At 43.6% G+C, this 72,089-nt stretch overlaps 1 long non-coding RNA gene across 1 annotated transcript; it reads left to right on the top strand.

The window, feature by feature from the left end:
* The first annotated feature begins 14,104 nt into the window (after positions 1–14,104).
* On the top strand, positions 14,105–50,801 carry LOC137300159 (uncharacterized). Its single transcript, XR_010958037.1, has 3 exons — positions 14,105–14,166; positions 14,310–14,379; positions 50,710–50,801. It is a non-coding gene; the product is annotated as an uncharacterized lncRNA (long non-coding RNA).
* Positions 50,802–72,089: the final 21,288 nt, after the last annotated feature.

Raw genomic sequence — 72,089 nt, 5'->3', positions numbered from 1 at the left:
AGTGTTTCCTGCTGCCGCCATCTTCCCCTGTATTCTGACGGTTGCACTGGTGTGACTCCTAGGTCTTGGATTTCTCTATAAATACTGGTGTCACAACCAATCAACTAACTTCAGAGTACTCCTGGTCATCACTGGTGGTATTCAGATATTTTTACACATCAGTCAGTTGATTTGCGATCACCCTTCAGCTTCCGATACAAAGCAGGAACCGTGCAAGATAACCTTCCTCAATACTACTGTCACATTTCAGGATTACTGGCAATTTCTCCATGGAAGGACCTTTATGTGATTTATTTTAAAATATCATTATTAAAAAAAAACTTGCATTTATATTGCATCTTTCATATCCTCAGGACATTCCAAAGTGCTTTACAGCTAATGAATTATTTTTGAAGGATAGTCACCATAGGCAAATGTTCAGTTACATTTAGTTGTCGACAAGTTAAATTATCAGTACAGAAGCGCTAGGAGTTGTGTATTACAGCCAAACAAACCAATTTGTGGAATGATGCTTGTCAGTTTTAGACAATGGAACTTGTTTAGACCGTCCTGTGAACCATCCACAGCCATCTTGTTACCAACATATGAACATACAAAAACGCCAGACAGGAAAAGACCAGATGATTCATTTAACCTGTCCCATACAGTCATGGTGCAACTTCTGCACACTGTGACCCCCACCTGCACCCCCCACCCTCACCCCAGCTGCCTTCCACACAATCTCACGGGAGAGGCAATGGTCCTATTCATTTAAGAGCAGCAGGAGGCAGTTTCTAAGGACCCTCCCCCCAACTCAGATTTATTTGGTGATGATGAAAATCACCCTCAGTGAGTTGGGAGAGGGGCAAAGTTAAAGCTCCTGGCTTCCTCCCAGCAATAGGACAGGGGAACACCTGGTCTGGTGCAGATGTGCAAGATCTGGTAAGGGAGTGAGCAGATCCTCCTTGTAAGATAGAGCCAGTCGGGATCAGCAGAATCACTTACCAAGACAGTATGGTATTTAAAAAAATTTTTTTTGATATGAGACGTGATACTGAATTAAGTTAGAATACGATGATATTTATTATCAATGTTACTCTGCTCATTTATTTTACAATTATACAATAATCCAGTTTATTGATTTACATTCAGCTTTGTCTTACTAAACTATTAATCAGTCTGCTTTTCAGAAGATTGGCGAAGTGCTCGTCGAGGCGCATGTGGATTACGGTGTCCGGTTCATATAAGAGATTTTAATTGTTATGGCCCTGGGTTATGCTATCATAAAACTAGCTATTGGGCATTAAAGGTAAACTACTGATCATAAGGGAAGGGGATCCACTTACAGGAGGCACCAATGACACTGAACATGTGAGAATATCCAGCGCAGACTCAAAATTTGTAACAATGACGATCTCAGATTCACGCAGATAATAGATGATTTAACCTGGGGGAAATGATCTGGAAGTTGTGAGGGGTTTTGTTTCCGGGGCTTATCGTAGGTCAGCCAGTTATGTTTTCCTGAGCTTCCCTGCCCGCTGTGCGGTTTCGAATCGCTTTCCCCTTCCTGATTCTGAGCTCAGGACTTATCGAGCGGTAATAAGGACAGACGAACAGACCAGTGGATTGGTGCAAGGAAAACCAATGTTTATTAATAAGAAAACTAAAACTACTAGGTAAACAGTATTATACAGAAGATAAAAGGAATCGCTATGGATGCAATACAGTCTTACACTTAACGGGGTGGAAGAAACGGACACATCGAGGGAAAATTCTAAAATCACAATTTTAGCAATACCCCTTTAACTCCCACCCTTACACCTAGTAGGTTGTCTTGTGGCAGCCAGAAAAAAAAAATAATGCTCACCGTGAAACAGATGAAAAGGCCTGGCCCCTGTGTCCTGCTGCTGCCGTCGACATGTGGTTGACTGGACGGCCTTCCTTCTTAGTTGCTAGCAGGCAAGCAGGACGCCAGGCCGAGGCGAAGAGAAAAGAGACAGCGAGAGGTTCTGGGATGCCCCCAGTTATACCCTCCCGGTAATGGGCTAATTTCACACCTCATCAGTTTGCTCCATTGTCCGATTTGGGCGGAAAATGTAAGACAAAAGGGGTCCCGATCTTGGCCCATTTACATTAATGGCCGGTACCTGTACTGATCTGTTCCATAACTGCTTTCCATTGTTCCGAATGTTCCTTAATGGGCTACCTTTAGTCCTGGGATAACTCCTGCTCAAATTTTGATGTGTAGCCCGGCAACGTTGATGGCTTGCCTCAGGGCGTGAATACAACTGCATTGTTCAAAGAGCCCTGTCTGAAACACGGAGCCTGCCAAGCTGTTAGAGAATCCAATTTCAAATCTGCCGGCCCTTGGCCATGTGTCTGACCGCAGCCATTTTGAAAGACCAGGGTTTCTTTAATAACTCCAATAAATCTTCGGTGGGGGGGGGGGACATGTGAAATTTTGCGAATCCCTTCAAAGTGTCCTCTAAACATAAGGAAATATTTATTTGGTGATGTGTAAATTATAAAGGTACTATCGGCTTTAAAACTTGAAAAAGTTTAATTTGTAACAGTCCACTATTTAGAGATGGTACAATATAGTGATTTAATTCCCAATCATTTCTACTATAAATGTACCAATGTACATTCATTTTTCACAGTTCATGAATCATTGAATGAGATATTGTGCACACAGCTGAAGAATAAAAGTAACAATTTCTATAGATTATATAGAGTTCAAAATCTTTTATTCATAGTTCTATTTTTCTTTTCCACATAGATGAATCATCCACAACCAAGAGCAACTCTTTGTGATAAAGTATGAGAGGAAAAGGAAGGAAACTACTGACATGACTTTAGACAGCTTTCTTACATCCAAAGGCTCCAATGCAACTCAGTTATTAGTCAGCCAGATAATACCTTGCCATAGAGTCATCATGAAAAGGGATGAAGTCATTTTGACCTTGACATGCAATATAGAAGGGACACAGTACCCACATCAGTCAGGTCTCCCCCTCAAATTTCTCTCTCAATATCTTCAGACAGTAGAAAAACAGGAAATATCACAAAGATTCGGTATATGGATATTATACTGCCTGGCTTCGGTCAACTGTATGCCTTTATAGTGTTGCAGCACAGTATACAAGGCAGCTGGGGACACTCGGCCAAGCATGTTGGTTGGTTGTGTCTGCTGCCTCAGTTAGTTCAACATCAGTTGCCTTCCCCTATGTAGCAAAGGGATTTCACCACTTAGGCCTATCTATGAAGAAGGATATGTTAAGATTTTGGATATTGACCCTTTATTAGAATGGCTTTATTTCTGCATGCATTGAAAAATAGTAACTGGGCAATTTTCAGATGCTCAAGTAGTTTGACTGTTTCTTAGGGACGTTCCTGGTGGCCATTAACTCAATAGAAATCATGAACAGGCGTATTGGCCAAAACTGAATTGCTGCCCTAAATTCCATTTTGCATTGGGTGGTAAATTGCCTAAACATTCTTGACACAGTGAAAAATCCTTTCCCACCACCAGGTTGCCAACAGGACAAAAAGCATGAATGGCAGAGAGAAAACACAAACAAGGGATAGTAAAACAATTTGCCGTAGAGGAGCTTAAGAGTTAAAATTTAATGTGACATAATGTAGTGTCCTGGAGGGAATGACACTAAGAAAATTGTTATCTCTCTTGTTCCTGCAAAAAGAGAATAAACTTAAGTGCGATCCCTGACAATGATGTCAGATGTGCCAAAATAATTGGAACAATTGCCGATCAGTTCAGGGACAGTACTGCAGAGGGCTTTCAAAATGCCAAGTATTTCTCAACTTTAATTGATTTTAATAAAGATGTTTCTATTGCCAAAGGAGAATTGAATGTGGAGTTCAATATGGAATATCTAGAAAATGGATGGCCGTTAATGTGCCGACTGACTGTGAGGAGCAAATGTATTTGAAAGCTGTTGAATGGCATAGACTCCATTTTAACTAAGCCTTCACTGAACAATCTCTCAGCACAGTTATTTGTGAGGGTGGGAATGGGATAGGTAGGGCTTTCATACTGCAGGTAACCACAATTGATTTTGTGCTTTTGGTGGTTATTTTCCAAGATACAGGCAGATATTCCATTGAATTCTCAGGAGCAAAAAAACATGTCTTGCATTCTGTGTGGATTTAGGCACCACGACATCTGAAAAATTTTCACCAACAGAAAATGCAACATTCAGTAAGAATTCAGGGGTAATCAGTAGCAATTACTATCTTACCTACTAGATTTAACACACTTGGCCTATGCTTATCCACTCCATAAAGCCGGTAACAGATGGAGAACAGCATTAACAACAGACACATGACTGAAGCCTAAGTACTCCATATTGGTTTTATACATGCTCATAAAACATTTTACAAATTACATTATTTCGAGACATAAAACTCAAATGCCTTCTATTGAGGCTTGTTGTGGTTAGAACATTACTGCCACATCAATCAACAAAGTTCCCAAAGCAGCTCAAGAACCCAGATGTGAGAGTGACTGCCCTTGATATCAAGGCAGCATTTGACCGAGTGTGGCACCAAGGAGCCCTAGTAAAATTGAAGTTAATGGGAATCAGGGGGAAAACTCTCCAATGGCTGGAGTCATACCTAACGGGAGGAGGAGGCTCTGTAAACATCCCCATCCTCAATGATGGCGGAGTCCAGCATGTGAGTGCAAAAGACAAGGCTGAAGCGTTTGCAACCATCTTCAGCCAGAAGTGCAAAGTGAATGATCCATCTCGGCCTCCTCCCAATATCCCCACCATCACAGAAGCCAGTCTTCAGCCAATTCGATTCACTCCACGTGATATCAAGAAAAGGCTGAATGCACTGAATACAGCAAAAGCTATGGACCCCGACAACATCCCGGCTGTAATGCTGAAGAATTGTGCTCCAGAACTAGCCGCACCTCTAGCCAAACTGTTCCAGTACTGATACAACACTGGCATCTACCCGGCAATGTGGAAAATTGCCCAGGTATGTCCTGTCCACAAAAAGCAGGACAAATCCAATCCGGCCAATTACCGCCCCATCAGCCTACTCTCAATCATCAGCAAAGTGATGGAAGGTTTTGTCGACAGTGCTATCAAGCATCACTTACTCACCAATAACCTGCTCACCGACGCTCAGTTTGGGTTCCGCCAGGACCACTCGGCTCCAGACCTCATTACAGCCTTGGTCCAAACATGGACAAAAGAGCTGAATTCCAGAGGTGAGGTGAGGGTGACTGCCCTTGACATCAAGGCAGCATTTGACCGAGTGTGGCACCAAGGAACCCTAGTAAAATTGAAGTTAATGGGAATCAGGGGGAAAACTCTCCAGTGGCTGGAGTCATACCTAGCACAAAGGAAGATGGTCCTGGTTGTTGGAGGCCAATCATCTCAGCCCCAGGACACTGCTGCAGGAGTTCCTCAGGGCAGCGTCCTAGGCCCAACCATCTTCAGCTGCTTCATCAATGACTTTCCCTCCATCATAAAGTCAGAAATGGGGATGTTCGCTGATGATTGCACAGTGTTCAGTTCCATTCGCAACCCCTCAGATAATGAAGCAGTCTGTGCCCACATGCAGCAAGACCTGGACAACATCCAGGCTTGGGCTGATATGTGGCAACTAACATTCGCGTCAGACAAGTGCCAGGCAATGATCATCTCCAACAAGAGAGAGTCTAACCACCTCTCCTTAACATTCAACGGCATTACCATTGCCGAATCCCCCACAATCAAGATCCGGGTGTCAACATTGAGAAACTTAAATGGACCAGCCACATAAATACTGTGGCTACAAGAGCAGGTCAGAGGCTGGGTATTCTGCGGCGAGTGACTCGCTTCCTGACTCCCCAAAGCCTTTCCACCATCTACAAGGCACAAGTCAGGAGTGTGATGGAATACTCTCCACTTGCCTGGATGAGTGCAGCTCCAACAACACTCAAGAAGCCCGATACCATTCAGGATAAAGCAGCCGCTTGATTGGCACCCCATCCATCACCCTAAACATTCACTCCCTTCACCACCGGAGCAATGTGGCTGCAGTATGTACCATCCACAGGATGCAATGCAGCAACTCGCCAAGGCTTCTTCGACAGCACCTCCCAAACCCACGACCTCTACCACCTAGAAGGACAAGGGCAGCTGGCACTTGGGAACAACACCACCTGCATGTTCCCCTCCAAGTCACACATCATCCCGACTTGGAAATATATCGCTGTTCCTTCATCATCGCTGGATCAAAATACTGGAACTCCCTTCCTAACGGCACTGTGGGAGAACCTTCACCACACGGAATGCAGCGGTTCAAGAAGGTGGCTCACCACCACCTTCTCAAGGGCAATTAGGGATGGGCAATAAATGCCGGCCTCGCCAGCGACGCCCACATCCCATGAACAAATTTTTAAAAATAGCACAAAGGAAGATGGTCGTGGTTAATGGAGGCCATTCACTTCAGCCCTAGGACATTGCCGCAGGAGTTCCTCAGGGCAGTGTCCTAGGCCCAACCATCTTCAGCTGCGTCATCAATGACCTTCCCTCCATCATAAGGTCAGAAATGGAGATGTTCGCTGATGATTGCACAGTGTTCAGTTCCATTCGCATCCCCTCAGATAATGAAGCAGTCCGTGCCCGCAAGCAGCAAGACCTGGACAACATCCAGGCTTCGGCTGATAAGTGCCAAATAACATTCGCGCCAGAAAAGTGCCAGGCAATGACCATCTCCAACAAGAGAGAGTCTAACCACCTCCCCTTGACATTCAACGGCATTACCATCGCCAAATCCCAACCATCAACATCCTGGGGGTCACCATTGACCAGAAACTTTACTGGACCAGCCACATAAATAGTGTGGCTACAAGAGCAGGTCAGAGGCTGGGTATTCTGCGGCAAGTGACTCACCTCCTGACTCCCCAAAGCCTTTCCACCATCTACAAGGCACAAGTCAGGAATGTGATGGAATACTCTCCACTTGCCTGGATGAGTGCAGCTACAACAACACTCAAGAAGCTCGACACGATCCAGAACAAAGCAGCCCGCTTGATTGGCACCCCATCCACCAACCTAAACATTCACTCCCTTCACCACCGGCGCACTGTGGCTGCAGTGTGTACCATCCACAGGATGCACTGCAGTAACTCGCCAAGGCTTCTTCGACAGCACCTCCCAAACCCGCGACCTCTACCATCTGGAAGGACAAGAGCAGCAGGCACATGGGAACAACACCACCTGCACGTTCCCCTCCACGTCACACACCATCCCAACTTGGAAATATATCGCCATTCCTTCATCGTCGCTGGGTGAAAATCCTGGAACTCCCTACCTAACAGCACTGTGGGTGAACCTTCACCACACGGACTGCAGTGGTTCAAGAAGGCAGCTCACCACCACCTTCTCAAGGGCAATTAGGGATGGCCGATAAATGCTGGCCTTGCCAGCGATGCCCACACCTCATGAATGAATAAAGGCATGTCAGAGGCTCATCAAGGACAGTGCTGTGAACTGTCAAGGTCAGAGCAAGTATGTAGATCACCAGCAAGTTCTGCAGACTCTTGCGAGGTGGAACCTGCAGAAAGATGAGGGTACGTTTTTTGTGACCCCGTGATTTTCCGTCCACATTTTCTCAATCTGTGTCATTTTTACTTCACCCTAATGAGCTTCTTTAAAACTTGAATTTGTGTCCTATTTGTAATCAAGAATAATACGGTTAGGTATCTGTTTGATTACCATTTTCTGCCTCCAACGCCTTGCTGTGGTACGACAACCAGTAATGTACACACTACTCCAGGTGTGGCTGTACCAGTGCCTTGTACAGAATGATTATCAACTCCTGGGACTTACGTTGTATCCCTTTGACTGTACATGTCAAGATCTGGTTAGCTTTCCTTACTATTGCCACACACTATGCTGTTGGTTTCAGTGAACCTCCATTAATATCCACAGGTCCCTCTCCTGGTTATATCCTATAAGCTAGAATTATTTTATTTATATTATCACTGTTTATTTCCCTCCCCTAATCTCATTACCTTGCATTTGTCCACATTAAATGCCTTTGCCACTCTGTAGCCAACCTCCCTAACCTATCCAGATTCCTTTGTTTGCATGTTCTTCATTATTTGAAACTCACATCTCTCCCTCCAATTTTGTGTCATTTGCAAATTTAGACAGCTTTGTTTCTTTCCCCAATTCCAAATCATTTTATATGCACTATGAACAGCAGTAGAGCCAGCACTGATCCCTCTGCCACCCTAGTAGTGACGCCTTACCATTTCAATGCAGCTCCATTCACAACCACCCTTCACTTTCTCTGATTTAGACAAATTTCAATCCATCTCAGAAGCTTCCCTCCTGTTCCATGCCTTCCTTACTAATCATGTAAGAGACAGATTGGTTTGGTAACAGCATTCTTGCCTCTGGGTCAGAAGGTTTTGGGTTCAAGCCCCATTCCAAGGCTTGAGTGTGTAATGTAGGCTGCCACTTCAGTGCTGAACCGAGGGAATGCTGCATTGTTCTTCTGGTGAAATGTTAAACTGAGGATCCATTTGGCCATTCAGGTAAATGTGAAAGATTCCATGGCACTATTTGAAGAAGAGCAAGAGCATTCTCTCCATATTGTTCCTAGCATTCCTCCCTCAACCAACATCACCGATTATTTAATTGCTGTTTGTGGGACCTTGTTGTGCACAAATTGGCTGCTGCATTTGTTTACATGATATTTCATTTGGCTGGCAACCATTTTGGGTCATTCTGAGGATGTGAAAGGTGGTTTTCGAATTTATGGCCTGTATTAAACCAAACACACCCACCACTAAGGATTCACAGCACTGCATCCACACACTCAGGAACACCTTACAGCATCGCACCCACTCGCTAAGGATCATCGCACTCTTACCCCTAGGAACCTGTCACACTATCGCACCCACATACTGAGGAGCCTTTCACAGCACCACACTCTCACACTGATGTGCCTCTCACTCTCTCTCTCTTTTGTGATTTTCTTTTTAAATGATAGTTTGACAATGGATACTTCCATTTGGCACAGTCCCAAAAGGATAAGATGTGATGTTGCTACGATACGTTGCTAAGTTCATTGGTTGCCTAATTGATGCTGTTAAATTTTCAATACATACCCACTACTCTACACTCGATGTGCGGTATTAAAAAAACATTCAGAATGTGCTGACTGCTGGTAACAAAAAGAGCATTCTATCACAAATATCTGACACAAAAACAGGCCACACTTTTAACAATATTCCTGATTATTCATTCAATTACAATCCTGTGTAATTTTTTAAGTTCTAATGCAGAAGAACAGTGTAAATGTACATTCTATAAATGGAACATGTGAAATGGAGTGAAATAAATCCCATCTGTTAGTTGATGACACCTCAACATTAGTAATTATTATATTTCACATTTCACAAACATTCACATCAAAGCAAGGTGGCAAGTAATTAACTGTCAGAAAAAGGGAAATCTCCGGTAATTCTATAATGCATTCTCAGTGAATGCATCTCTCCAATCAAAGCTTATGGTGACATTTTTGCTACAGGGGTACGTTTCTGTTGGGTCAGAGTTCAGAAATACATAAATGCCTCCTCTAACTCCAACTACAGCCTGCTGTGTGAGAGTATCGCTGTCTCACCACCACCCCTGCAAATAAAACCTTTATAGGAGAGTCTTCCACCTGTTGGTAAATTCTTCAATCACAATTGAAGTTTGGATTTTGGTCTTACATCCAGAAGAGACACTCACTGAAATAACTTCTCATAAAACAAACCACTCAAAGCAGTATATTTTCAGACTGAATAGCCACTATCAGCATTAAGTCCTCACACTAAGAAGCCACTCACAGCTCTAGGTGCTCACACTGAGCAGCCTTTCGCATTTTTGGCCCCGATATTAACGGGGAACCAGGCAGGGTGCAGGGGGACAGGCTGAAATCGGCCAAAGAACCCAGCAAATCCGGGGACGGGTCTCATTAGCCATTTCTAGGGCCGCATGCCTCTCGGCAGCCAGCCATATTGACAGCCTGGCTGACGGGTGGGAGGGAATACTAGTGGCAGGAGGTTGCAGCCGGGGACCCGTGAGTGTGGTCCCTGGCACTGGGAAGGGAGCATCAGCTCTGGGCCACGATCAGGAGGCTAGGGGGAGGTTTGAGATTGGGAGGACTGGAGATGGTGAGGGGGGGGGCATGCAGGCTGGTGATCAGGACGGCTGGGGGAAGATTTGTGATCGGGAGCACTGGAGGAGGTGGGTAGGCTGGCGACCGGGAGCTGGGAGGCTGGCGATTGGGAGGAGGTAGGCTGGCGACCAGGATGGGGGAGGCTGGGGATCAGGAAGGGGAGCTGGCGACCGGGAGGGGGGAGGCTGGGGATCGGGAAGGGGAGCTGGCGACCGGGAGGGGGGAGGCTGGGGATCGGGAAGGGGAGCTGGCGACCGGGAGGGGGGAGGCTGGGGATCGGGAAGGGGAGCTGGCGACCGGGAGGGGGGAGGCTGGGGATCGGGAAGGGGAGGCTGGCGATCGGGAGGAAGGGAGGCTGGAGATTGGGAGGAAGGGAGGCTGGGGATCGGGAAGGGGAGGCTGGAGATCAGGAGGAGGGAGGCTGGCGATTGGGAGGGGGAGACTGGGGATTGGGAAGGGGAGGCTGGGGATCGGGAAGGGGAGGCTGGGGATCGGGAAGGGGAGCTGGTGATTGGGAGGGGGAGGCTGGGGATCGGGAAGGGGAGGCTGGTGATCGGGAGGGGGAGGCTGGCGATCGGGAGGAAGGGAGGCTGGAGATCAGGAGGAAGGGAGGCTGACGATCGGGAGGGGGGAAGCTGGCGATCAGGAGGGCTGGGGGGAAAGTTTGAGATTGGGAGGGCTTGGGGGAGGCTGCCAAGTGGGAGGGTTGGGGGAGGCTGATGGCTTCCTTGAGGAGCCTGGGGGGAACACTCCTGCTCCACCTGGCCCACAAGGAGTGCTAAGAGAGCCCCCACCTCAGATCAGCTGCCGGGAATCCCACAGGCCTCCCCCTCACTTACTATTAAATTTAAGTCATGGCTTTGGTATGATACTTAGGCCCCCGCATGCCTTTTGCGGGAGCCTCATCCCTCGGGAATGGGTTTGGGTTGCCTGATCCTGATATTTTAACCCACCCCCACCGTGACCCTCTCCCGTCGGGGGGGGTGGGGGGTGTGTTAAAGTCAACATACTGAGAAACCCCACAAGCATCACACACTAAGGAGCCATTCTCAGCATTATGTGCTTACATGAAGAAGCCATTCACAATACACAGAGGCACAACATTACATCCTTACACTAAATGCTTATTACTCTTCAGGTGGCCATTTGTTTAAACTCAACAAACAAATTGTGAAAATCAATGTTTTAATTATACAGGTTTCAAAGTTACACAAGGTTAGAAAGATGTTTACATTTATTAAAATTAGAAAAATATTAGCCAGTAATTAGCCTTACGACGGCCTGGAGAGAATCAACAGCTCCAGGCTCTTTCAAGGCAGCAGACCCAAGTGGATCATGATATCAGCCACAGACGCTTAAGTCTTTTTCTACCGTCCTGCAAAGCCAATTAGCGACTCAAGTGAGTCGTTAGACAACATCTCTTTGCTTCTTGGAGGAAAATGGTTGATGATAGAGGGTTGAGTCAGCAGGCTTTTGAAGTCGGCAGTGTGCTTAACCAACTGTTGCCAGCTGTTTTATGCACTGCGATTCAATTCTGTAAGATAAATATGCAGCTCATTCAACAGATTATCTAATCCTTAAATCCTCAGGTTAAGTCCAAACTCCAGATCATCTCAAGGTATCTGGTGGTTTGAGAAAGAAAAACCTGTTCATGGTGACTATTATTTTTTGATTGTGGGGGGGGGGGGGGCATTGGGGTTCCAAATAGTATCATAGGATCCTAGAATCATACGGCACAGAAGGAAGCCATTCGGCCCATTGGGCCTGTACCGGCTCTTTGTAAGAGCTACCCAATAGTGAGATGATATTCAACTGGATGTCTTCCCCCTTTCAAATCATCATATTCCGCCTCAAACACAAACATGCTGTGGCTGAGTTTGACCAAAATTCTCAAGGAAGCAGTTGATTCATCTGCATGGATATAAAAAATAGAATTTTATACAAATTATTTTGAACCCTGGACACGGCCATTGATATACTTTCCTCTAGAATTCACATTTAAGGACATTTTAAACAATTTACAGTACAGATGATCAGGGTTGTAACTCGGTGTGTATGTCTTGTCCTACAATCTTTTAAGTAATTCATTGCATTGCTTTTTATCACAAAGCCAATTCAATTTGCCAACTGGACAGAAAAGCAGTGGAGCAGGGTTTAGCACATTAGGGTACAATGGGGTACACTGAGCTTTGTGCTTACACTTATTAGAAACAGTTAACCCTGTCAGATCTTCCAAGGTCGGGCCTTATTGCATTTCTGTTTCTTCGACCATTTAGCCTAGAAGGAATTTCTGGTTTAAATTATACTGAGCCATAACTTGCTGTAGGAGTGAACCTAACAGCATCTGCCATTAGTTAGATCTCAACTGTATTTTGTGTCGCAAGTTGCTGGAAGTGAGAGATGGAAAACTCGCAGCGAGGGAAACAGAGCATCTGGAATCTGCGTGAACAAGGCAAGCAACTGTGTATGTCCTTAACCAATCAGATTGAAGAATTATGAAATAAACAGTGCAAAGACTGAGAAGGAAGTATAAAATTAGAGTGGATGAATTCGATGTCAAATCAGGAACAGAAAGATTGGATTAAGAAAGAGAGAAAAAGAAACAGAAAGGAAAAGTAAAGTTAAAACTTTTTCATTTTAAATTTCACATTTTTTAAATATCCAACATCAATTAAAACCTGAAGGAATGAGACTCCACACGTGTAATAGTTAATTTTAGGTGCCAGAGAGGTTCATTAGCAGTAATTAACAATTAGCACATCATTAAAAGAATCTCTGACAGCTAATGCAGGCTTCGTTAAATATGTGCGGACCTTAAGTGGCTGCAAAACAGGCTCCTTGCGTCACTTCAGACCAGCTCTAACTTCCTGTGGTGAGTTTAGTTCCTATCTACCATGCAAGTACAGCAACTTCACGACATTCAACGCATTTCAATGGTGGGGCAGACAGCGAGATGCCATTTTCGCCGGGCTAACGGTGGGGCGGTGCATCTCGGACAGCAACTTTTGGATATCCGTGTTTAATTGCGCATCTGCCCTCGCCTGAAGTTGCTGTAGCATTTGCGCATAAATAACAGCGTGTGCTATTAGCCTCGCCGTTATTTTGACAGCAAATTATGGGCCACCATGTTTTAGATATAAAGTCAGATTCCAGGGTGGGGAGGTGGGGGCCGGGGGTCTAAGGATTAATTAGAAAACTAACCATCTTTTTAACTTGACAGAGTTAAAAGGCTGGAGCTGCTGGACCAAAGGGGACTAGGTTTGTTAATTGACAGAAGTTTAAAGGTACTGATCACCAAAGCCAGACACATAAGTGTGGGTCTGAGAGGCCTGCAACTGCTCCTGACTTTGCTGGCCCTACTGCTGATGGTAGGCTCTGCTGGAGGTAGGCCTGCATCGGGAGTGCTCCCAGCATGTGTGCAGAGCCCTAGGTAAGAAGTGGTGGTGTGCTGCTACTATCTAGTGCCAGGGCTGGGGTCGGGACGGGGGTTGCTAAATTACCCCTTATACTTAAAAAAACTGCTCCTACTCATCAGTGGGGGTGACTGCCTCCAATTGCAATGTGTAGCTACATTGTAAACAAATGCAAGAACATTTTCATTCTCTAGTTTATTTTAAAATTGAAAGGCTGCATTATATAAAGGCCTTTCAGAATACTTCAGCGATTCCAGATCCACAGACCTAAAGCTCTAACAGAGGAAAATATAACCTGAACTGTGCCTCTGTTACCTCAAATTCAACAACCTCCCTCCAATGGGTGTGACAAGGAATGGTTATAACTGATAAAGGTGCTTACTGAGAATTGGATTTGAGATCAACTGGACAGGGCATTCAATGATGTGATAATGTGTGTGTGTGTTTCTACTTACGTATGACAGTGTGGAGTTATTTGGTTGGTTTGTGTGTGTGTGTGTGTGTGTGTGTGTATGTGTGTTTAATACTGTGGAACTGTATGCTTCATCGGTGTATGCACAAGTGTGCAGCTGTATGACTGGTATGTGTACTCATGCATGTATTACTGTAGATCTCCTCACTTTCCTCAGTCTTCCTTTTCTCCTACAATCAAAGGGATTTTAAAATTCAACCAAATCATTACCTCTTGATTTATTTTGTTTTCTCTCCTACTTTTTTCAACAGTGGTGGTGTCCTCCAATATGGACCTTGTGGAACTGTACAGCCACAATGTGGTGCATGGGTGTAGTTAACAGTAAGTGAAACATAAAAGTACAAGTGAGCACAAAACTCATGAATAAGAATGATATCAGTCCTTAGAGCTTTGCAATAAATTCCGTGCTTTGCTGGTTGGGTTATCACTTGAAATGGTTTTCTGAGCTTCTAGTCTTATCCAAATGTCAAAGTAAAAACTCACAGCTTATATTAATATTCTCTGTGTTTTAGGAAGTGACACCTTGTTGAGATGGCGCTTATTCCCCCAGTGTCAAGAGCTCAGCTTGAGAAAGATTCACAAAGCAGCTCTGGGCCTGAGGCTGGTTGCAATAGAATATCTGGATGAATGCAAAGACCTCATAGCTTCACCTGTTTGATCCAAATACTGAGGGCAAAATGAGACTCTGTGCAGCAAGAAAAGATATTAACCAGATTCTTTAAATATTGCCCTATGGCTTTAGTTACATTTTACCCTTTTATTCAGTAAGGTCTTGAGAATATGATATAACATTAACTGTTACTTTGAATACTCCACACTTTGTTTCACTGTTAGCCATGCAGGAATTGAATGCATACACTCTTCAGAAGTAAAGGGATATTTTTTGCTGTCTGAATTTTCTCCTGGCAACTAATTATATTAGTTAATATTCAAAAATGGCTGCCTGGAGAAATTCCATATTTGGCGAGAACTGCATCTAAACCAGTCTCTTGTAGTCACTCCGCATAGTGACATCGTAAACAAATGCAGGAAGATCTCGTCTGGTTAGCTTTGTAGTGGAGTTGTAACCTGTTTTCTCCAGCCAGCGGGAAGAAACCTTCCCACATTTGTTTACAATGTTGTGACTAGAGAAAACCATCCCCATTATGCTCATAGGATGTTCGGGAGCTGGTACAAGTGGCGTAAAATTTGGTGCTCTAAAACTCCGCCCACGGACTGCCACACTCATTATTTTGCCACCCGACAAGCTCTTGATCATCAGCAGGTCATCAACGGCAGGCAAACAAAGCAGAGGCTAAATGTAAGAGAGAAGGTAGAAGGAAGGTAAATTATCTGATGCTACTGTCACAAGAGCTTCCAGCAGCTCATTCAAAGATGGCATTGAATAAAAGGCTGGGAACAGACCCTCCTTCCTCACTTGACATCAGGCTCCAAGCTGGAAAGATATGCTGTTCCTGAGCAGTCCCGGCGCAGAAACAGTGGGAGTGGGCCAACAAGGGTGGAAAATCGGATGGGGACTGAAAATGCCAGGTCCCTGCCATAAAGACATCCGTTGGGATTTCCTGCTGGGGAGGTAGTTCCACCCACCCCATAAATGGTCTGTTGTTTAAAGGGAAGCGGAGGTGGCAGGATGGCATTACCTGACAGATTTCCCATGGCTCCTGAGGAATTTCATCCCTACTGTCTGTCTACCTAATCTGGTATTGTCCTGGTCTAAAATCTATGTCATGCCGGTGTTCCCTTCCCCCAGCTGAGGACTGGGAGACTTTGGTAATTCTGTCTCCCTCATTTCTAGAGGGATAGAATTGAAAAGCAGAGAAGTTATGTTAAACTTGTGTAGAACCTTGGTTAGACCACACTTGGAGTACTGTGAACAGTTCTGGTCTCCATATTATAAAAAGGATATAGAGGCACTGGAGAAGGTGCAAAAAAGATTTAATAGGGTGATACCAGAACTTAGAGGTTATACCCATCAGGAAAGATTGAGCAGGCTGGGGCTCTTTTCTCTAGAAAAGAGAAGACTGAGGGGTGACCTGATAGAGGTCTTTAAGGTTATGAAAGGGTTTGATAGGGTAGACGTAGAGAAGTTATTTCTACTTGCAGGGGAGACCAGAACTAGAGATCATAAATATAAAATAGTCACTAATAAATCCAATGGGGAATTCAGGTGAAACTTCTTTACCCAGAGAGTGGTTAGAATGTGGAAGTAGTAGTTGAGTCGACTAGAATAGATGCATTTAGGGGAAGCTAGATAAACACATGAGGGAGAAAGGAATAGAAGGATATGCTGATAGAGTTAGATAAATAGGGAGGGAGGAGGCTCCTGTGGAGCATAAGCACCGGCAAAGACCTGTTGGGCTGAATGGCCTGTTTCTGTGTTGCACATTCTATGTAATTCCAAGTAAGATGACCTTGTGCAATAATGTGATGACGTGTCCTGTTCAGGTTTAAGCAGTTCTACAAGTTTATGCTGGAAGAGGAGTCTCAGAGCCAATTAAACCATAGAGCTAGAGCTGAGTACTAGGCTAACGTAAATGGTGAAGTCAGGCTCTATAGTGGCCCAAGGGATACAAAAATAAAGCATGAAAGAAGAGATGATTAGTTTTGTTATCTCGTGTTCCCAGTCCCATTTTCCCACTGTGATTCAGACAGAACAGTTTGCCATTTATTTTGATAAACCTTTTTAGTTCTGCTTTTTTTGCTGACAGTTAAGGAATCGATTCTCACAATATTATGATAAAGCTTCCTCTTTAGAGGGATGGTCCTTTTTTTGGTTCAGAACAAGGCCTTTATTAGTAGATTGGTGGCAGATGCATCACATTCTTACATTTCACTCAGCGGTGTTTAATATAAGCTTGAGGGCTAATTTTCCAAATGCAGAACCTGAGGAACAATTTTCCAGAAGGGACCCTTGCAACCAGGTTACCGTGGGCAGTGCAGCCGTGATTTGCTGATATATGACCTCAGCAGGTGAGATTTCCCGCCGGGAATACAAGGTCAAAAATTTATCCCCAAAATGTATATTTAACATTAGATATGATGTATTATCCTTGCCAAAGCAAACCTTCCCTCCATTGGGTTCAGCCCTACATCTAGATCCATGACTGTTATGTCATTTCCTCACAACAAATCTTCATACACTTCATTAAAAAGAACTGGCAAGGCAGGTTAAAGGTTCAGTCAATCCAACTTTTATGGGGCAAGTGTGTTCAGTCCTGGTGCTTCCCGCAGTGAAGTTGTTTGCTTTGAGTCTTTGACTTCCTAACCATGTGCTTTTTCTAAGTGTTTCCTGAGTAGGAGGAGGAAGTGAGGTGGATGGCTGCCTGGGTGTTGGTGTGTGCATCTAGGAATGGAATACCTCCTTGTGCTGGGCTGAGAGATGGTCCTGCAACTGTCGGCACTATGGCAAAGGATGTAGTGCTTGCCTGGGCCTGTATGTTCGAGGACACATCTGTAGTCAGTTGAGTGGAGTAAAAGAATGGTCCTGTCATTGCCCTGCTGCTGGACACTCGCTCAGCATGGCTAGAGATTTGTGTGCAACAGACCACTGCAAACAATTAAGCTAAAGCCCTGTTTGATGGATAGCTCAAGCTGATCCCCAACCCACTGAATCCATACAAGACAGGTTGCTGTAGATTAGTATCCAAGATCTCTAGAGCTAGAATCATAGCATTTGTGATGGTAACCCTGCCTCTGAGTTTCCTATCTCAGCCAAGGTGAGAGGGCCGTGGAGTGGCCGCATTCTCGATGGTGGATTGCAGCTTAGTCACAGGCGTTCATGCAGCAGTGCACAGATGCAGGTTGTGGATTCCTCCACGAACACTCTAAACTATGCAGGCTGCTTAGCGCACTCTCAAATGACTCAATGAGATGCTGATGTTGAGCTACTAAAGACATACTTATACGCACGTCATGCGAGATAAGAATCCTGGGTTCAGCACCTGGAGGAGCCCTCACCCTAACCCTCCAGTCAGCAGCTCGTGTCTCCTACAATTCCCCCGTACTTGCTCCTCCTCTGAGTATATCACAGAATGCACAAACCTTGTGAACCCAGGATATCTTCTACACACTCAACTGTATTACACACTACTTAGTAACAAGGCACTCAAAGAAATAACAAGAAAAAATTAAATTTTTTGATAAACAGGAAACCTCTTCACCGAATTCAACCCAAAAATAACAAACAGTAGTTTTTCATTCATGTTACATTTACTCTGAGTAAAAGAACCACAATATAATATTTTTATTTGACTCAAAAGCCCTGCTTTAAGAATACAAATGCCATAGGCTGTAGATAATATTTATTTATTATATATAGGACCTATATTTTATAACTGAGTGTTAAGTACAAGCTGACTTTTCAATTAATAAGGTATCATTTTTTTACCTTCTGTTGGATGTCTCCCACGATAAATAATGTCATATTTCTTCAGACATAATAAAGGCACAGTTGTGTTGCACATTTCATCTTTATGAACTTATGTTCATTTTAAACACTGTCGCAAGTTAGACAGGGGAAGGACTTAACAAAACACACATTACACAACCAGAAACAAATACGTTCTGCGTTATTTATCTCTTAATTTCTGAAATCCAAAGAATCATTGAATTGTTAGTTTGCCAGTTTTTTCACTCCACCCTGGTGGGCAGGCCTCGTGTTCACCTATGGTGTGTCCCCACAGTTCTGATGTAGGATTGGATCCAGAACATTAATGCGTCTTTTCTCTTTGCAGGTGCTGATGGGCCTGCTGTGTATTTCTTTTTTTTTTGCCACAGAATGAAGCTGTGCGATATTGTGAGTGTATTAAAAAAAATTAACTTCCACTTCAACTCACTGCCTATACACCAGGAGTAATCTCACTCCCCAAAGTGTTGGTAATTTGTATGCTGACTTAATGCAAGGCAGAAAATAGCACTCCTGGTTTGGGTGGTATATATGCCATGTGGATTAAACCAAGCAGTATTAACTCACTATTAGTGGAACAAAAACAATAATTAAGCCAATCAGTAAGGGTCAGATCCAATCCAATTGAGTATGTATGCCATTTTCAATTGTATCATCAGCACAACAGGGGAACCGAGATATAATACCACGACTAGACTAAAGTCCGCCAGTGTGAATGTCAAAATATAGATAAGTTCACAGAGGTAGCAGTCATATTTGTAGATTCAGAGGAGGAGCAGGAAGAAGTTATAATATGCCCATGAAGAAGGAGATCAAGAAAGTAGCTTTTCCCAAGAGAAAAAATTTGGCAGCCACGGTGAATTCCTAGAGTATTTGGTCCTCTGATTCCAACTATTTAGAATGTGGCTGTTAAAGTTATCTCAACCTCAACTTTCAAGCAAAAGGTTCTCTCGAAGTGATAGCAATCTGAATCTCTGGCATTAGTGTTAATTGATGTCTACCTACATTCAGGAAGCAAGTCATACAATCTTCTGGATGGTTGGGAGGTTCATTCATTCCTCCAAGAATTAGGAGAAACATTTGGCGACACAGCAATGATTTAGTACTGTTCGGAGCTTTCTTGGGATGTTGGGAGTGATCAGCTATGTGGAGATATGAGTCCTCTTAGTCAATCTAGTAGCACATATCAGTCATAAAGTACTCTGGCCCCTCCATAATACAAAGAAAATAATCCTCCAGATGACTGCCATGCTCTACATATGATGTGGTCATCATGAAACAGTTGTGCATTGGACACTTATTTGGCCAGGTTTTTGGAGGACTATAATCATCCATTGAAACTTTGACTCATGATGCCTTTGAGCAACCTACAAATACTAGCCAGGCATTGCTTGAACCAGACATATAAATCTAGGTGCCATGTAGTAGAGCTCAAGCAGAGCCTGGATTATTCTGGAAGTGTCCAGTTGGCCACACAAGGTTTGTAAGTTCTTTGTGCTGTGCTGTGCAATGCTGTACAACCTTGCCATCACGAGGGACATGTGCCTCAATATCACCGAGCAATGCAACAGTGCCCATTCAATGTCAAGTACAATAATCCCATTTTCTCTGAATATTAAAAAATATTGACTATTTTAGAGAGAACCACAATAGGATATCAAAGATGATAAATAGTTTGTTCGTAACCATTTGCTTTAAAAGAGGTTCTGGTGATTCTGCTTTAAGTGGAATGTGCACTGATGAAGAGGCTTGCTCTTCAAACATTGTTACACTGGATTCCAAACTCAAATCTCAGCGTCTCATTTAAAAGGTATTATGTTCCAACCTGAAGCATTAAATATTAATCTCTCCATCTGGAAGAAAATGCATTTGAAAATTTTTTGTCATCGATGTAAACCTCTGAATTTGGCTCAAAATAATGAAAACAAATCTGGTACAAGGCTTCGGGGAGACTATTTTATTAGCTCATTCCTCCTCATTTAAACAGCATATTAAAGCCTAACAGCAGGGAGAATGTCACAACGTTCGAACCTAAACAGCCCCATCTCACTGCTGTTCAGCAGCTGAGCTGCTTAGTGCCCCAGATCTCCAATGCAATCAGCTAGCACCTGCTGCTCTAACTTATCGACCAATAGTGCTGAGAAATGCACCATTGCTGAATAACTGGCATTACCTTTTACTGTTCCAAGTTTAATTTGACTTGGCAAAAACTGGTCCAATAACCACATGTAGGTGAGCCCCACATGCAGACTTACGGAAAGACTTAAAGAGGAACAGCACTAGGTAGTGGGTAAAATATTGAACCACATCAGACCAGTTTGCCACTATCCTTGCAGGATAAATAATATGCCTGAGCTTTTGTACTTGACAATGCAACTGTGCCCCGTCAATGTCAGGTACAATAACCCCATTTTCTCTGAATATTGAAAAATATCAACTAAATTAGAGAGAACCACAATAGGATATCAAAGATGTTAAATGGTTTGTTCGTAACCATTTGCTTTAAAAGAGATTCTGGTGGTGAAACTGCTGCTTTAAGTGGAATGAGCCAAGTCAAATTAAATGTTTGGGCTTGACAAGTTCTAAAACCGAAAAACCAAGACCACATGCCCAACCAGATCACCAGGAATTGATTGACGACCCTCACCGATCGGCAAGGACCGTCACTCCCTGTCAGACTGAACACAAACCCTACTCCACGGAGCAGCACAAGAACAACATACCTGGGAAATCAAATTTATGAATCCTTTTATTATAATAGCTCAAGCGATTTCTCACACATTATGTGTGAGGGCGGAAGATGTGGGTTTGGTTCTTAATGAATACTTTGCGTCTGTCTTCACAAAAAAAGGGGGATGAAGCAGACATTGTAGTTCAGGAGGAGGAGTGTGAAATATTGGATGGGATAAACATAGTGAGAGCAGAAATATTAAGGGGATTAGCATCTTTGAAAGTAGATAAATCGCCAGGCCTGGATGAAATGTATCCCAGGCTGTAAAGAGAAGCAAGAGAGGAAATAATGGAGTCTCTGACCATTATTTTCCAATCCTCCCTGGCTACAGCCGTGGTGCCGGAGGATTGGAGGACTGCTAACGTTGTACTGTTGTTTAAAAAGGGAGAAAGAGATAGACCGAATAATTACAGGCCAGTCAGCCTAACCTCGGTGGTGGGCAAATTATTGGAAAAAATTCTGAGGGACAGTATATATCGTCATTTAGAAAGGCACAGATTAATCAGTGACAGTCAGCATGGATTTGTTAAGGAAAGGTCGTGTCTGACTAACTTGATTGAATTTTTTGAGGAGGTAACAAGGAGGGTCGATGAGGGTAGCGTGTTTGATGTAGTCTACATGGATTTTAGCAAAGCTTTTGACGAGGTCCCACATGGCAGACTGGTCAGAAAAGTAAAAGGCCAAGGGATCCAAGGGAAAAGTGGCAAGTTGGATCCAAAATTGGCTCAGTGGCATGAAGCAAAGGATAATGGTCGACAAGCGTTTTTGTGACTGGAAGGCTGTTTCTAGTGGTGTTCCACAGCGCTCAGTACTCGGTCCCTTGCTTTTTGTGGTACATATCAATAATTTAGACTTAAATGTAGGGGGCATGATTAAGAAGTTTGCAGATGATACAAAAATTGGCCGGGTGGTTGATAGTGACGAGGAAAGCTGTAGACTGCAGGAAGATATCAATGGACTGGTCAGGTGGGCAGAAAAGTGGCAAATGGAATTCAATCCAAAGAAGTGTGAGGTAATGCATTTCGGTAGGGCAAACAAGGCAAGGGAATACACAATAAATAGAAGGATACTGGGAAGTGTAGAGGAACAGAGGGAACTTGGAGTGCATGTCCCCTGAAGGTAGCAGGACAGGTAGATAAGGTGGTTAAGAAGGCATACTTAACTGGACCAGCCACATAAAAACTGTGGCTACAAGAGCAGGTCAGAGGCTGGGTCAGTGTAGACTGGTCAGTGACTCACCTCCTGACTCCCCAAAGCCTTTCCACCAACTACAAGGCACAAGTCAGGGGTGTGATGGAATACTCTCCACTTGCCTGGATGAGTGCAGCTCCAACAACACTCAAGAAGCTCGACACCATCCAGGACAAAGCAGCCCGCTTGATTGGCTCCCTATCCACCACCCTAAACATTCACTCCCTTCACCACCGGCGCACTGTGGCTGCAGTGTGTACCATCCACAGGATGCACTGCAGTAACTCGACAAGGCTTCTTCGACAGCACCTCCCAAACCCGCGACCTCTACCACCTAGAAGGATAAGGGCAGCAGGCACATGGGAACAACACCACCTGCACGTTCCCTCCAAGTCACACACCATCCCGACTTGGAAAAATATCACCGTTCCTTCATCATCGCTGGATCAAAATCCTGGAACTCCCTTCCTAACAACACTGTGGGAGAACCTTCACCACACGGACTGCAGTGGTTCAAGAAGGCAGCTCACCACCACCTTCTCAAGGGCAATTAGGGATGGGCAATAAATGCTGGCCTTGCCAGCGACGCCCACATCCCATGAATGAATAAAAAAAAGGGATACTTTCTTTTATTAGCTGAGGCATAGAATATAAGAGCAGGAAGATTATGCTCGAACTGTATAAAACATTGGTTAGGCCACAACTTGAGTACCGCGTACAGTTCTGGTCACCACATTACAGGAAAGATGTGATTGCACTGGAGAGGGTACAGAGGAGGTTTATGAGGATGTTGCCTGGACTGGAGAATTTTAGCTATGAGGAAAGATTGGATAGGTTGTTTTCTTTGGAATAGAGGAGGCTGAGGGGAGATTTAATTGAGGTGTATAAAATTATGAGGGGCCGAGATAGATTGGATAGGAAGGATCTATTTCCCTTAGCAGAGAGGTCAATAACCAGGGTCATTGATTTAAAGTAATTGGTAGAAGGATTAGAGGGGAGCTGAGGAGAATTTTTTTCGCCCAGAGGGTGGTGAAGGTCTGGAACTCAATGCCTGAAAGGGCGGTAGAGGCAGAAACCCTCACTGCATTTAAAAAGTACTTGGATATGCACTTGAAGTGCCGTAACCTACAGGGCTACGGACCAAGTGCTGGAAAGTGGGATTAAGCAGGATAGCTCTTTTTCGGTTGGCACAGACACGATGGGCTGAATGGCCTCCTTCTGCACCATAAATTTCTATGATTCTATGATTATATGGGGCTCAGCAACACACATAGCTCACCAGCGATCTCTACTGAACACAATGATGTTCTTTTGACAATGTCAAATAGTAGTCATTCTAAGAGAATTTTTTCTTATATTCGTTCATGGGATGTGGATGTTGCTGGCAAGGCCAGCATTTATTGCCCATCCCTAATTGCCCTTGAGAAGGCGGTGGTGAGCCGCCGCCTTGAACCGCTGCAGTCCATGTGGTGAAGGTTCTCCCACAGTGCTGTTAGGTAGGGAGTTCCAGGAATCTTTAAGGGTATGTTTTATGCAATAGAACTCCCAGCATAGGGAGCTCATAGTGGGAATTTGGACACATCAGGGGTCATTTTGAGTTTGTGCAATAGTGTAAAATGGATGAAAGTGAGTCAGCAGCCCGAGTTACATTTCTCCCAATTTTTATTTCCGTTGACTTCAATGGAACAGGCTGCCGATTCTCTATCACCAGTCTCGCTCTCACCTATTTTAAACTATTGCACAAATTCAAAATTACCCCCACTAACTTCCACATCTGAATTCCCATTGTATGAAGTTCTGTGCCAGAGCAACAAACATAAAATCCACTTCGTAATGTAATAACTGTAACTGTAGCCTCAGAATCTTATGACAGTGCCTCTTCCTGTTTTGATTCAATTTCTTACATGTTATCCATTCTTCTTCAGGTCTACAATTGAAAGAGAAATTTCCTTTTAGGACTCTAATTACTTATTTGATGAAGTGACCTATGTGGATTTGAATATTTGGTCTGGATTATCCTCGCTGCAGTGGTATCATGGTGGGATGGGGCTTCTGCCCGCCACTCTGACATCACTGTAACCCTGACCCATTTTCTGGGGTTAATATACCATGCAGGTTGGGCTCCTGGTGGGATTCCCGCCACCAAGAGGGATCCTGGCAATGCCAGGGAGCACAATCCTGGCGGTATAGCTGTGAAACGGCTACTGTAGCCCCAGGAGAGGCAGCTGGTGATTTAAAGGGTGCCAACGACTCCCAAAGAGGAATCCAAACTTCTGTTTTAGGCCTCAGCCAAAACCAAGGCCTAAATAGGTGAATGAATTTGACTGAATTTTTTTTTAATTCGTTCATGGGATGTGGGCGTCACTGGCGAGGCCGGCATTTTTTGCCCATCCCTAATTGTCCTTGAGAAGGTGGTGGGGAACCGCCTTCTTGAACCGCTGCAGTCCGTGTGATGAAGGTTCTCCCACAGTGCTGTTAGGAAGGGAGTTCCAGGATTTTGGGGCCTTTACCGCCACTTCTCGGGCCTACTGCCATCTTTATCCAGGCGGTCTTGAGGAACGGCAGTAAGAAAGGCAGCTGGCAGGAAGATTTGCTGAGAACGTAGTTCTCCTCCAGCAGCATTTACATGTGATGAGTGGGTAAGGGGCAGCCAGCAGCAGTGCAGGTATTGGATGGCCCGGAAGGAGCAAGGTAAGTCCAGGGGAATGTGGTACAAGCCCATGGCAACGGCGGTCCACATTATTCTTGCTCCTGCTCCTCCTGGCCCCACAAAAATAATTTTAAACTTGCCATTTTCATTCCTCTTTGGCTGTGCCTCCAAGTAAAACTGGGACGAGCATGCACAGCACCAGCTCCACCTAGTTAACTCCCAAAATGGCAATCCAGAGCCTATGTACATTGCAGGACCCTGATTTGCCTATTAAAAGAGCGTACCACCTGAAACAGGCAAGCGCTCTGGCCGCCAAGCGATAGGCCCCTATCAGGATGGCGTCAGCCGGATCAGGAGCAGGAACGAGGCGGCAAGTTTTTCAATGCGATTTTCGGGGCTCCACCATACCATTTCCACCCGGCAGAGCTGGTGAAAATCTCCCCCATACGTTTCGTTGTGCCATGAATAACACCCTTTGCCTGAAGTTTCATTCCCAATCTCCTTTCTGCCTTCTCTCATACAAAGACAAATTTATCAGCTCTCATTTTTCTGCAAATTTCTAACATCGGTTTTTAGACATTAATAATTCAGGAGCACGCAGCCTTGATGCAACCACTTTGTCACAATCTTGTGCATTTGTTTACTTTGTAGCAGTCTGTACTCAGCTGGAATGAAAATGAAAATGAATGGGTGTAGTTTAAGGTAGAAGATTAATTCTAATTCATTTCATAGAAGCTGTACCTGTGTGGCTAGTTTCAACAGGATCAGGAAACATCTTAACCATTAATAACCATAAATCATTTCTTCATACTGCACTCATTAAACATGCCTTTCCTTCGGAAAAGCATACAGTAATTTGAATTGGAGAAATTAATCTCAGAATGCAGGCCAAATTACTATTTGAATGTTTGTCAATATTGAAATGAAACAATTGATTTTCTTACGTATAGGAGTTAGGACTAATGAATGCTGGAAAGATAGATACAGAGATGAATTATTCACTGAATCCTATTTGGCTGGGCTAAGTTGGTATAGGGAGCCTAAAATAAACATACAGGGGGAAAAATTGGATAAGGATCCGTTCTGGGCGATGGTATCACCCCGCGCCCGACGGACCCTGCGCAGGCAAGACGCAAGTTTGGACCCAAGGGTGCACTTACCTGCAATCAGCCTTCCTTTCCGGGCCTTGCATGTGGAATCAATGCAATTCGCACTTTCCACCACCAGTGGGAGCTCAATCTCTTAAAGGGAGGATGTTTCTTAGAAATCTCTTAAAGGTAGCTGGTACCTATTATTTGCTGAAAATAGCAGTCTACTCTCTGCACGGAGTCTAAACAGAGATCAGACACCGCACACGTAAAACACAGATGGAGGTCCCATCCCTATGTTTACAAACTGTTGAGTTATGTTAAAACATTGACTAAAGGTTGCACACTACTAAATCCCACAATTTTAAAATAAAATTGCTGGACTATAACTTGGTGTTGTAAAATTGTTTACAAATCCCACATCCTCCAATCTGCACGCCAGACCTCAGCAATCTGCTGATCTGAGTTGGTACCGGCCCTGCGAGAGTGCATGCACCAAGGTTCTTAGATGATGCACTAGAGGCCGTGGTGCAAGAGGTGGACAGAAGGAGGGACATCCTATATCCACAGTGGGGGGCTGGTGGCGGGGAGCAAGAGGCCCTCCAGACATATACTCAAAAGACAGTGGGAGGCAGCGGGGGAACGAAGTCAATGCCAGGCGCACAGCATCATGAACATGGATGCAGTGCAGGAAGAAGTTCAATGCTTTGACATGAGTGGTCAAGGTGAGTGAGGTCAACTGTCAAGAGGCGTCTCCGACCAACTGCACCACACACTACACCCACCATCCCCCACATACCAATAAACTCTTTCCATCAGCACTGAACTCTTCCAATCAGATGCATCCTCTCGCCCTTACACATTACCACTGTTTCAAGCCGCCCACTCACAACTCACAGGCCACACACACTGGCAGCTATTCAACCATGACAGGTACATCACCGAGGCACATGTCCTGCTTTCTTGCAGGAGAAGGTGGCGCATATCCAGAGGCAGCAAGTGGCAGTGGCATTTAGCCCCTTAAGCCTGTTCCACCATTCAATGAGATCATGGTAGACCTGTGACCGAACTCCATATACCGCCTTCGCCCCATATCCCTTAATACCCTTGGTTCACTGAAATCCATCAATCTCAGATTTAACATTAACAAGTGAGCTAGCATCAACTGACGTCTGCAGAACAGCATTCCAAACGTCTCACCCTTTGCATGTAGAAGCATTTCCGAACTTCACTCCTGCACGTCCTGGCTCTAAATGACCAGATGGTTTCCATCCCAGGGTTTTAAAGGAAGTAGGTGAGCAGATTGCAGATGCCCTAACCATAATCTTTCAAAGTTCTCTAGATTCAGGAACTGTCCCTCTAGATTGGAAAATTGCACATGTCACTCTGCTTTTTAAGGAAGGAGAGAGAGGGAAACTGGGGAATTATAGACCAGTTAGCCTAACATCTGTTGTGGGGAAATTGCTGGAGTCTATAATTAAGGATAGGGTGACTGAACACCTCGAGAATTTTCAGTTAATCAGGGAGAGCCAGCATGGATTTGTGAAAGGTAGGTCGTGCCTGACAAACCTGATTGAATTTTTTGAAGAGGTGACTAAAGTAGTGGACAGGGGACTGTCAATGGATGTTATTTATATGGACTTCCAGAAGGCATTTGATAAGGTCCCACATAAGAGACTGTTAGCCAAGTTAGAAGCCCAGGGAATCGAGGGAAAAGTACAGACTTGGTTAGGAAATTGGCTGAGCGAAAGGCGACAGAGAGTAGGGATAATGGGTAAGTACGCACATTGGCAGGATGTGACTAGTGGAGTTCTGCAGGGATCTGTCTTGGGGCCTCAATTATTCACAATATTTATTAACGACTTAGATAGAATCATAGAATCATAGAAGTTTACAACATGGAAACAAGCCCTTCGGCCCAACATGTCCATGTCGCCCAGTTTATACCATTAAGCTAGTCCCAATTGCCTGCACTTGGCCCATATCCCTCTATACCCATCTTACCCATGTAACTGTCCAAATGCTTTTTAAAAGACAAAATTGTACCCGCCTCTACTACTGCCTCTGGCAGCTCGTTCCAGACACTCACCACCCTTTGAGTGAAAAAATTGCCCCTCTGGACCCTTTTGTATCTCTCCCCTCTCACCTTAAATCTATGTCCCCTCGTTATAGACTCCCCTACCTTTGGGAAAAGATTTTGACTATCTACCTTATCTATGCCCCTCATTATTTTATAGACTTCTATAAGATCACCCCTAAACCTCCTACTCTCCAGGGAAAAAAGTCCCAGTCTATCTAACCTGTCCCTATAAGTCAAACCATCAAGTCCCGGTAGCATCCTAGTAAATCTTTTCTGCACTCTTTCTAGTTTAATAATATCCTTTCTATAATAGGGTGACCAGAACTCTACACAGTATTCCAAGTGTGGCCTTACTAATGTCCTGTACAACTTCAACAAGACATCCGAACTCCTGTATTCAATGTTCTGACCATTGAAACCAAGCATGCCGAATGCCTTCTTCACCACCCTATCCACCTGTGACTCCACTTTCAAGGAGCTAAGAACCTGTACTCCTAGATCTCTTTGTTCTATGACTCTCCCCAACGCCCTACCATTAACGGAGTAGGTCCTGGTCTGATTCGATCTACCAAAATGCATCACCTCACATTTATCTAAATTAAACTCCATCTGCCATTCATCGGCCCACTGGCACAATTTATCAAGATCCCGTTGCAATCCTAGGTAACCTTCTTCACTGTCCACAATGCCACCAATCTTGGTGTCATCTGCAAACTTACTAACCATGTCTCCTAAATTCTCATCCAAATCATTAATATAAATAACAAATAAAAGCGGACCCAGCACCGATCCCTGAGGCACACCACTGGTCACAGGCCTCCAGTCTGAAAAACAACCCTCTACAACCACCCTCTGTCTTCTGTCGTCAAGCCAATTTTGTATCCAATTGGCTACCTCACCTTGGATCCAGTGAGATTTAACCTTATGTAACAACCTACCATGCGGTACCTTGTCAAAGGCTTTGCTAAAGTCCATGTAGACCACGTCTACTGCACAGCCCTCATCTTTCTTCTTGGTTACCCCTTCAAAAAACTCAATCAAATTCGTGAGACATGATTTTCCTCTCACAAAACCATGCTGACTGTTCCTAATCAGTCCCTGCCTCTCCAAATGCCTGTAGATCCTGTCTCTCAGAATACCCTCTAACAACTTACCCACTACAGATGTCAGGCTCACTGGTCTGTAGTTCCCAGGCTTTTCCCTGCTGCCCTTCTTAAACAAAGGCACAACATTTGCTACCCTCCAATCTTCAGGCACCTCACCTGTAGCTGTCGATGATTCAAATATCTCTGCTAGGGAACCCGCAATTTCCTCCCTAACCTCCCATAACGTCCTGGGATACATTTCATCAGGTCCCGGAGATTTATCTACCTAGATGAAGGCATAGAAAGTCTCATATCTAAGTTTGCCGATGACACAAAGATTGGTGGCATTGTAAGCAGTGTAGATGAAAACATAAAATTACAAAGGGTTATTAATAGATTAGGTGAATAGGCAAAACTGTGGCAGATGGAATTCAAGGTAGACAAATGTGAGGTCATTCACTTTGTATCAAAAAAGGATAGAACAGGGTACTTTCTAAATGGTGAAAAGTTAAAAACAGTGGATGTCCAAAGGGACTTAGGGGTTAAGGTACATCGATCATTGAAGTGTCATGAACAGGTGCAGAAAATAATCAAGAAGGCTAATGGAATGCTGGCCTTTATATCTGGAGGACTGGAGTACAAGGGGGCAGAAGTTATGCTGCAGCTATACAAAACCCTGGTTAGACCGCACCTGGAGTACTGTGAGCAGTTCTGGGCACCATACCTTCGGAAGGACATATTGACCTTGGAGGGAGTGCAGCGTAGGTTTACTAGAATGATACCCGGACTTCAAGGATTAAGTTACGAGGAGAGATTACACAAAATGGGGTTGTATTCTCTAGAGTTTAGAAGGTTAAGGGATGATCTGATCGAAGTTTATAAGATATTAAGGGGAACGGATAGGGTGGATAGAGAGAAACTATTTCCGCTGGTTGGGGATTCTAGGAGTAGGGGGCACAGTCTAAAAATTAGAGCCAGACCTTTCAGGAGTGAGATTAGAAAATATTTCTACACACAAAGGGTGGTAGAAGTTTGGAACTCTCTTCCGCAAACGGCAATTGATACTAGCTCAATTGCTAAATTTAAATGTGAGATAGATAGCTTTTTGGCAACCAAAGGTATTAAGGAATAAGGGCCAAAAGCAGGTATATGGAGTTAGATCACAGATCAGCCATGATCTTATCAAATGGCGGAGCAGGCACGAGGGGCTGAATGGCCTACTCCTGTTCCTATGTTCCTATGGTTCCTATGGTTATGTCCCTGCTTCCTAGTATTGAAGTCTAGGAGACCTCCAAAAACAGTTACAAATGTCTCGGCAGCCAGAGGCAATAATCCAGCCACTAACCTGTAAATCCTGCATGGTCCCTTTAAATAGTGCTGGTGGGGGGGTCCTCCAGGCACTCTAAGACACGTTCAGATGGTTGGGGTTAAGACTGTGCGTTGAGTTGAGCGTTAAGTCCCAAAATGCTGTGTATCACTTTAAATCAGCGTTGCACACTGATTGAAGCCATTTTCTCCCTACTTTACGTGATTCCAGCACCTGCGCAAACTCCTATACCTAGATGGCGTCTGGTGCACGTCACGCAGGAAACATGCGTGCGCATCCAAAACGCCATCTTGGATGTCGGAGAGGCCGTGTAGCGCCAAAACAACGGGTGCTATATGGCCCAATTTAGCATCCACATTGTCCAGTTTTTAGATGCTTATGGCTGAGTCTTGTTACAGCCCACTGTTTGGGATGGAGAAAATATTGACACTTCACTCTTAAGTGTAACTTGCAATGTTGCAGTAAATTTTACACTGACTTAGTGCTAATCAGAAGCGTTATCACCAAGTCTTGTTTTCTGGTATGGGTTTAAATCAGCATAAAAGTCTTACAAAGAGCAGGAAACACTAACTGAGCTAATAATTAGGGGATTAATTCAATTAAATTAAGTAAGGCACCCGTTACTAAGCCTTTACACACAAGCTCCTTAAATTGCACGTGGATCAGGATTTAAATGCTGCACTGAACTCAGGTCTGTCAGTTTGAGTTTTCATTTGTTTTGTCAGAGCAAGAGAGGGGAATGCAATAATGGCAGACAAGGCCAAGCCTTAGAACAACATCTGCTACACTCATGTGTCACTGCGGATTCTACTGTAACCATCATGTTCAATGATAATCTCCACCTGGGGCATTCCCGTAAAACCTCTTTGTTGCCCTCCTCTTGTGTGGAGGGTGCTTAGCCGCTGGCCTATTGCATTCTGAAACTGAACTCTGGCATTGTATATATCCAGCTGCTGTTCCAACACATATTTCTTATGGACATGCCCACTAATCTCTTCACCCATCTGCTCCTCCACAGTTGATTGAAGGCTACATTTTGCCTTCCAGTAATCATAATGCTACTCCCTCTTTTCTAATTGAGTATTCATGGGTGAGTGATGCTACAGTGTTGGTGCTGGTACCTAAACATCTGTGTTGATTTGGGCTGTGTATTGTCTGTTGTGCAAGGTGTGCTGTAACTCCAACTTATAGGAACATAGGAGCGGGAGTAGGCCATTCAGCCCCTTGAGCCTGTTCTGCCATTCAATGAGATCATGGCTCATCTGTACCCTAACTTTACTTAGCCACCTTTTTTCCATATCCCTTAATACCCTTGGCTAGCAAAAATCTATTGATCTCAGATTTAAAATGATTAATTGAGCTAGCATCTACTGCTTTTTGTGGGAGAGAGCTCCACACTTCTAACCACCCTTTGTATGTTGAAGTGTTTCCTAACTTCTCTCCTGAATGGCCTGGCTTTGATTTTAAGGTTATGTCCCCTTGTCCTAGACTCCCCCACCAGCAGAAAAAGTTTCTCTCTATCTACCCTATCAATTACAAAATCCTAAAATCCTCAATCAAATCACCCCTTCACCGTTTGTATTTCAGGGAATACAAGTCTAGTTTATGTAATCTCTCCTCATAATTTAACCCTTGGAGCCCTGGTAACGTTCTGGTGAATCTGCACTGTACTCCTTCCAAGGCCAATATATCCTTTCTAGGGTGTGTTGCCCAAAACTGTATACAGTACTCCAGATGTGGCCTAATCAGGGTTTTGTATAGCTGAAGCAAAACTTCCTCCCCTTTGTATTCTAGCCCTCTAGATATAAAAGCTAACATTCCATTAACCTTTTTGATTATTTTTTGTACCTGATCACTACATTTTAGTGATCTGTGCACATGGACCCCTATCCAGGTTCATCTGTGAAACAAGGGTATGCATTAGAACTGAAGGAGGATTGATAACATTCAAAAGCATCAGGACAAATTAAACAGATGTGAACAAAGGCAATGTGTATTGAAATACGAAACATGAAATAGATTTATACGATGAATGAATGGCCCTCAGCAACTGTGGAATAGGGAAATTTGATATGATTGGTGAGAATTAATTTAAAGTACCCTGTCAAGGTGAAGGTGTTTAACAGCAAAATTAATAATCAATTACTGGGATGTATCTTTGGGTCACTGGATTATAAATTGAAACAGGTCATTCTAACCCTGTACAACCTACAGGTCAGGCCACATTTAGAATATTGCATGGAAATGTTAGCATCCTCTCATTGAAAAGACATGAATACTTTGGAAAACATTCAAAGAAGACCTACAAAGATAATTTCAGGACTTGGGGCTCTAAATAATGAAAGGCTCACAGAACTGAAAGATCTAAGGGAAAGGGGGTAATGGTCCAGGTTTTCAAAGTGCTGAGATGCACAGATAAGGCGAATGCATTCAATTTAGCCTGCAATTGTAGAATTAATTGTGAATATTTTACAGCAGATAATAAATTAGTGACATGTGAGATTCTCTTACAGGGCAATAGAACCCAATCTTTTGTCACTTTTGTGGCTGAGCTTTGACTGCAGGACCTCTGCAGATGCAGGAGCAGATAATGATACAGCGTCCTATTGACCTCAAAGTATTTGTCTCTGATCCAAATTTCTCATATCTCCCGCTTCTCTAATGAGATCACATCAGCATAATTAACTACCAGCATTAATCATGACATCTATAAAGCACAGCACCAGATTATTTTCCTACTGACAGATATCATTACAAGTAATTTTTTCTGAGGTTTTCAATGTTTAACTTATAGATGCTTTTCAGAATCATTGCTTCCTTTTAATTTATGTCCAAACAAGGACACTTGCTATAGAACAACCAGTCTTTCAATTCCAAAAGCTGCTAACTCATTCACAGATTGAAAGTTAATCAGAAAGAAATAACTTAAGTTCACACACAAAGAAAAATTATTTGAAGCAGTTCAGGAAAATGTATCCTAAGCATCATGAGCAAGGCAGGATGACTCAACTCACTCAGAAATACTCACCAGTAGAATTGCCTTGCTTTGTCTTTGACAGAACACCAGTGCCCAGGCTCCTAATCATATTGAAACCAGTTAGGCAGGTACAGCTTAAGTACAGAGTCATACAACACCAGGTTATAGTCCAACAGCTTTATTTGAAATCACAAGCTTTTGGAGCTTTGCTCCTTCGTCAGGTGACGAAGGAGCTAAGCTCCGAAAGCTTGTGATTTCAAATAAAGCTGTTGGACTATAACCTGGTGTTGTACGAATCCATACATTTGTCCACCCCAGTCCATCACCGGCATCTCCACATCACAGCTTAAGTGGTGTGAGATGCCCTCTGGACTACCACTTTCATTAGGGGTCTAGAACAAACTAGCGTACGATTAATTTAAATTATCTCAAGCTTCAGTGTACAAGGTTGGTTTAATAAATCTCCAGAGTAGAATTCCCAGCAAAATAGTGGAGGAAAGAGTTCAAATCAGAGCCTTACAAATGTATTTCTTATTGTCAAAGAAAAATTATTTGGTCAATGAGTCTCTGCTATTGATAAAGGTAAGCAAAGGAGATGTGGAGAATGCATGAAAAACACCAAGAGTTAAAGAGTCATGTTAATTATGAGAATGAGCGATCATTTAGCTGGATCGATCAGACCCCACATTTTAATGCCGTGTGGTCACTTAAAATGATTAGCATGAACACTAACATCACACTGCTCCATCCAATTAATACACACATAAAGGCCATCACACTGCTCCAGCCAATAGCACCGAGATTGTTTATGGGCATCACTCCACGGACAGGCACTAGTTTGCTCCTTGGCAGCCCATAACAAAATTCCTGGCCCTTCTTTGCTCTCAGTTGGCTACCAGGGTAAATTTCATGAGATGTTTGTCCTCAATGCACCTATTGCAGGTTGCATTCTGTGATGCCACTTAATATAAATTTAATACTTCACCCAGCTCACCCACAAAACTCTGAGTGGAATGGTAAAGGCCTTGGGGATGTACCATGTAATGAGATAACGGTGAGAAATAGTTGCCTTCCAGTAATGAAGGCTATTATCATGTACAATGCACAGAATAAGACTCTTACAGTGTGACTTGTGACTAGTGTATTCATTGTGTATAAGAATCAGTGAGGAGTAATAGCATTGCACTGAAACCAATAAGTTCTACTTTTGTAAATTTTTTAAACATTTGAAAATACACAGAACTAATAAGTACAAAGGCAGCCTACTTTGTTTATATTTATATTGGGTCCCCTGTTGCTTTGCTCATGATGAGTCAGAGAATATGAGGTCTTATGAGTATCATCCAATGTATTAAAAAGCAGAACGAATAATTGGAGGAAAATATGACCTATCATGCAGGCAAATGGGGCCCATTTTATGGGGAGAAATGGAAAGCCTAGGTTGCCTATTCAAAGTCACAAAATCACTGAAACTGATGACCCAGGACCCTGAGAGAGGACTAGGTTTCTGGAGGAATTTGTTATTGCAGGGATTCACATCATCATAAAGACAATCGTGTGGGTAAGTTTAATTATTTTGGTGTGTTTTTTTAACCTCTTATGTTATAAATGTTATTTTTATGGGAATAATCTGTATGGCTCAGGAATCAAGTTGGCAGTTGAAACCAATTTGAAATTGGTTTTCTGGTGCTGGCTAGTTTCTGATTGGAAGCTTTTTGTAAATGGAAGTGGGTAGTTTTGGAAGCAGTGATTGATTTGTATTACGGTTGTTGCTACTTGCTGATCAGATGAAGTCCACTTTCAGGTAGGAAACACTAGCCACTTAGTATTGTCCACTTTGTGCTTTCTTGGCCTTTTTTCAATATATTTAAGCCAATATTATTATTTTTTTGCCTCACAAACAACTGAAGTGTGATGTTGACTTCTGAATTGTGATGCCTGAATGATGTGATATATGTAAGACGTGTTTGTTGGAAGTATTTCAACTGTGTTACAGTATTGCAAATATCTTAAGAATTCATTAGAGGAAAATCCTTACTTGAGTAATCAGTAGGTCAGACTACAGTAAGAGATATTTAAATACATGATGAGGAAGGTAGTGGCATGCATTACTAGAAGGAGTAAAGGGCAAGCATCAAAGGCTGGGGTTTCATAGATAAATAGAGAAGTTAGAGAAAAAAATGAGGTTGAAGGAAGAGGCATATGTTCGATATGAAGGGGATAATACAGAAGATAACTCTGAGAAATATTAAAAGTGTAGGAAGGAAGTAAACAGGGAGATTAAAAATGCTTTGAAGAATTGTGAAAAAAGAATGATGGTCAACTTAAAAGGAAACTGCAAGGACTTTTAAAAGTACATAAGGGGTAAAGAAGGGACTACTCAGAGATGAGGGCACATGTACTGAAGAGACAGGGAATGGTGGAGATGCTTGAAAAGTATTTTGTCTCACAGAGCCCACCTGGTTTTCCATCAATTAACTTAAGTGGACAGAAAATCAGAGGTAGGCTCCTTTACAGGTGTGCGATCGTCTCCACCCAATTTTTCTGTATTCGCTGTGCCCAGACAACCCAATAGCCCCAGGAACAAGAACAGGAAATTTTGCCCCTAAGATTCTTGACAGAGTGGAGGAACAGAGGTCAGACAACAGTCAGAGATATTTAAATACATGATGAGTAAGGTAGTGACATGCATTACTACAAGGAGTAAAGGGCAAGCATCAAAGTTTCATAGATAAATAGCGAAGTTAGAGAAAAAAATGAGGTTGAAGGAAGAGGCATATGTTAGATATGAAGGGGATAATACAGAAGATAACTCTTTAAAGGTGGGAACACAAGTGGAAAAGGCATTTAAAAAACAAATAGGATTCAGGGTTTTATACATCAAGCACTGAATATAAAAGCAAGGAGGTAATGCAATTGCAGTTCTGTGCACACCGCTATAGGTAGGATATTTGAACCATGAAAACAACATAGTAAGCTCAGGACTTGGAGTATCTTGCTGCCCTTCTGTCACACTCCCATCGGAGTTGCAGCAGGGGTGTACTGGAAGGATCAAGGAATTTCAGAACCAATGATTTTAATGAACTAAATTAATTTAATTCCAAAATAGCTTCAATCTCAAAACTGTCATCCAAAACTGTAGGCATAAGCTTCAACAAGCCCAATCAATACTTCCTTGATAAAAATATGACACACATCATCCTGGAAGTGAGCAGTCCTCATAAAATTAATATAGCAAGACTAATACAGGAATATGATCAAATGTATTAGTCTGCATTTTTGAAAAATTGATAGATAACAATTATAGCTAAACAAATAACTTTGTTAGATTACTGAATACTTACTGAATAATCTTTTACAGAGATTACATTCATTTTCACTTCCCTTATTGCCAATGTGGAGTAGCCATATCTGCACAAATGTAACCAGAAGCTGTGAAGTGGCACACATGGTGACTGACCCTTGTACTCCAAGTAAAGCATCCCGAAATCAGTGAAAAACCATGTAAGAATTAAATTAAACTCTTTAAAAGCAACTTTACAACTGAAATGTATCATATGAAAAAAGCAAATGTCAGAGAGACCAGGTGGATTTGGAAAAAGACCTCATCTATAAAAGCAAGATATTCTGCCAAAGGTTCAGTGAAGGCCGAAACTACCAAAGGAAAAGATTTTGCCTATTCATTATTTGTACCAAAATCCTAGATATGTGTTTAACAAGCTCTTCCCCCTCCTAGTGTAAACCACCAGCACAAATCTTAATTACAGCACACATGATATGTTGTAATTGTATTTAGGATTGTACCATGGCAATGTCCGACAGCAAAGTGAGGTATTCACCTCACTCTAAAGGAAAAACAAGAGCAGCAGAGAATTATAGCTAACTTCTTTCCTTTCTTGCTCAAATGATTCTGACCATGTGAGGGAGCTTAATAAACATGCACCATTAAGGCTGGATCAGCCCCAGGTTAATAACTGTTTTGCTACAAATAGCTAAAACATTCTGTCAGCCTCAATAACTCCTCCCAGATGGACGGTTACCACATTCCTCTCTAATACCGTCAGCAATGACTTTTTTTCTACCTTGACACTTTTTTAATTAAAACAAAAATTATACATTGATTTACATATTGGTGCAGTTGTACAATTTTTAAGATGGTGTTTACAGAAACATACATTGAAATAATGAGCCTGTCAGCACAAATTGGTGTAGTACTTTTACATGATTCAGGATCAGGGTGGCCACAGTGGGGGAAGGGATCTCACTGCTGTTTAAAGAAAAATCAATAGAAAAGATAAAAGGCTGTTCCAGTTAACCTTAATTCTTTGTGACTTTTAGAATTAAAAAGAAATGCTGACTGATTCTCAGTTTTAAATTCAAAATCAGTGCACATCCTCACATTTGTTACGGCCTAATTTGATACTTGTCTAATGTCACTTTGTGTTACATTTGCAATACAGGTAATTTAATTTCAGTCAATTTTTGCTTCAATAGATATAAAGTTATGAGGGTAGTTCGGGGACATCTGTAATGTCGGGTTGCCACAGCAGCTATCTCTTGGATGGAGGACTCATCATCAGCATGATCACTCATTCGGCTCTAAGACACATTCATTTTTCACCCACTGGAATGATTTGCCAGTTAGTGGGAATCTGTTACACTAGGCTTACACATAATGGGCCGGAACTCGTTCGAAAAATAACGGCGTGTTAACGACGCAAGCTGTTAGTAATCTACATATACATTTTGGCTGCTGCTCTGGACCTGAGCAAATTATTTCTATCTCCTTTTTTCTTTCTTTTCTCTTCATCCCTCTGGGCCCTTCTCTCCTGTCTCCTCTCTTTCCTGCCCCGCAGTCATGCCTCCTTTCATTTCTCCCCTCTCGGGTACTTTTCCCTCCAATTAAATATTGGGAAGACCGAAGCTATTCCCCTCCCTGGCCAGTGTCTGTTATTAATGTGCAAATCGACCAGCGAATGGACACAGAGGAAATTCAGGTTACATAGATGTGTCAAACATTAGGATAGATATGTCCTGGTTGTAAACGGAGAATGGGGAGGAGACAATAAAAGAGAGTACAAAGTTAAAGCCTGTGATGGGATGAAGTTGACTTGTAGATAGGGCAGGGTTAGCTTGGCGCATCGATGAACTAATATCCAGGTTTGGATACAGGTGTGGAGGGCGAGTGACTCCAGGAGCTGTTTGAGGGGCAGAGTATCAGTGGATGCACTGCTAGAGGTATTCCTGTGGAAAATGGAGATCTGAGGAGGCCTGGAGAATTGACCATGAGCCAGCATAGGTTGATCCAGGGGTCCAGTGGAGGGATGAATGAAGTCAGTGACAATGGGAAGCAGGCGGAAAGCAGCAGAGCAAAGGCGATTTGGCAGCAGAATCCAGAGTAGGATGGAAAGCAGCAGAAACAGATCAGAGCTAGTTCTGCATAGAGTGAAAAATTCACAGCAAAGGAGCAGAAAACTGAGAATGCAGCAGCAGGCCAGATACTAGGATCGAGATGACCAAGCAAAGGATACGTCTCCGTAGAAAATGGTCACACGTAAATTAGTAATCTCAGCCAGGGTAATTATAACAGTAAGGGTAAACCAGGCAATTCAGGACCAACAAACACAGACAAGTCTTAGGAAATCATGGATATAATCCACCCTTAACTATCAATGCTGCGTCTCATCTATTGATGTATAATACTACTTTTGTGAAATTCTGGAACTTTTTCCTTTGAGAGTGCGTGTGATCTTGTGATGGGTTGCAGCAATTCCATTGGCAAGTGTCTGTCATTCAGCACAAGAGATACTGACATTTGATTTTGCATCTTTCACATTTTTCATCTGGATGCCTGAGGGAATTGCAGAAACGCCCCATGTTTTTAAAAGATTGAGCTCTTCTGGAGAGAATTAGTCCTGGCATCTATCACTCACTCCTGCAATTACCTGAACAGTTAAGAGTTAGATTCCAAATCCACCAGTTTAGCCTCTGCTTAACTTCCAATCAACAGTTGGTAAAAAACCCAGTCTTTAGCAATCCACGTCATGAAAATTCTATTTTATTCAGTCAATTTTGCCTATTTAGCAATTAAACACAGATGACATTTTGAGTATTTTCTCTCCTATGCTAATCATAATCATAATGAAACATAGCAAATAGGACAATTGAAAATCCTTAAAATCCCCACTTGTTGTGAGAATTGTTTAATGATCTGTTTGTTTTGCTTGGCTGATTAATGGTCAGAGCCTTTACATGTATTCCTCCTGCAAAAAGTTTGCATCACGTTCAAAACTTTCAGAAAGAAATGTGCCAAACGTAGTATGGCAAATGTCCATGCCTGTGTCTCAACACGTACCAAGCTCTCGTTCTCAGCTGTTCCAAATTGGAGAAGAGCCAAGCGGAGTTGTTAGGGGTTTGGTGTGAGTGGGAAGCAGGTCCCAGGTGTTGGTCCCAAACCTCCTGGCCTTTTTACAGCTCCATGCATTACCTGCTTTGATTGACATGACCTGAGAGAGCATCCCAATGCCTTGTAGAAAACAATAATGACATTTTATTGGAGGGGGAGAAAACGGAATATCAGGAACCTAGCAATAACCGAACTAATGAAGCAGCTGTTATTGTGAATAAGGTCAAATTTGTTGTCTACTAGAAATCCTGGCGCAGAGTAACGCATGTCAGGAGTGCATATTGAATATCAGGCAAGGAGAGTAACATGCCCTTTACACAGCCCATTTGATTTTCCCCCCAGTAAATTAAGTGGACAGAAAATTGGACAGGAAGCATAAAAGACACGCTATCTTCCTCACGCGATATTCCAATACGTGCTCCCAAACAGTTCTGCTCTGCCCGTGGCACGGAATTGGAAAGTTTCCCGTGGGATGTCAATGAATGCAAGAGCTTCATCTTTAGATCTCGCGGTCCAGTAACTCCAGCATAAAACAGAGAAACGAGCACACAAGTTCTAAGATCAAAAAACTAATTCTGAAGCAGGTACAGAGATGGCGAGGGCATGGAGGTTGCTGACAATGATTGGTCATGTTCTCTCAAGCACCCGTCCTCGTAATATGGAACATTAACACATGTGCAGTACTTCCTTTAGTTTCTTCAAGTCCCAACTCCCGCAACCCATGACATGAAGATGCTCTATCTTGTTTAGTGCCCCTCATATAATAATAAATTGATGGGTTCTGCTTTCGTGTTTGTAGTCCCTGTAATCCCTCAAACCACGCCATGAAGTGTTGCATTCCATCTTGTGCAATGTCCCCTCTTGCACACTTAATTCCCCTCTCAGATAGAGGACCATCAACCATGAAGTGAAGTACTCTATCGTGGTCCGTGTAACCTATAGCAGTACCACTCCCATGAGATGAAGTTCTCTGACATTGTGTCAAATACCTCCCTAGCACCCTCGATTCCCCTTGGCCATACCAGCTGTAGGAGTGCCTGTAATCCCCTAGCTGTGGATCCAGCATCTAATTCCTAAAGAGGAGGTAGTGACTACAGTAATCATCTAATTACTATATTTGCAACTGAAATCCTAGGTATGAAATTAAATTATAACTTTGTAATTAATTCAATTTTTGATTGTCAGTCTATCAATGCAGGTATGGAGCCTAATATATTTTACACAGGGTTGTAGAGGGTTGTTGAGATATGGAAAGTGACTTGAGATGGATCCATAATTCACATCTTTAAGCATCTTCACTCCTTTAGTGATTTATTTTCTCTGCCAATTTTCTTCTTTCTACTCCTTCCCTGAAGGCATTAACCTCTTGCCTATGAACAATCCCACAGGCACTGGTCACCCTCAGCCAAGTGGCCAGTACTCAAGTGTAAGCCTTGACAGTGAGTATCAGCAGGCTATCAGACTGCATAGGGCCATCACAGCTGAACCCTAGATTACATGCTGCTGTCCCTGGAATGGGGCTCGAACCCATGACCTTTTGATTCTGAGGTGAGAGTGCTACCACTGAGCCAAGGCTGACGCCTTGGGAAAATATTCACCTGGTGGGCGGGCAGGTGCCACTGGAGATAAATCGTTTCTGCACAATCAAAGGATTTTGTTTTAAATTGAGAAACCTAAGTGACTGGCCAAGGCCCACAATGCTTGACACCATCAAGTTTAGTCACACCTGTGGCACTTGTTTGAAAAGACCAGAAGTGAAGATGAAAGTAGTCAAGAGGCAGAGATTAGGTGACTGCCAAACTTGGGTTTTTAACAGCCTCAAGTAGGAGGAAGGAAAGGTCTGCGGGAGATACGGATTGCCACGTTTTGAGATCCTGGGAAAGAAGGAGTTAGAAGAGGAAACTGGACGTTGAGTCCTGCTCAAAACACAGTGAGGGTGCCGACTAGTGTAATGTCAACATGGAATGAATAAGAGAAGAAAGTTCAGAGCAGCAATTACCACAGTTAGGTGAAATATGAAGGACAATTCCGCAACATGCACTCCCAGGGAGGTTGGCACTTGCAAGGAGACTATCTGAAGAATGCAGCCAGTGATTTCCCATTTACTTGCAAGCATATTGGATAATATTTGTGGTGTTTGGCTCCCTCTAGTAGTAAATCTATTCACTGCATCTTGCTATATAACATGGTTTATATACAGAGCACAGAATATGACTTTGGGTTACTGTGTTCTACGGAAAGTTGGGAATTGCCAGCCATTGTTATCTTTTTCCTGTAGTTTTAAAGGACTTTGGTACACTTTTGACAAATATCAGTGTTTCTTCCTTTTCTAATGTGCAATTGTACAAATGAATCAGGTTCAGAAACCATATAAAATACATTTGTGGAAGTGCAGTTGCTCTGAGGCACTGTGTTGTCTTTACCAGGGCATTCTGAGAGAGAATAATTAAAGGTCAAGCTCCTCACCCCACTCCTTTAAAATTCAATCAACGTGGATAATTTTCCAGAAGATTCTACAAGAAACACTGGAGACTACTAGAAGCTAAATAACAATTCTAAATTGGCATTTCATGCACATTTTTAGACTGATGAAAGAAAATATTAAACATTGCATCACTGGTAGACAATGAAGTCTTTTTTAGAAGAATGAAGAAGCCATAATTCACAAGTACCACAGGTTTGACTAAATTCAGAGTGTTTTTAACATCCAAATCAGACTGTCAGTAATACCCCATCCATCGGTGGTGCTTTCTTGGGTTGATTTAACTATTATAAATGAGTTCAGGGACTGGATTTTCAATGATACTTCATTGCTAAGCACCAAGTCACTTCATCACCCAGGAGTTCATTATTATGTTCTTAATGGGACCTAGCAGTCCCATTAAGAACATAAGGACACAATAACATCACCAGCTTGACCAGCCAGTGGTTTTGTTTTATTATTTTAGTGAAAGGCGCAAATAACATAAACTGAATCTTTGATATTCACAGCACCATTTTTTAAAATCAATATTCTGGAACATTCACTCACAATGAATAAACTGAACTATACTCATAAAGGTCACAAGTTAATTTTACAATCTTTAGAACAGAATGGGAATGTTGGTTTTTATTCCACAACAGGAGTAGTTTTCTAAGAAAGCTATTGGTTCTGTAACGTGCTACCAGGTTTCACTGCTACCCGTTCCATTCTCAATTGAACCTGATTGAAACTGGCTGAGCTTTGTAAGCACTGCAATAGACAGTACTTTCAATGAATTAGCTTCAGAAATAAGGGAGAAATGTCAATAATTTGTTTGATTTTTGGCTATTCACCTCTCTCAGAAGATTGTATAAAGTTGGGTAGAGTCAATGACAGTGTAACTTGTACACGGTCTGTTGGATGGGTCAGTGGCCTCCTCTCACTCTACATTTTTTAAGGGCAGATTTTCCTGCCACTCATTCCTGCCCCAATGCCGGACAGGAACAGGAAACCTAGAGTGACCTGCTCCTTTCCGGGGCCAGGCCCATGCCCTGTCGGGGATAGTGCCAGCAAAAGGAGCAGGAAATTTGGACTTTTACTTCTGGGACTTGGGTTCAAATGTAGCTCAGACTATTGTGATGAAAGTTTCCTCTGTCAGATATATGTGTTGGGATCCTTTGTGAAATGAGTTAGGCAGTTTAATCCAGTAGTAGGCATGGACCTACAACACAAAACTGCCCTGATTTTGGCACTAATTGTTGATTTTGTTCAGAGAGTCACTTGATGACTTGAATTGAAAGGAAAAATATCATAAAGGTATAATAGGAGGAGTATTCTTCTGACGTAGTTGCTGAGGTACATTGTCGAGGCAGGTTAGGGAGAATCTGGCTTTGCTCTACCCGATCTGGCAGCGCTTGAGGTAGATACTGGATACCTTTGATGGGGAAGTGTCCCATTACCAGAACTGGCATCACTCACCCTCATGAGAACAACATTCCCACATAAACATTAAAGAAAAATTTCATCAAATAAACCTAACATGAGCCACAGAAGGACAATATGTTTGAATATTTCTGACCTACAACAGTCATTGGCCATTATTCAGTGATTGGATGATTCTGATGTTAAGATGTTGCCTTCTCAATGCTTCAGGGTGAGTAAGTTTTACACAGTTATAAGTTTTTGTTTAACTTTCATACCTGGTGATGCAGTGGGAGGGAGCACAGCCATCAAGGGAGTAGGTATGTCACTAATAGTCACAATGGCAGAGCCTGTCAGACTGGTAGCACCCACTGAGTTCCCATGTATGTATGACCAGGTGTCAGTAATACCTCACTTGCATGACAGTTGTAATAATCCCCAATATGTTTCCACTACCATATGACTGGTGTGGGTGGTGGTGCTGTTACTGACGTTTGTGCAGGTATGAGTGCTGGTCCAGTTGTACTTTATTAGCAATGTTTTTTTTCTAACGGGTCTTGCTAAATGTATTGAAAGGATCAGCCTCCTCTGTCCCTCTGCCATGTTCTTTGAAACACATTTTACAATACATCCTAACTGACAAATGACCAAAAGGTCAAGTCATGTTATGTGAACAAAGAAGATGGCAAAGGCCTTATTCAGAATCTTCTATAAAGTTAGGCAACAATGGAGGAACCAGTGCAAAAACAACAATAACTTGCATTTAGATACCTCCTTTAACATTGAAAATGCCCCAACAGTGTAGAAAAGGAACAGGTACTCAGCCTTTGCAGTTTAGGGGAGATGACTGAAACCCTGAACAAAGAGGTACGTTTTGAAAAGGCTTTTGGAGAAGAGGGTAAAGAGGTGGACTGGTTTGAGGAGAGAGTTCCAAAGAAGAGAATTCAGACGGCGAAAGGCTCTGCCACCAAAAGCGGAGTGGAGGGAGGGGAGATGCACAGGAGGCCAGAGTCAGAAGATGTGGTAGGGAATGTAAGGCTGGAGCAGATTGTAGAATTAAATTGGGACTAGGTGATGGGAGAATTTGTAAATGAGGATTTTAGGTTGAATCCATTTGGAGATGGGGAGCTGATGCAGGTCAGCAAGTAATGGGCGAACAAGGCTTACTGCAGCATAGGATGTGGGCACCAGAGTTTTGGATTGTGGGCACCAGTTATGGATTGTGGGCAGCAAAGTTTACTGAGGGTGGAGTTTGGGAGGGTGGCAAGGAGGGCATTGGAGAAGTTGAGTATGGAGGCGGAAAAGGCATGGATAAGAGTTTTGACGGCAGTGGGGCGAGGAAGGGGTGGAGGCAGTAATAAGTGGCCTTAGTAATGGAGAAGATATGGGACTTGAAGCTCAACTCTGAATCAAGTAGAATACCAAGGTTGCATGCTATCTGGTTCAGTCTAAGTGAGCAACTAGGGGAGGAGTTGATAGCAGGATTGTATGATTTTTGGCTGGGGCCAAAAACAATTGCTTTAGTCTTCCTGGTATTCGTTTGGAGAACATTTCTGGCTCACCCCACGACTTAATGTCTACCTGGCAGTTTAATAGCATGGAGGTGGTCATGTGGTCGAGAGAAATGCTGGAGAAGTAGAGCTGGGTGTCATCAGCATACATTTGGAAGAAAAGTATTAAATGAATTTAATGTCTCACAACAAATACCTTGTTTGCTGATTATAATGCATGTGAGCAAAAACTGTGAATGACTATTGATGATCAAGGTGTTACGTTTTAACTGCTTTCCTATTGAGAAAGGTCATTGCAAGATAAATATGATCATCCCATTGCCATCATACCTGCCCCTTCATGCGAATGTCTTCCATGCAGTAAAAAGATACAATGCCCACATATGTTGAGGCAAATTGAAAACCACAGACCGACAACCCAATCAATGTGAAAAGTAATCGGTTGCAATGAAATAGCAGTTTTTTCAGGCAGGAGTTTCCTCACCCTTTCCACTGTTTGGGTGGTTATGGGGCAGGTGGGAGTAGAAAATTACACTGTGACATTGAATCCTTCCCCATTTTTGCTGTGACATATTTCCCAGGGTCACTTTCACCAGATGCCAGGAGTGCCCAACCCCAATACGGGTACACACATCTAAATGAAGCAGTATTGACATCACATATTCATTAATATTGGCTTAACAAGTCTGGGCACTAGGAATGCCAGAACAAACAGGCATCTAGTGTTGATAGGGCAACTGCACCTCATGAAATTACTTAAACAAGCAATGCATTTGGTTCAATCCATGGATAGACCATGGCTGAAGACATCCAGATCAATAATTGCTGGTGTTTCTTGGAGACAACAATTTTTTTCTAATTCCTTGAGGCTGCCTGCCCCTTTAAGCTGCTGCAGGTGTTCAACTCTTCCATTTCTCATGCCTCCCCTGTCCCCTCAAGCTCCCAAATGCAGGTGGGGGGTGGGACGGTGGGGGGTGGGATAGTGGGGGGGGGGGCGGTGGAGGAAAACCGCCAGGAGCCCAACTGAACAATGTAAATAAGACTGACTCTGGGAAATTTGCCGGGGTCACTGTGGGGTCAGTTGGGCAGATGCGAGTCCTGCCCTGCCACACATTTGATGACATTGCTGCCTGAACAGCAAACTTGATCTCAATGGTGAGTCACTATTTGCAAGTATTCCTTAGCTTATCAGCAAAGTTTTAATAAACATTTCAAGAAATGATACCTAATCATGGAGTTCTGCCTGAAACCCGAATATTCCATATCAAGTGACCGCATGAAGTCTGGTCAAATGCCCAATGTCCCCAAATTTACAAGATAACGGTTACCAAATAAATCTGCAGGTGTTACTGCTTTGCAAGGCTGCAGTTTAAGTAACAACTTGCACAACAGTGGATTATCATAAAACGGGAAAAATTCCTCTCTTGACCAACTTTAGTGAAAGTCTTTTTGAAAGAAATGGTTTTCTCTTTTTCTCTTATCTCTACTTTTTCACGAGAATTAGTAAAGTCTTGAATACAACCCCAGACAGCTTATTGGTAATCTGTGAGGCTAAACCTAGTGGTTGAATGGCAGCAGCATCCTGGAAGATCAGATGAAGAGGGGTGGAAGGAGGCTTGTGCAGAGCATAAATGCCGGCATAGACCCAGTTGGTCCGAATGACCTATGCCTGTGCTGTAGATTCTACGTAATTCTGGTTATTGTCCTGAAACTGTGAAGAGTATTTGGAATTCTTTTAATGCTGTCACAAATCAGAAGGATAGAGGCAGAGCTTGTGCAATGCTGAATTGCAATTCAGGCTAATTCTTCATCCACATGGCTAATGAAACAATTATCAGGCACCATTACTTTTCATAGTACACCCTGTCTGCTCTGCCTCAGTTGGCTAAATTGGCAAAAAAATTAAAAATTAATCAAAATAAAGCTGCTGTAACACGTTCTGGAATTGAGATGGAATGAGTAGTAATAGTACAATGATTTGACACAAGCACCTTGGCTCAAAGCAACTTGAACAGCAGAAAATTTGGACTGCATTTAAATGAAACCCATGAGTATCTGATTCAGTTGGCAGTGGATCAACACAGCTGCTTTCTCAGTGCGTGTACCTAACACATCTACCTCTGAGTCTATAAATTAGATGGACTAGAGTATCCCAAAGGTATCTTTGGTAGAATAACAACAACTATATTCATTAAAGAGAAACACCCTGCTTCCTTCTGTTTTGGGGAATTAGAATGGCACCATATGGTAATATTGCACAGCACACAACTTTACACTGATTACAGAAGGGATGGCATAAAATGACACCTGATACCATTACAGTGAGAACTCAGCAATTCCTAGTACCCATTGCTCATATTTGTCCATGATCTAGTGAGGGTCCACCCTGCCTCCATGGGCACTTCTATTCCAGAGCAGGCTCTGATCTCCTTTCTGCTACCAACTTCAGATGGACTGCTGGACGTTGTCGGATAAAACAAAAGCAGTCGATTGAAACAAAAGAAAGGCAAGTTATCAATGAAGACAGCCCAGAGCACATGGCATTCTGTACAACAGCCCCATCCACCATCCTGGAAACCTTCTTAACAACACGCATGGGGCAGATTTTCCTCTTTAATGCTTGAGCATAAAGCATCGCCTGAGTTTATCGCACGGAGGCAAATTGGGCTGAAGGATCACATGACCATAATGATTCTGCCCAATTCTATGGGGTAGATCAGCTTTAACTAATCTTTGCCTGAAAGGCTAAAACTTCACTGAGCATTTAAGCTAGATAAACACGAGGGAGAAAGGAATTGAAGGATATGCTGAAAGGGATCGATGAACTAGGGAGGGAGAAGGCTCCTATGGAGCATTAACGCCAGTATGAGCCTGTTGGGCTGAATGGTCTGTTTCTGTGCTGTACTTTCTATGTAATTCCATGTACTATATCACCTGTGTTACATGGGCAGCTGTTGCCAGTAAAAGAATAGAAACCATGTAAGGGATAATTTAAAAATAACTTATAGATTGTAAGCGCCAGCTGGAATACCATACACATGTTGAACTATGACCCGGCAAAATGGATCCCTGGCCCTCACATGCCCGTTCCATGCATTGGGACCGATCCCACTGACCGAAAAATCCACCGATTGTGTCGACCCATTACATGTGAGTGTTTATTTAGGAACACATTGGCTTTCAATGTGTCACACAATTGAAATGTAATTAAATGGAGCATTGAATGTACACATTCCTCTCATACTGAGTAATCCAACTCAAAAATGAATTTCTATTGACATCAAGTAGCACCTTTGCATTGGTAAATGTTAGCAGAAATGTTAGTGTCATGCCCTCTGTAATTTACAGAAGACGTAATAGCTCCCAAGTAGTACTCTGCTTAAAGGGGAAGTGTATTCGACTGAACTGCCCCAGAGAATTTGCCAGAGAATATATCGGTACTATCAGTCATATCTCTCAATCGTTCCAGTTTTATACTTCAGAACTGCGGGCCAGTGTCAACCATTCAGCTTCACTGAGATCATGACTAGAAACATTGAGCTAAAGACAGAACTCCCCATTTATGAATCATTAAAGCAGACATAGGTTTCATACAAGGGAAATTATACACAAAATGCCTGCTCCAAGACTGCCTCTGACAAACATTTGAACCTGATAATTAGAGGCAACTAAAAGGCACCACAAATTATTGATATGTTCCTACATAAAGTTGACAGGAAATCAATTGTAAAACGGATTAATCCAGAGGGAGGGAGGCGAAACAGAATTGAGTGGGTATAACAATGATCTGTTATCTGCAACCATTGGTGGTGGGGGAATGGCCAAGTGATAGCTCAGATATGATGAGAGCATTATTGAAATCGGAGCCCATGTGTTGTAAATGTTACACTCTCCGGCATCCCCAGTGAGAGTAGAATGGTTTAACAGCTGAAATAGTGAGATATCGTCAGCTCTATCAACTGGATATCAGGGCATACATGAGCCGGGATATTCCACAGGGTGAGCTGTTAACAAATTACAATCAGAGCTAAATATGGCTGGCAACCATTTGTATTTTGCACTACTGCTGGTAATCACCAGATTGAAATATTCAAGTAACCACCCATTGGGGTTTAGGCCATAAACACAGTCACCACCAACTGAGAGGTGAAAATTGTGCCTGAGCCATAAATGCGGCTCATTCTCCCCAACATCTCATCTGGAAGCTCAGAAGACAGGTGAGTAATTCTGCCTTCCCCAATTAGGCTAGTCCATGGTTTGAGTGGTAACCAATCACTGGCAGCAAAATCATTTCACTTGGCTATCACTGTCACTGCCAGAGGGAAATCTAATGTTGGGGGAAGATTTCCTCTGTGCACTAAATCTAATGCATTTTATAGATTCACTGCAATCCTTCAAAATGTTCCTGAGAGTCAAGAGCCTAGAAATTGGATTGCGATGTGTCTGTTTTACAGGTATGTAAGAGTCCAATATGGCAGGTGGTGTGCATGTGTTTATTCCATGCCAGAAGTGCGCCAGAAGAGCAAGAGTGTTCCTCCCAGCTCCACATTAAATCTGCAGGCTGATGCCGGACTTAAGTTGCTTCGGCCCCAGCCCCCACAACACCCCCCACCCCCACACTCCGCTCCCTCCGCACCCCACCCCCCAGACTCTGCTGAGGACCTCGGCCGGCGACTGTGCTGGCCAAATTTGCTCTTGTTCCATGATCGGCGAGCTGCCTCTGGGGCCGTTACTGGCGCTCCCAGTTTGCCAGTAATAAATGAGGCCGGTGGACCAATTTACCCTGGTCCTGCCGCCGGCCTCATTAGCCGTGCGCGGTGTGTGCAGCATAGGGAGCCTGCCCAATTTGGACATGATCCAATTTCTAGGCCAAGGTCTCAGTTATAGAAGGTTGATGGAGGGGTAGCTCTAATTATTGACCCTGTGGTTTCTTGGCACTTGCTTTGGGGGTCGGAGGGGAATATCCCATATTTTCACTAAATTGACTTAAGATTCTCTGTCTGTTTTTTTGGCCTCTCCCAGGAGATTGCCTATAGGGCGAGCTGCAGGCTGCACCTTGTCTGAATGGGACAAGGTAGATGGACTGTTGGTCTTTTCCAATGTTCATAAATCATTAAGAAACATTTTACCACACACAGGGCAAAATGGAGATCATCCCTATATTGTGTGCTTACCACCAACCCAAGGGTTTAAAGCCCCTTGTACCTCACTTTGTCCTACTGAATCAGTGTTATTTTAATTAATAAATTCTTTAGTTACTTATTTCAAAGCAGTGGAAAATCCAACAAATTTGGTTTTTTTCTGCCTATTTTTTCAGAAGCCATTGCATTTGGAGTTAGAGTAAGGTTATTGAAACTATCAAGTACTTAACAGAGAGAGCTCGCCGTTCCAAGTCTGAGGGGACAGTTCCTCATGACACCAACTCATCTAACCAAGGTTTGAATTCTTCTGACCATAAAAGAAAATTTATTATAAAAAGAGGTTTGAAAGTAATTAACATATTTTAATTCTTCAGCTGTATCTATTGTGTCCTCTCCCCTCTTTGGTTTGATCAGTTTTATAAAGGGACATCCCCAGCCTATCCATGCCAGTTCTGATGAAGGGTCCCACCAAAGAGTTAACGAACCTTTCTCATTCAGATGCTGATCACCTGCAATTCATTCTTTTATTTTTGCTTGAAATCGTAGTCTGTTATAAGATTACCATGATCTCATTGAATGGCGGAACAGGCTCGAGGGGCTGAATGACCTACTCCTGTTCCTGTGTTCCTATGTAATAAGGTTAGTAATACCTGAGTTCATCATAACCAGGTTAGCGATTGCCAAGTTTGTAGTAATAGTTACTAATGGCAGCTGGTTATAATAAGCTCAGACTATTCTTCAAAATCTAGGAGCCAGGAAGTGAATGTAACCATTTGTTCTTTGTAAGAATATAGTCTACAACCTGTTGACCGGAGGTCACCGGTTACGGTTATTGGTTTAGTACAAAGAGGAGAAGAGTCAATTCTCTCTTAATTCTCAATTCGCTTTATTAACATTGTTAGATCATGTACATATAGCTTATATGTCTGGTTAGATATAGGCATGCAGTTTACAGCAGGTTATACAGTTTTATACCCAAACTAGGATTTAAATGCACACCCACTAGGTTTCTCTGACACTCCCTGAGTGGTCACAGAATAGAAAGGATATTATGTTACCCGGAAAGGAGAGCTGACGCTGGCCAGGCGTTCCGTTCTTTCTCTCTTGACGTCGTCTCCACGTCCTGACGTAGGGTCTTCCACTTCCGCGATGGTTAGTCTCCGGAGTTTCGCACTGGCACCAAGCCTACAATTCTTCACTCTTATCCCAAGTCTTATCTCTTCGAGCTTTGTTGTCTTTCTCCTGTTGGCTTAGATTTGCTCGAGTGGTCGGTGTCATCCCCTGATTGATTCTGTTCCAAGGGGTTAGGTAGCATTACCTCATTACTCCTTTTCTAAATAAGGACTGGTGTCTCATCACATCCCCTTTGTCTCTTCGAAGCGTAGCTAATTCAAACCGGTTCCGGCCAGCCCAGACCAGTGACTGAACTCCAGGTTACTTCAGTTCAAAAGTTACTTTTGCCTGAGTGTTAGCAATTCGGAATAAACTCAGTAGTTATTTTTGCAGCCCCTGGCCAACAAACCAATGAGCCATACCTGACCTTGGAATTTTGAGTGACAGGTAATTATTACTAGTGACAATCATAATTAAATTCAGTCTAACGCTTGAGAATTACTAAAGCTTTGCTTTCACTGAAATAATAATAATTTAGAAACTTTGTTTTTAGGATTGGTGCATAATAGCTTGTCCCTGATGAACTGAAACAATGATAGGTCCGCATAACAATCTCGTAACAATATGAATTAAAGCGGAAGAACACCAGAAGGTAAGAAAATATGGAACAAAGAAGGCCCATTTAGCCTGTGGAGCCCATACATTTGTGGGAAACATTTCCTCTGTGCATTATGTACAAGAAAATTGTAAACCCATTAATAAGAAGCAGGTTTATGATTCCATAGCACCCAGTGGAAATGTTCATCTCTGCCCCCCACACCCCCTCACCACCCCCCATTGCAATGGTATATATTTGCCTCAATTTATTTAATCTCCTGCGGGTTTCGGCTAGAATCATAGAATCATAGAATGATACAGCACAGAACGAGTCCATTCGGCCCATCGTGGCTGGGCCGGCTCTTTGAAAGAGCTATCACATTAGTCCAACTCCCCTGCTCTTTCCCCGTGGCCCTGCAAATTTTTCCCCTTCAAGTATTTATCCAATTCCTTTTTGAAAGCCACGATTGAATCTACTTCCACCGTCCATTCAGGCAATGCATTCCAGATTATAACAATTCGTTGCGTAAATTTTTTTTTCCTCATGTCACCTCTGGTTCTTTTGCCAATTACTTTAAATCTGTCTTCTGGTTACCAACCCTTCTGACACTGGAAACAGTTTCTCCATATTTACTCTATCAAAACCCTTCATGATTTTGAACACCTCTATGAAATCTCCCCTTAACCTTCTCTGCTCTAAAGAGAACAACTCCAGCTTGTCTCGTCTCTCCACGTATCTGAAGTCTTTCATCCCCGGTACCATTCTAGTGAATCTCATCTGCCCCCTCTCTAAGGCCTTAAAGTGTGGTGCCCAGAATTGACCACAATACTCCAGCTGGGGCATAACCAATGTTTAATAAAAGTTTAGCATAACTTCCTTGCTTTTGTACTCTATGGGCCCGATATTAGGAGGGAGGCAGGTTGGTAGTGAGGGGTCGACAGGGCGCGTCGGTAATGCGCCATGAAATCGGGGTGCTCTGCACCCGATCGCAGCCAAATTGAATGTACTTCCGCGTGCTTCCGGGTTTCCTGTTCCAGACCTGCGCAGCGGGCGCACTGCGCACCCGCATCACAGGCTGTCGGCAGGAGGAGCCCTATTTAAAGGGGCAGTCCTCCAATGCTCCTCCTGCAGCAAAGAACCAAAATAATAGAATGGAGCAGGCCAGAGGCAAGGCTGCTCCAAGGTTTTTTGACTCCTCACTCCAGGTGCTGCTCGATGGGGTGAGGAGTAGGAGGGAAATGTTTTTCCCATCTGATGGGAGGAGGTGGCCTTCCTCTGCCACCAAGAAGGCCTGGCTCGAGGTGGCAGAGGAGGTCAGCAGCAGCAGCAATGTCGGCCGAACCTGGGTCCAGTGCAGGAAGCGCTTTAATGACATAACCAGGTCAGCCAAAGTGAGTATACTTACGCATTCTCCCACATTCCGTCTTCCACATCACCTCCACCACCGCACAACTCCTTCTGCACTGCCACCACAACACTCTCGCATCACTCCTCACATCCACTCAACCATCATCCTCACCTTGCCTGCACTTACTCACCGCCCCAGTTCCCATTCGAACACTACCACACAATCCAATCCTCATACAATCTCATGGCTATGTCTCAAACGCACCCTCCCATGCATCTCCTTCACGGTCACCCTCACCCACACCAATGCATGCAGCGGGTCACGATGCAACCATCACTCAATCACGTCTCTCTGTGTTTTGCCTTGATAGGAGAAGAGATGCCAGAATGCCCGGGAGAGGGCAAGGATCGGAGGGGGGCCCGCCACACCAGGTGGTCCTAACGGATGCGGAACAGCAGGCAATGGAAATAAGCCGGACGCTGGAGTGCCTGTCCGTGGCGGACACTGAGACTGGGAGCGCACAAACGGCTGGTGACAGAAATCTAACACTCAGAACTCATGATAGCAAATGATCTTAACATCACTTGGCATCTGCAGCACCTTAACATCTGTCCACATGCTTAATATTTCTTTCTGTTCTCTTGCAGGGCCATCTGTGAGCGCCGTGACTGCAGAGGGCGATTCCTCAGAGGGCCTGCTGGCCTCTGATGGGGCATCATCACATCTGAGCCAGCCATCCACCAGCGCAGATACACACACGTTGGTGGGTCCCCGTCCTCACTTAGTTGGGCTTGCACATGCTGAATCATCACGCACATGTGAGTACGAGCAGACCCTGGTGGCAGGGGCAGCCGTGGAGAGTCCGCGTCGGTGGGAGAACTCTTCTCCAGGCTGTGCTCAGCTGAACCCAGATGCTGAACCCTGAGGGCCAGCCATGAAAAGGAGAGCCATCGAGGGCCAGCAGCACATTGCCGAGGTACTTGAACAGTTGCCACGTGCACTCTCCACAATCGCGCAGAGGATGGAGGAGTCCAACTCCTGCATGAGTGGAATACTGTCACAGGGATGTGAAGGCATCTCTGAGATAGTGTCGCAGATAGGTGCGGGAATGTCTGCGATGGAGGAAAGGCTAGCCTCCATCAAACTTCAAGCACGGCTCAACAACGAGTCCGTTCAGGCCCTGACAACGGCCGTTTGGATTCAGGGTGAGCAACATTCTGCCTCCTTAAACAGGCTGACAGATACATGACAACTGGCCTTCCAAGGCTTCACACAAGTTCTCCAAGCTGTCGTCCAGCAGGGTGGAAGGAGTGATGTGGGCCTGGGCCAGGAGAGGGATGATGGTGAAAGGGGACATGGAAGTGGGGACGCCACTCAAAGCGCTCCCACGTCTCACCCGTTGCCCCCCTCTCAACCAGTAACCGCAATGCTGCCTCCTCTCCAGGTGGTCGAGTCTGCCCCTGCACAAAGGGTGTCTGCGCAAAGCATCTCATCGGTCAGGGCATGGATGTGCTGTGCAGGTGGATGTGTCACAGCACTGTGTTGTGGAGCTCCACATGTCAGAGGTGGACGGCGTGGCTGGCGATGCTGGTGATGCTGTTCGTCCTCTGATGAGGTCATGACTGCAGCTATGGCGGCCCCCATCCACAAGATATACGTTTAAGGGGGTCCGCAAGGTAGGTAAATGTGTCTGCACACCAGAGTTGAGGTTCCAAGTTGGTGAATTTTAGTGTTAGGAGGAGGGTGGTGGACGCCAAACTTTGTCCAAAGTGACAGAGTGGCCTCCTGCAATGAGTGAGGGCTCCCCCCCGACCTGTCAAATGGACCTTTGCAGCTCCCACAGGGCTGGTGTCTGCAACACGTCTGTTTCAACTGGGAGTGTTTCCCACAGCACGGGAAACACGCTCTGTTGACATGAAAATTCCACCCCTCCTAAAATATCTTCCCAATCAGGTCTGCAAACGACCTGAACTATCTAATTAATTGGTTTAAGTGGGATCCCGCCGGCTTTAATTGCCGGTGGGAGACCCGCATGCGGGGGCTGCGCGCGCATCTAAGCGCATCACTGGGGAACCCGGAATTGGGCGGGTTGGAGCCGGGCTCCGGACCCACCCCGGGAATCCCAAATTTTAGCAGCCCCCCCGTCACGAACGTACCCGCTCGGACATCCGAAGATCGACCCCCATGTCTCTATTTATAAAGCCCAGGATTCTAAATGCTTTTTTAACAGCCTTCTCAACTTATCCTGCCACCTTCAAAGACTTGTGTACACACCCCCAAGCCTCTCTGTTCCTGCACCCCCTTTAAAATTGTACCACGTAGTATATATTGCCTCTCCTCATTCTTCCTACCAAAATAAATCACTTCATACTTCTCTGCGTTAAATTCCATCTGCCATTTGTCTGCCCATTTCACCAGTCTGTTTATGTCCTCCTGAAGTCTGTTACTATCCTCCTCACTGTTTATTACATTTCCGAGTTGCATGTCATCTGCAGACTTTGAAATTATGCCCTGTATACCCAAGTCCAGGTCATTAATATATATCAAAAAGTGCAGTGTTCCCAACACCGACCCTTGGGGGACACTTTGCACATTTCTGTCCAATCTGAAAAATAACCGTTCACGGCTACTCTCTGCTTTCTGTCCCTCAGCCAATTTTGTGTCTACACAGTTACTGCCCCTTCAACCCCATGGGCTTCAATTTTGCTAACAAGTCTATTCAGTGGTATTTTAATAAATGCCTTTTGAAACTCCATATACACAACATGCACTATTCCCATCAATCCTCTTCATTACTTCATCAAGGAACTTAATCAAGTTCATTTATTAACGCATATTTTCTCAAGTGCCAATTAATTTCATCCCGGATTATTGTCTCTAAAAGGTTTCCGATCACTGACATTAGGCTGACTGGCCTGTAATTGTCGGGTTTGTACCTCTACCCTTTCTTGAACAGGGGTGTAACATTTGCAACCCTCCAGTCCTCTGGCACCACTCCCAGATCTAAGAAGGACTGGAAGATTGTGGCCAGAACCTCCACAATTTCCAGCCTTACTCCCCTCAGCAACCTAGGTTGCATCCCATCCGGACCAGGTGACTTTTCTACATTGAGTAGCGCCAAACTTTTAAATACCTCCTCTTTATCTATTTTTATCCTATCTAATTTCTCTACTACCTCCTCCTTTAGTGAGGTCAAAAGCAAAGTATTCATTTAGTATCTCGGCCATGCCCTCTGCCTCCACAAGAAGATCTCCTTTTTGGTCCCTAATCGGCCCCACCCTTCCTTTGACTACCATTTTACTATTTATATGTTTACAACCTCAAGCAAGATTTTCAGGAAGACAAAACCCAAACAAATTTCTTCCTGATCCCAAAAATAATCAAATAGAGGTCCCAGGATATCAATCCAGTCTACATTGTCCAGCCATACACAGGTAGAGTCTTTCATTTGTCCTGCTATCCTTATTGGCCAGTACAGCACAGACAGAGTCCTCAATCAGTACTCTACTCTCATTCCCCAGTGACCCTTCTTATACATTAATAGGGGATAGAGGATGGTGAACTGGTGGAAGTGTTCTGCCTTTACTGTAGCACATACTGAGGATAGTAGGGTGATTGTGGGCCCTCTTCCCTATTATACTGGGAACTGAAAATAGCAGGCTGATTAAGAAAATCTGACTGTACTGTATTGGAAAGGGGTTTGAGGATGATGGAGCTGAAGAATCGTACCGGGGATTGAAGATATTGAGTTGATTGAATGACTCCATTTGTACTGCACTTAGGGATTTTCACCTCTACAACACGGTGAGTTGGCCATTACTATTTAAATACATTCAATATTTAGGACTGTGGTTAGTGGAATGTCTGGAATCCTGGGTGGATGAGGGAGGGAGTTTATGGTTAAGGCCCTGAAATTATACTGTAGGATACCAGCATACAAACCCTTACCACATCATTGTCTGGAATTCCTGTCACCACTATTTTAGTGGAGGTGATGAATCCATTTATTTTAATCTATAATTTTAAATTCTACATTAGAATCTGCAATGTCATTTCAGGGCCATTGGGGGGGATTTTAACCCCCTAGGATGGGCTGGTAAGGGTCGGGCGGTTAAATTGTTAAAAATGTGAAACCCGGCCCCAGGCCACCGCGAACGTGCCTACTTCCAGTTCAACCCACAACCCAGGTTTGGGGGCAGCCAAGTAACCCGCACTGGAGAGGCGGGTCAGTGATTTTAATATTTAAATGAGGCTCCGTTCCTCAGATTTTGGGGGCCATGTAAATTTAACAGCTGCGGGCCGGGATTCCCAGGGCTCAGAAACCTGGCAGCTGAAGGGAGAGAGGAGCTGCCAGATCCAGCAGGTAAGTGCTTTTCCAGCTCTGCTTGTGGGCCAGGAGGAGCAGGAGTGATTCCCCCCAGCCCCCCCAAGCAAACCTTCTGCTGCGATCTCTCCCTCCCCGCTATCAGCCGACACCTCCCACCCCGTGATCTGCCAACCACCCCCCCCCCCACACTGCAATCTCTATCTCTCCCCCGGCAATCTCTCCCCCCCCCGCATTCTCTCCCCCCTTGATCTCTTCCTCCCTCCCTCCCTCTACGCGGCAGCTTCTGAGCCTCCTCTCCCGATCTTCTCGATCGCTGGGGTCCGTCCCCAGCAGACCCCGGTTGCTGCCCTTCTATAGCAGGCTTTCCTGCACGGCAGCGACCTCTCAATCTGGCCAGCTGCTGGGCAGGGCATACGGCCCGCTCCCTTCCTGTCTCCCCGTAAATATCGGGGCCATTGTTTCTGAGGAAAGGGAAATTGCCTGACATTGTAGAAAAGCAGTGCTGACCTGGTATTCAATTAAAGAACAATTAGCCAGTCTGGAATGACATCTCTGGAACTAAAAGGATGCTAGTCTCAGTTGTATCAGTGCTGACCGATTCAATTACTGACATTAGTCAATCAATAACTTCTATCTGACACTTTTAAAAACTTTTATTGAGGAATTGGGGTAAAATATGGAAGCTGCAAGGGTCACAATATTGTCATTGAACTCATGAAACAAAATGTGTTTCTGATTGACTGCAAATAATATAGGTTTGATATTCACACTAGTACTATCAATAGAAAGCTCAATAGTAAGAAATTTAATCTGGGATTTATGAATTCATGAATTGCATCTACATAACTCACAGGTATGTTGCTCATTCATTGATTGGTTCCCTTCATTCACGAGACAAATTCTGCATTCAAGGCTTACCGGCAAGTATTCTTTCTCTCTCTTTTAATTTTCTAGTACATTTTACAACTACAGAAACTACATTGGAACAACAGAATCCATTCACCTCGTAGAAATTAAAATTAACTTGACAATTGTGTCAATAAATCTAATGTACTAGGAAAAGGGAAGTAAGAGAGCTGGAAATAGTTTATCTTGCTTCCAGTGTAAAACATAATCAGTTATAAAAGGTGAACATCAAAATACCTCCAGCTTTGGATGGGTTGGCAGAAGCAGCAAGTTAATTATTTACTTTCCATGAGCGCAATATAATTATCTACTTTCCTGCAGAGCGATCCAGGGGCAAAACAGGAGAAAAAATAGTTCAATACATAAACTTGTTTCTAATGTTAATTCTAATTAATAATAAATGGTGTGAGCAGCTAAGGTGTGAGGATCTTGGAGCTAGCAAACAGGGTGAGGTAGCTTCAAGACTTCCATCGAAGATAGTAGCTGTGCAACACCACCACCTATGGAGAAAATGTGTAACAACAACAACTTGCATTTATATCGCACCTTCAACGTAGAAAAACATCCCAAGGCGTTTCACAGGAGCGTATTCAGACAAAAGTTGACACCGAGCAACACAAGGAGATATTAGGACAGGTGGCCCAAAGCTTGTTCAAAGGGGTAGGTTTTAAGAAGCACAAGAACATAAGAACATAAGAAATAGCAGCAGGAGTAGGCCATACGGCCTCTCGAGCCTGCTCCACCATTCAATAAAATCATGATCTTCTACCTCAACTTCACTTTCCCACCTGATCCCCATATCCCTTGAGTCGCTTAGAGTCCAAAATTCTATCTACCTCAGCCTTGAACATTCTCAACGACTCAGCATCCACAGCCCTCTGGGGTAGAGAATTCCAAAGATTCACAACCCCCTGAGTGAAGAAATTCCTCCTTATCTGAGTCCTTGCCAACCCCTTATCCTGAGACTATAACCCCTTGATCTAGACTCTCCAACAGGAGAAACAACCTCTCAGCATTTGCCTTGTCAAGCCCCCTCAGAATCTTATATATTTCAATGAGATCACCTCTCATTCTTCTAAACTCGAAAGTATAGGCCCATTCACTCAATCTCTCCTCATAGGACAACTCTCTCGTCCCAGGAATTAATCTAGTGAACCTTTGTTACACCGCCTCTAGGGCAAGTATATCCTTCCTTAGGTAAGGAGATCAAAACTGTACACAGTACTCCAGGTGAGGTCTCACCAAAGCCCTGTACAATTGTAGTAAGACTTCCTTACTCTTGTACTCTAACCCTCTTGCCATAAAAGCCAACTTACCATTTGCCTTCCTAATTGCTTGCTGTACCTGCATGCTAATTTTTTTGTGTTTCTTGTACCGGGACACCCAAATCTCTCTGAACACCAACATTTAATAGTTTCTCACCATTTAAAAAATATTCAGTTTTTCTATTCTTCCTACCATAGTGAATAACCTCACATTTCCCCACATTATACTCCATCTGCCACCTTCTTGCCCATTCACTTAACCTGTCTATATCCCATTGCACACTCTTTGGCCCCGATATTAAAGTGGATGCAGGATGGCAGCAAGGGTGGGGGGTGGTGAATGGGCGCGCGGGTAACCCGACCAATAAAAAATGTCCGTTTCCCATGCGATCATGATTCAATTGGTGCCACTTAACACAGCTTCCGGGTTTGCCATCTGAAAGCTGCACAGTGAGCGGACTGCGCACCCGCATCACAGGCTGAAGGAGCTCCAATTAAAGGGCCATTGCTCCAATTGCTTTTCCTGGAGCAAACACCCATACACCACAATGAAGTAGCACAGGGGCAAGGCTGCTCCAATATTCAACGATGCCTCACTCCAGGTGCTACTGGATGGGGCGAGGAGGTGGAGGGATCTGTTTTACCCAGCGGACGGGAGGAAGTGGCCGGCCTCTGCCACCAAGAAGGCCTGGCTTGAGGTGGCAGAGGAGGTCACCAACAGCAGCTACATCTCCCGCACGTGGATCCAGTACAGGAAGTGCTTCAATGACCACTTATTGATTCTCCTGCATTCCATCTTCCATATCACCGCCTCCGCCCCCCAACTCATTCTGCACTGCCAACACTACTCTATCACATCACTCCCCACACCCACTTAAAGCTCATCCTCAACTTACCTACATTTCCTCAGCACTTCCTCACCTCCCCATTAGTCACCCCACCACTACCACTCACCCCAATCCTCATCCAATGTCGTGGCTCTGTCTCATACTCACCCTCTGATGCATTTCTTTCACGGTCAGCCTCACCCAAACCAATGCATTCATCGGTTGGCCACTTCACCATCACTCACTCACACGTCTGTTCTTTCTCCCCTTCTAGGAGAAGAGAGCGCAAAATGCACGGGAGAGGATGAGGACTGGAGGGGGCCACAACAAATCGGCGTCCTCACAGACGCGGAGCAGGAGGCGCTGGACCTCAGCCAAACCCTCGAGTGCCCGTCTGTCGGGAATGCCGAGACTGGAACCCCACAAATGTCTAGTGACACAACTTTAACATTCATCTCACACAATATGAATTGATGTTAACATGCCTTGCCATCTTCAGCACCTCAGTATGCTCATCGCAACATGACACATCTGTGATGATGCTGAATATTGCCTTCTGTTCTCTTACAGGGCCTTCAGTGACCACTGTGGCGGCAGAGGGCAATTCCTCAGAGTGCATCGTCACATCTTAGCGAGCCATCCACCAGCAAAGATACTCACACCTCGGTGGGTCCTAGTCCTCAGTTAGTTGGGTTGGCACATGGTAAGTTACCACACACAAGTGAGCATAAGCAGACACTGGTGGCAGGGGCAGCTGCGGAGAGTCCACGTCAGTGGGAGCTCCTCTCCAGGCTCTCCTCAGCTGGACGCAGATACGAACCCTGGGGGCCATCCTTTAAAAGGAGAATGATCGAGGGACAGCAGCACATTTGCAAGGTCTGAAATAGGTGCCATGCGCACTCTCCATGATAGCACAGAGGATGGAGGAGTCCAACTCCTGCATGAGTGGAATGGTAGCAAAAGTACGGAAGGGAACCTCTGAGATAGTGTCGCAGGGACGTGAGCAACTCTCTGAGATAGTGTCACAGGTAAGTGCGGAAATGTCTGCAACGGAGAGAAGGCTAGCCTCTGTTGAGCTTCAAGCACGGCTCATAAATGAGTCCATTCAGGCCCTGACAATGGCCGCTCGGACTCAGGGTGAGCAACATTCTGCCGCGTTAAACAGGCAGACAGAAACTTTATAACTGGGCTTCCAAGGCATCATACATGTCCTCCAAACTGTTCTCCAGCAAGGCGATAGGAATGATGTGGGCCTGGTCCAGGAGAGGGATGATGGTGAAAGGGGACATGGAAGCGGGGACGCCACTCAAAGCGCTCCCACGTCTCACCCGTTGCCCCCCTCTCAACCAGTACCTGTAATGCTGCCTCCTCTCCAGGTGGCCGAGTTTGCCCCTGCACAGGTGCAGTTGGAGCAGTCTTTGGAGGGGCCCTCAAGGGCTCCAAAATCCAGAGGGCATAGGCCCAAAGCACCTAAGCAATCAGGGCATGAACAAGAGCAACCTGCCACTACCTCTGCTGCAGCCACAGGGGATGCACCACATAGAAGTAGTCGTAAGAGAAAGGAGAAGGTTTTGTGAACACGCAGAGTATGCACAGGGTATTTGACAGACTGTTATGTTTTTCATTTATATTTGCTTTTTGTTAAAGTGACATTAAATTTTACCACTGCTGCCAATCTTGTCCATTCTTGACTGGCTTTTGTGATAGGGCCCTTTCATGAGGTTCACCATGAACGGTGACACTTGATGCCACTCATTGGGTCAATTTACAGTGGGTGTATGTGTAGTTGCAGGACTGTTTTGTGCAGGGAGGGGTGAGCAGCCTAGTGTGGGCGCTGCTTTTTCCAGGTGGGGTGACGACTGACTGTTCACACTTTCTGATGTTAGGAGAACCGTTCACATATCAGTGACTCCCTGGCCTCACAAACAGTCAGGTGAGTCGCTGCTCTGCCCATGGGTACCTCCTCCTCCTCCTCCTCCTCCTCAATGTGGGTGACAGATGTGGATGGGGCCTCCTCAAACGGCACCCCTCTCTGTTGTTGCCCTCTGTGCTGTTGTGCAGGTGCCTGTGGCTCAGCACTGTGTTGTGCAGCTGCAAGTGGCGGAAGTGGACGCCGTGCCTGGCGAGGCTGGTGATGTTGCTCGTCCTCGGATGTAGTGGTGAATGCAGCCATGGCGCCCCCCACCCCACCCCCATCCTGATGGTGTGAGTTTGAGGGGGTCAGAAAAGTTGTTAAATATGTGCGAACAGAAGAATTGTGAGTGGAAAGTAAGAATTTTCAGTGAAAACACAAGATCTTGCAGCCAAATGTTTGTGTGAAAGAACTGAGTGCCATGCAGCAAGAACTCACCTTTTCTCCTCATCTGTCAAACAAGCATTTGAACGTCCCACAGGCAGCTGGCTGCAACACGTCTGGCAGATCATGGATTGTTTCCCACAGCACGGGAAACACGCTGGGGATGTTTCAAAATCGGACCCCTGCCTTAATGTGGAAAAAATTAAGTACTTTAAGTACCTAAATAAGTGTCTTAACTATCATCCCGTCGGCTTTAATTGCCGGTGGAACTTCCGTATTCGGGAGGCGTGTGTGCACCCAGACCCGTCAATGGGGAACCCAGAAGTCTGCGGGTTGGAGCCGGGTTTCGAACCCGCTCGGGATTTCCGCGATTTTCGGTGCCCCCCCGCCCCTAACGCAGCCGCTACTTCACTGGAAAATTGAGCCCTTTGTGTCCTCCTCACAGCTTATTTTCCCACCTAGCTTTGTATAGTCAGCAAACTTGGATACATTACACTCGGTCCCTTCATCTAAGTCATTAATATAGATTGTAAATAGTTGAGGCCCAAGAACTGATCCTTGCAGTAACCCACTAGTTACAGAAAATGACCCGTTTATCCCTAGTCTCTGTTTTCTGTCCATTAACCAATCATCTATCCATGCTAATATATTGCCCCCAACCCATGAGCCCTTATCTTGCCTAACAACCTTTTGAATGGCACCTTATTGAATGCCTTTTGAAAATCCAAATATACTACATCCACTGGTTCCCCTTTATCTACCCTGCTAGTTACATCCTCAAAAAACTCAAATAAATTTGTCAAACATGATTTCCCCTTCATAAAACCATGTGGACTCTGCCTAATCATATTATGATGTTCTAAGTGCTCTGTTACCACTTCCTTAATAATGGATTCCAGCATTTTCCCAAAGACTGATGTCAGGCTAACTGGCCTGTAGTTCCCTGTTTTCTCCCTCCCTCCTTTCTTGAATAGCAGGGTTACATTTGCTACCTTCCAATCCATTGGCACCATTCTAGAATCTAAGGATTTTTGGAAGATCACAACCAATGCATCTCTGCAGCCACCTCTTTTAGAACCCTGGGATGTAGGCCATCAGGTCCAGGGGATTTATCGGATTTTAGACCCATTAGTTTCTCCAGTACTTTTTCTCAACTGATATTTATTACTTTAAGTTCCTGACTCTCATTAGCCCCTTGGTTCCTCATTATTTCTGGTATGCTTTTTGTGTCTTCTACTGTGAAGACAGATGCAAAATATTTGTTTAATTTCTCTGCCATTTCCTGATTCCCCATTATAATTTCTCCTGTCTCAGCCTCTAAGGGACCAACATTTACTCTCTTCCTTTTTACATACTTGCAGAAACTCTTACAATCTGTTTTTGTATTCCTTGCTAGTTTACTTTTTCTATTTTCTCCTTTTTCATCAATTTTTTGGTCATCCTTTGCTGGTTTCTAAAACTCCCAATCCTCAGGCTTACTACTCTTCTTCGCAACATTATAACTTCTTTAGTTAGCCGTGGATGAATCACTTTTCCCATGGAGTTTTTATTTCTCAATGGAATGTATATTCGTTGAGAATATTGAAATATTTCTTTCAATGTTTGCCATTGCTTTTCTATCGTCATACCTTTTAATCTAATTTCCCAATCTACCTTAGCCAACTCACCCCTCATACCTATGTAATTGGCTTTATTTAAGTTTAAGACTCTAGTTTCGGACTTAAGTACATCACTCTCAAACTCAATGTGAAATTCTATCATATTACGATCACTCTTCCCCAGAGGATCTTTTACTGTGAGATCACTAATTAACCCTGTCTCATTACACAACACAAGATCTAAAATAGCCTGTTCAATGGTTGGTCCCATGATGTATTGTTCTAGGAAACTGTCTCGAATGCATTCCATAAACTCGTCCTCCAGACTGCCTTTGCCAATTTGATTTGCCCAGTCTATATGAAGATTAAAGTCCCCACGATTATTGCATTACCTTTGTTACAAGCTCCTGTTATTTCTTGATTAATACTCTGTCCAACAGTTAGGAGGCGTGTAAACTACTCCCACCAGTGTTTTCTGCCCCTTGTTATTTCTTATTTCCACTCATATTAATCCTCGAGCTACAAGCACTTACTGCAGATGTGGTTGCCTGGGATCACGCTGGTCTCCACAAACTCCCTTGCGAAATATCACCTGCCCTGCCATCCCTATCTAGCCTTGTTTTATTTATTTATTTTATTAGCATTTTTATTCGCTCGCTATTCTTAGTTTTATTAACTAATTGGTTTATCTACTTTAATTTACTGATTTAAGCTCTTAGTTTAACCCACAGCCCTAACTTAGAGAGAAAGAAAGCAACTGGAGCATCTTAAAGGAGAAGAGTGAGGTGGAGAGGCAAAGAAGTTTGGGGAGGGAATACTAGAGTTTAGAGCCTAGATGCCTAAAGGCATGGCCGCCAATGGTGGGGCGAGAGACATGGGGGTGCACAACAGACCAGAGTTGGAGGAATACTGAGTTCTCGGAAGGTTGTAGGGCTGGAGGAGGTTACAGAGATAGGAAGGGGCGAGGCCATGGAGGGATTTGAACACGAGGATGAGAATTTTAAAATTGAGGCATTGGTGGATTGGAAACCAATGCAGGTCAGCGAGCACAGGGGTGATGGGTGAACAAGACTTGATGCGAGTTAGGATACGTGCAGCAGTGTTTTGGATGAGCTCAAGTTTACGGACGGTGCAAAGTGGGAGGCCAGCCAGGAGTGCATTGGAATAGTCGAGTCTGGAGGTAACAAAAGCATGGATGAAGGTTTCAGCAGCAGATGGGCTGAGGCAGGTGTATTGCAGATATTACCTATTACATGTTACAGCTCTTTAAATTAAGGTGGGGCATTACAAAGACATTATTAAAGCACTAACAACTATCATAATTGTCACAGACTCAAAAAATTCAAAGATTTTAATATACTATAGATAGATAGTTTACAATATACTTTCCTATATTCTGCAAAAAAAGAACTGGTATCAATATAGTACCAGCCACTTGACATCGATTCTATCATGGTCAATATGTCCAATGCATAAACTATAAAGACTACATTAAAAACAGTAACAAACAATTGGCACTCAGTTTCAGGGAGTGATTCCACCTCAGGACTCTGATAACATTCATAAAATACTGACTGAATTAATATCTTGTAACTTTCTGGCAGCCATCCATCATCTTCTGCATTAATCATATCAATCTTTCAGATTATCAGATTTGTTGCTACTTTGCAGTTATTATGGAAGCAGGTACAAGAATCTATGATCATCTTTCCAAGTTCAGAAAATGATTCCTTTCATAATGAATTACAATGTGACAGGAACATATTCAGTGGGAGGTAAATAGGTGAGGGGAAGGAGGAAGGTCAAAGGGGAGGGTGGAGGCAGGGGGGGGGGGGTCCAGAAGAATTACTGCAAGGTCAAGGGAGTCTCCCAAGGCAGGAGGGTCTCCTAGAAAAATAACAGTAAAATTGGCAGGGCAGGAGTGTGACTAAATAAAGCAATTTTTAAAAACCTCTTATTTTGTACAGTTTTCAAATAGGTTGAGTTAAAATGGAAACTGTCTTTTCTTATCAAATATCAAAATGAAGGACAAGAAAGAAGTTGTCTACAGGAGCCAGGCCAGGTTGATTCATCTGCCCCGGTACAAATTGAATCACACATGGTCAAGGAATTAACAGCTCCTCACAACTCAGGTGGCATATGAACTAATGCTCATTAGCATTCCATCCTGTAATTCCTACTATTGTATCTTTGATCATGAATGATTGACAGCTTTGACTTAAGATGCCCTGAGACTGAATAAACCCTGGGAAATCCAGTTTTTAGTTCTGAGCTTAATGAATGAACTGAGATTCACATCTCAATGTCTCATCTGGGCGGTCAACCCAGAGTCAAACCTGACCGTTTCATCCAAAAGCTTTGCATTTGTCAGATTCTGTAAGAAATATGTTCTAAGAAGGGAATTTCAACCGTTATAGACTGATTTTAATTTCATTGTGATTATGTGCACAAATCGTTGAAGGTGGCAGGGCAGGTTGAGAAAGCGGTTAAAAAAGCATAGGGAATCCTGGGCTTTATAAATAGACATGATGTGGAGATGCCGGTGATGGACTGGGGTTGACAATTGTAAACAATTTTACAACACCAAGTTATAGTCCAGCAATTTTATTTTAAATTCACAAGCTTTCGGAGGCTACCTCCTTCCTCAGGTGAACGATGTGGAAATCATCGTTCACCTGAGGAAGGAGGTAGCCTCCGAAAGCTTGTGAATTTAAAATAAAATTGCTGGACTATAACTTGGTGTTGTAAAATTGTTTACAATTTATAAATAGAGGCATAGAGTACAAAAGTAAGGAAGTCATGATGAACCTTTATAAAACACTGGTTCGGTCACAACTGGAGTATTGTGTCCAGTTCTGGGCTATGGGGATAGGGTGGGGGAGTGGGACTAGCTGGATTGCTCTTGCATGGAGCCGGCATGGACTTGATGGGCTGAATGGCCTCCTTCTGTGCTGTTACCTTTCTATGATACAGTCTCTTGCTGTATCATTTGACTTAGGTGCATTAAATTACCCTTTAAATGCATCTGACCAAGTAATTTTAGCCTATACTCATTGATCTGATTGGTTTTCTGCCTTTTTAGAAAGGCAGGAGAGCATCGTAGTTATCCCGCATGATAGAGTGAAAGAGGCAGCAGGTCCTGGGCACAGGCAGTGGCAGCAGAGGTACTGAGTGATTGGGGGAGGCCTGGCCAGCAACAGAAGGGTATTAATATTGTTAGAACTCAACTGCAAAATTCTTTGGTAGTTCAGACGTTTTATTTTTATATAATCTTGGGACCTAACCCAGCAGCAGCCTGTGTCCAAGCATCGAGAGCCCAGGAGAGGCTTGTGTTTCTCAGTTTCACCCTGGCCTCAGGCACTTTCTGGGGATTAAATGTTAAATTTGAAATTTTTTGTGGTTTACTTTTTTAAAAATCCCCAAGCGAACACAGCCGTGGGTGTTAAGTGATTGTGAAAATAGTAGAATACAAGTCAGCGGAAACTGTACAATGCTATGGTCAGACCACACCTCGAGTAATGCATCCAGTTCTGGTCATTGAGACACAAGGACTGGAGGGAAGTGCAGAGAAGAATCACAAAGCTGATCCCTAGGTTCAGAGGTCTAAGACATGAGAAAAGACAGCAGAAACTTGGCATTTTCAGCCTGGAAAAGAGGCATGTGAGAGGTGGTCATATAGAGGTATACGTTGTTAAGGAACTGGTAAAGGTAAATCCAGAATATCGTTTTAAATTAAATTGCAAGGCTAGGCCAAGGATACACTGGTTCAACCAGTAAAGGATGAATTTACGACTGATATTAGGAAGTTTATCTTCACTCAGGTGATCAACACACGGAATAGACTCCTGAATAGAGTAGTGCAGGCGAAAAATTAGATGCAACATTGTGGGGGGTGTAGGGTTGCTCTGGATGAATGAATTAGAATGGGCCAATGGTCTTCCTCATCTGTAACTATCTTATGATCTATAGTGAACAACATATTGCAATTAGTACTTAATTGTTAAAACTGGCACACTAACCCATACACATGTATAAGGACTTAGGTTTAAAGTCACAGGAGACTCGATGTCTTTTTGCTATGAACACAAGACTAAAATGTTGGGGAAAAGAGCAAACTGTAACAGGTGGTCTCCTTGGACAGCAACTGTAGGAAGGTGCACATGTTGGTCAGTGGGCCTCCAATGACAATAAAGGCGAAGATGGTAGATGTCCCACGGCAGTGACTGCAGAGAGGTGTACAGGTTAAGTGAGATGCTGAACCTGATGTTCCTGTGCACCCATCACCCCTGTGCTTGCCGACCTACATTGCCTCCTGATCCGGCAACGTCTCGATTTAAAATTCTCATCCTTGTTTTCAAATCCCTCCATAGCCTCGTCCCTCTCAATCTCTGTGACCTCTTCCAGCCATACAACCCTCTGAGATCTCGGCACTCCTTCAATTCTGGCCTCTTGCGCATCCCCGATTTTAATCGCTCCACCAGTGGCAGCCGTCCCTTCAGCTGCCTAGGCCCTAAGCTCTGGAATTCTCTGCCTAAACCTCCCCGCCTCTCTACCTCTCACTCCTCCTTTAAGATGCTCCTTAAAACCTAACTCTTTGACCAAGCTTGTCCTAATATCTCCTTATGTGGCTCGGTGTTAAATTTTATTTAATAACATTCCTGTGAAGCGCCTTGGGACGTTTTACTACATTGAAGATGCTATATAAATGCAAGTTGTTGTTGTTCTTGATAAGGGTTCACCTTATATAGACAGTAACTCAAGGAGTATGTACTCCTCAGTCCTGACCCCTAGAATTACTTTATATGAACTTGGTGGTAGCACTCTCGCCTCTGAGTCAGAAAGTTGTGGGTTCAAGCCCCATTCTAGAGACCTGAGTACATAATCTAGGCTGGCACTTCTGTGCAGTACTGAGAGAGTGCTACACTGTCGGACTTGCCATCTTTCGGATGAGGCTTTAAACCGAGACTTCGTCTGCCTTCTCAGGTGGATGTAAAAGATCCCCAAGCACTATTCGAAGAAGCGCAGGGGAGCTCTCCATGGTATCCTGGCCAGTATTTATCCCTCAACCAACATCACTATAACAGACGATCTGGTCATTTATTTCATTGCTGTTTGTGGGATCTTGCTGTGCTCAAATTGACTGCCGCATTTCCTATTTTCCAACAGTGACTACACTTCGAAAGTATTCCATTGGCTGTAAAGCGTCCTGAGGTCATGAAAAGCACTACATAAATGCAAGTCTTTCTTTCTTCCAAAATCATAAATGTGTTCATAAAAAATGTTTGCAATGTCGCACCTAGAGAAACCTTACTCCCCCCATCCTAAAAGATCAATTTTCTTTTAAATCTTTATTAACAAATGTAAAATTAAATCCTTTGCAAACAACTTTTAACAATCCAAAAAGAAAACAAATATACATCCACAATACTAATGCCATTTACTTAACCATTTAGAAAATAAAACATTTGCACGAAGCAGAAACGCTCTAGCCAAATATATAATTATCTTCATAGTGGTAAATTCTCATCTGAAATGAGGGAAGGATTCTGGTAAATTCCTAACTGCGAAGGATGCTTTGAAGGAAGCAGTATTGCTCCGTACATCACTAGAAGACATAAATTAATTAGAATCCTTTCACGATCAGCAGTCACTGATGTTTTAGTGGCATTAACTGGAGATAAGACAAAACTCAAAACAAGAAACCATAGTTTGGCATTAAGATATTCCTTGAAAAAAAAGGTTTAATGACTTACAGAATAGGACAAGCAAAACTAATCTGAGGATTGTCATGCCTGAAGCACCCAAAGGGGTTGAGTAATATAATTCATTACATTAATCCCAAGCCAAATCACTAATTCCTTAGCACCGGAGGCAAGGCTTCCCTCTGGGACAGGAAAATGGTATTGTCATTCATTATTAACGTTACTGTAAAGGGGAGGCAAAGCTAATGTTTTGAGAGTTGATGTTCCTTTGGAATGATATTCCTGATATTAATGCAGGCATATAATGAGATTAACATCATATTTGCCACAGTTTAACTTTCATGCAACCTTTTCCTTCTTTTCATTGTAATTGATATGTTCAATGAGATGAGACAAGACAATACATGGAAATTTACCTCCTATCCTCTTTGGGCTACAAGTCTTTCTTGGACTTGTACAGTCCTAATGTGCTGCTATTCCCTCCCCACTGCATAACCTAAAAAATAGCAGCTCAACCACTGATCCAAATGAGTCATAAAACTGCAGGTTAACATTATATATGAGAGGGCCCTATTAAGATTTTTTGAAAATGATATCCTTGTAATTTGCATGTTCTGTTACATTGTTCTCTTCTGACTTTCATGTCAATGTCAGAGGATTAAATCTCACTTCTTCTATTTGTTTCAGTGATAACACTGTGGCAACGGGGTTTCGATGTGCACCATTGTGCATTTTTGTTATTTTCCTTGCCAGTTCACTGAAATCTTTAATTCCACATATTTTCTATTGCTATCTTTTAACATTAATGTTGTTACCCAACTCTTTAGGCCATTCTTGTATCAAACTGTTTTCTGTTGAATCTTAAAGGCAGCAAGGAAATTGATATAATTCTTTTAATATCTCTTGCAATAATCTTCCTTAAGTTTTCACATCTTAAAAATCTCGTCATCATTTTGAGAATTGAGAGCAGGATTAATAATGGTGTTGGAATAGAAGAAGAAGCAGTGTGAAAATACTATCAAAGGAGAGAGGGAAAGAAAGGGATTATGAGAGATAGAAATACCATTGTAATAAGGAAATCAAAAAATTAAATGGCAATGCTAGGAAAAAGGATAAGGGCCAACATTCCAAAAAATTGGAGTTAAGAGTGAATGTACAAAGCACTCAAAACAAACTTTCAGAGTTAGAACCATTAATAACTACAGAGGAAATTCATATGGAAGCTATGTTCAGGTTTGGGCAGGGTTGAGAATTGAATGTTCTTGACTATAACATTTTCAAAAGAGAGAGGGGGGCGAAAAGAGGGTGGGCTGGCAGAGTTAGTAAAGGATCTTATCACCATGCTAGAAAATAAAGATGTCCTAAGGGTTGCATTAAAACAGAATCCATATGGATAGAGTTAAGAAATAGGAAGGGGCATGTACAATTCCTGGTGTACATTAGAAGCTGCTAAACAGTGGAGTTCTGTAGACAATTCAGATAGATAAATTGTGGAGTTTAAGTTCCAATCCAAAACTTGAATACCCAATCAAGGTTAACACTTTAGTGCAGTACTGAGGGGTGTAATGTATTCTTG

This window comes from Heptranchias perlo, chromosome 30 (assembly GCF_035084215.1).
Source record: "Heptranchias perlo isolate sHepPer1 chromosome 30, sHepPer1.hap1, whole genome shotgun sequence".
Taxonomy (NCBI): Eukaryota; Metazoa; Chordata; class Chondrichthyes; order Hexanchiformes; family Hexanchidae; genus Heptranchias; species Heptranchias perlo.
This window is presented reverse-complemented; position numbering and strand designations above follow the sequence as displayed.